General features: G+C 39.7%; 1 protein-coding gene across 1 annotated transcript; it reads left to right on the forward strand.

Annotated features, from left to right (window-relative positions):
• Nucleotides 1-10,181: 10,181 nt before the first annotated feature.
• Nucleotides 10,182-41,517, forward strand: LOC141787160 (vasorin-like). The gene is made up of 2 exons (XM_074665441.1): nt 10,182-10,447; nt 36,760-41,517. Exon 2 carries the CDS (start codon nt 36,781-36,783, stop codon nt 38,905-38,907), a length of 2,127 nt encoding a protein of 708 aa, XP_074521542.1. The 5' UTR covers nt 10,182-10,447; nt 36,760-36,780; the 3' UTR covers nt 38,908-41,517.
• Nucleotides 41,518-72,089: the final 30,572 nt, after the last annotated feature.

Consider the following 72,089-nt stretch of genomic DNA (forward strand, 5'->3'; position numbering starts at 1 on the left):
TGAATGTAAAATCCTGACCTAAAACGAGCTGTTGGGATTTTGGTGACTTGCTGACGTCAGTGATTACCCAATCAGGAGCAAGTCTGACCTGATTGGTCCACCGGAGCAGATACCCCTGAACCCCCTCCCCGCTCACTCCTCTCCCCGCTGCGGAGAGGAGTGTGGCTGTTTTTGGCTGTAAACAGCCACATAGTTCCGTACTCAAGCTTCCCATCTCTGAAGAAGACAAGACTGAGTGGCTAGAGTTCATTTATCAAGGAAATGTGCCAGCTACACTCAGTAAAACATGCATGTGAGTGCTAGTCACTTCACGGCCGACTGCTTTTCCAACTGTGGACAGTACAACAGAGGGCTAGCAAATAGACTGGTCCTGAATCCAGGTGCATTACCAACCATCCACCAACAAACTTCGGACCCTGGAAATGTGAGTATTTTAAATGCTGTGTGCTGTGGAGCAGATGTAAGAGCTTTTCCTTAGTGTCCCCCGTGTCTCTGTTTTAGCTTCAGGATGCTAACTTTGGCTGCTGTTAGCCTGTTGTTTTAGCCTGCAATGTTACGGTAAATGAGCTTCGCTATTTTCCAAACATTGTGCACTCGGAGCTTGTGGCGCCGCTCTCAGTGACGCAAAAGAGCGAGATGGTATCAGCAGTGGCTCATTTACATATGAAGATCACGCCCACTAAATCAGAGCGTTCTGAACAGAGGGGCTATGAGAGCCTGGAAACAATGCTGCTGTGCTTGATTTATTGGCTTTTTGGACCAAAACATGTTACTACCATTTCATGAAGACATCAATGATCCATAGTAAACAGCAGAAAAGGAGCATAATATGGGACTTTTAAGGTTTGTTCCATAGCAACACGTTTCATGAATTAAAAATTCCAATTGGCCGGTTAAATCAAATCATAAAGAAACACTCAAATTATTCTCAATAATGACTGTTTGCAAACACAGCTTAACACAGAGTCTACAGGAAAATGATGCTGAACTGGTTTACAGTGTTTGGATAGCATTAGCAGTGCGAGCACTACCAGCCTTTGGTCCTCCTTGCAGCTTAACACCAACATGCCTGTGCTGGTTGTGTATTGCTCCAGTCAAGTGGTTACGTGCCAGTTTAACTAGACAGAGCTAACAGCTAGCTCAAAACACTGACCAACTACACAAGATGCCACATGTTTATTTTCATATGGGTGTTCAAGCATTATAGCATGATGGCAGTGCACAGTGACTGTAGCCATCTTTGTGGGTGGCAGTAGGAGGTGGCTGTGCTACACCTAAGAGTAAACACATGACCTGCATTTTAGATCACTACTACAGTAGTAAGAGATTTTATCTTTCGTTACTAAATGCCCACATCTAGAGCTGCACGATTTGGGGAAAAGGTGCGATTTGCGATTAGGTGGAAAAAATTGCGATTGCGATTGTGCTTGCGATTTAATAAAAAAGGTTGTGTCATGATGAGTCTACAGATTTGCTTGGTTATCATGGAGAAAAATCTGAATTGCATGTGCTGACATTGCGATTGCGATATCCTCTTTTGCGATTACGTAATTGCATGTGCTGACATTGCGATTGCGATTGCGATTGCGATTGCGATAATCGTGCAGCCCTACCCACATCTCTAGTTTTGTTAGTCGGTAGTTATATTGCACCTATTGAGCCTCCTCTGACTGAAAACTCTGATAATCTCACTTTCTAGTACCAAGCCTGTGCAGCAGCTAATGGTAGGCACATGAAGTTGGGCACAAGCTAAGAGACAAACATTTCTCATATAGGAATTCCTAGAAAAATCCTGGAAGACGATAATACTTAAAATACTTTGTAAGCAAATACTTTCTCTTCATACATCTGATGTTAGAAGTTAAAGAGAAATACAGCTTCAGCGGAATGCCCATAACGTCAATAAATACTGTATTATCTCTGTCACACAAACACTCACCCACATGAACGAAGCAATAACATGACAGTAAGCCAGACACTGTGATGATTTAGTGGTAGCAGACAGGGGAGGGGTAGAGGCCAGGCTCTGGGTCTCAGACTATCTCTCTCCATTCACCAGGTCATAAATAACCACACAGCAGTGAGGATGACAGGATGAGAGCTGCTGTCTGAGATGGATGACGGAGGCAGAAAGAGAGACAGAGAGAGGAGGGAGGGGGTAAGGAACAGAGTGAAAGAGTCAAAGGGATAAGAGACACGAGACAGGTGTGAGTGAAAGGAAGAAACAGACAATCTGGTTCAGGTTTAAATGCTGGCCCTGTTGGAGACTTAGTTTGAAAGAATCAGGTTAGAATAAAAGAGAGAATACTTTTTATTCTTGATATAAAAAAATATTGTTACTGTGAAGTTTAAGATATATTTTCTCCAACCTGTGTGTACAAGGATGCATCCATCTCCTCAGATACATCCTCAGAAATGAACATGAAGTGGAGGTAATTTGCAGTATACATATGAACAGTAGGGGTGGTGTAGAGACAGAAGAGCTGTGACAGTAAACACAGCAGAAGGTCAACAATGACAGAAAGTTTTTAAGACAAACTAAGGGACAAAGTCCATAACTGTCTTCCTTCCCTGGTAGCTCTGATTCTTAAAACAGTTTGATGCTCTGCACAGACTCCATGGAGGAAGGGATCATTACATGTGAAGGTTTTCTGCTGCCTGGACTTTTTTTTAACTATTTTGTTCCAAAAATAGTCCCACACAGCCTCGTCACTTCCTCCCTCTCACCATGTAAAACTGTTAGGCTGTCGACATCTGTGATCACTGCTGTTTTTCTTCCCTTTACATTTTGCGATATTCCTCCTAACCACAAAGACCCCCACCAATCAGGTTCTCACGATCCCTGTCAGAGTCACTTTGTGGGCTGTGAGAACCAGCAGCTCCCCCCGGCTGCTGGAGGCCTCATGCTGCGGTCTGCTCCCCTGATGCACGTGCTCAGACGCAAACAAAAACACACAAGAACATGTTACAGCTCAGCGTATGTTGTAAACAGAGAGGATTAAACAAGTGTAAATAATGGCACACAAGGCCTCTTTCTGTAGGTTACTTTTAAATGTTCACTCTTTACACAAACACAGATAGAGACACTGCTCTGCTGCACAGGTACCAGGCCTAGATCTGTGCTCTGTGTACACACGTGACTTGAATCAAAGTGTATATTGAGTTACATTTTTGATGGTATATATGTAGGAGTCAAAGAAGAGGTGACAATCACAGTTACAGTTAATGTTTCATTTCAGGCAAACAGCAGAAGCATGTACAGTAAACGTACGTTAAAAGAATTAGCTCTGTGAAGGAAGTTTTTGTTTTAGTTTTTGAATGGGATCCTATTCAGATTGAGCATACTGAGCCAGTGCTTACACCAGGTGTAGAGGCTCCATCTGTTGGCAGCTTAACAGCCAGTCTAGGCTTCACTTTTTGTAACATTATCATTCACATGCAACTGAATGGGCTAAGCAAGAAAAGACAAATGACAGTAGCTAAAAAACTGCATCGTAGCAGCACACCTAATGCTTTCTGCTTCATAAAGGATTTTGAAAAATTCACATTTTTTTATTTGGGTACAAAGCAAATCTTTGGAGTTATGATCAGTTTAAAAAAAGTGTATTTGTTTTAAAGTCTTGTTTCAGGGGTGTTTCATATCCAAGTGTTTGCCAACCGAAAAATCACAAATGACAAGTAAGTCAGATCCTCTAGAGAGAGACATAAACTGTAATCTGAGATGGTTTTGTTCTGTGTAAATTGATGAATCATTTAAAAATAGAGATTTTTGTTACAATGTAAAGTGCTTTGCTATTATATGTCTTTAAGGATAAAACTTGTCATTCACAGGTTTAATGTACCTTTCGGTAGCGTTGGATGTGCCTGTATCAAAAGTACCTGAACCTGTTTGAAAAAGTTTGAGCTGGTGTGCAACTGACAATTGGCTATAAGTCATTATTTAAAAAAAAAAGACAATACAATTACACATATCCTCTTCATTTACCAAAAAATTGCAGGAATAAAATCTGAGCTTCATTTCTTTTAACATCTGTGAAATATTTCAGCTTGTTTCTGATACTGAACTTACTAATTACTACTAACTACCTACTAACTTAGGATGTGTGAGTGTGAGTGTGAGTGTGAGTGTGTGTGTGTGTGTGTGTGTGTGTGTGTGTGTGTGTGTGTGTGTGTGTGTGTGTGTGTGTGTGTGTGTACCATTGCCCCCCTCTTAACGAGAATTCTGGCTGCAGCTCATTAGCAGTGCTGATGACTGTGTGCAGACTGTGCTGTGAGAACTGTCGTTAACATGTGTTTGTAGTCTTTACAGCGAGGTTGAAGGCCATGAGAAAACAAAACAACAACACTGACGGGACTAACAACTGGAGAGTCTGCAGCAATGGGTAAATACGCGTTCCCATGTCAGTGATGACGCCTCCCCCTTCCTCTGTTGTTTTTCTCCCTCCCTTCTCGCCACTCAGAGCTCATCATCAAATTTCTCATTCTTTAAAAATTTTCTTTCTTCTTGTCTTTTACTGTCCCTCAGTCACTGTCACCTTAGATTCCCTCCCTGCATATCTTCCTGACTCTCTCTGCCTCTTTTATATTCTGATCTTCTTCTTATCATCAGGAGATAACATGGAGAAACATTTAATATCGAGTCAATTTCAGAGACTGGATCTTTACATCATGGTTTTCCTTCTGCAGCCAAACATTTTCCCCTGTGCAGACTTTTATTTTCTCTGCACATCCTGAGACCAGAGAAGCCCATTTTCTATCTAGGTACTATCTTAGTTAATGTAAATTTTTGCATTTACACATGCAGCAAAATGCAGTTGGATTGCCTGCTTGAAGAGTGAATCTTAGAGTGCAACATGGCGTCTAAACCTTTGTTCCAAAGTACAGGGTGGGCCACGAGTTTCCATACATAGAAAAAATAAACATTTTCTGTTGGACAATGTTTTTTATTTATATCATGTGCTCTATATGATCACCATTGTTTCATGTGTCAATGTGGTTTCGAAATAATGGTAGTCATATAGAGTACATTAAATAAAGTAAAACATTTGTTTTTCCTTTGTATGGAAACTTATGGCCCACCCTTTAGTCATGAGTTAAAAAAAAAGCTTGATTTTTACAGAGCTCCAGGGTAGATGCTGCTTCTACTTTCCGATCCAGTGAAAAATTGATCAATGAAAGTCGTTTTCCTCTAAATTTAGCTGTGGCCCCCACTTTAAGTTTGTATGTGTCGGGAATTCAGTACATGTGTGAAAAGAGTTTATGTGACTGCCCCTCATCTTAACAAATCTCCATGCATGCTATTTCAACACTTTCATTAAAGAGATGCTTTAGTCCAAATCAACATAAATTAGAGAGAACATACAACACATACAACATACAACCTAAATAGGAGGTGTTGTGTGTAGATGAATCCCCCCTTTGAGAGATCAAGACAGTGTGTACCCCTAATCTTCTGTGGTCCCCAGGAAACTCCTTATTTTCACAAAAAAATTATGTTTCTTCCGTTTCCATCCTCTGTGAAACTTACTTTGTGATCTCTTATTTTACTCTTCATATGAATGCACATTAAGCTTTCTAGATGCCTGACTGTGCAACACTGAATAGCAAGGCAGCCTCTTTCTTTGAGGAGGTCCAACAAGGAACTATCTATGAAAGTGTCCTTGAGAAGACACTGAAACTTTATCACTCCCCATGGTCAAACCTCACATGAAAGCTTCACTGCCTGTGAGAATAAGAGTGTGCAGGAGGGAGTGCATAGTTTAAATTTAATGTGCTTTAATTGATACTTTCATCACAATCTCTGTAACTTTGACACACTGTGGGCTAACATGTTTGTGAAATTGTCAAACTGATAGCAGACTTTACTATATTACAGGACTATTTTTCCTGCATTTGTTACTCAAGCACCACTCCGGTCTGCACTGCAATGACCTGAAATACAACATACGCTATATGACTGGGTTGTACACATACACTGTGTCTTTGCCCTCTCAGGCTTAGAGTGTCTGCATAGTTATGAGTGTCTGCAGTGTGTTTCTGTAATGTGGTCCAGGTGGTAACTTCATCATCAGCAGAGAAAAGTTCTATTAATAAACACACATCTGAGAGCGGCACCAACACACACACACACACACACACACACACGCAGAGGAAAGATGACACAGATATAGAAGGACCAAAGGATAGAAAGTTGTATCTTTACAAAAGGCGATAATGAGAAATCTGAGTGAAGCCTGAGAGAGGCAGTCAAACAAAGAGAAATGGGAATAAAAAGCATCATTTCTGCTGTAGTCATCTTTCTGCTGAGCTGCTGGCTCAGGACCAAACAGCGAGTTTGCCTGCCTCCCCTGGGGAGAGTAACTCCAGGCTTAAATTCCTTTGTGTTATTTCATGTTTTCCTTTCTGGCACAACAGTTTCTCCCTAAAACTCACTCTGTGTAGCAGGCCTCATTAAAGGAAGTCTGCCAGCGTTTGCAGTGTTGTTCTACAGACCTCCATATGTGCTTTATGCACACATTAACATATGAAGACTTGCAGCCTGACATATGGAATCAGACACACACTGGTTAACTCATTGCTCTGTGTTTTCCTGTCATATTTTCATTCTAGTTTAGGAGTGACTGAAGGAGAAAAGCAGGGGTCTTACACTGACAGGAGTCATTTCCGCTTTGTTGTGGGGGTCTGTGAAGGGTCAAGCCTTCCCCAGCTTCAGCTGTGTGAATCACATAAACACTCAGGGTTAAAAAACTCCCACTATGCACGTACTGCAGACGTCCTATGCTGCTCATGCAGGAGACCCACTCTGTTGTTTACACACCTTTGAGTGTTCTTCTTGATGTTGTATGTGCAACAACATAGCCTGCTTGCCTGTCCTGCAAAATCTGAGCCTATACAGGTTTTGACTTTAAACTAAAATATTAAACTTTTTTTTCGGAATAATTATTGAACTTCTTCCTCCAAACTACCTACTAACCTTCTTGGTTTAGTATTTAAAATTTTGGTTAGATGATTAGACAGACACAATGAGTCTTTAATCCTGCTTCCACATTGATCTGTAACAAGCAGCCCCCCCTTCAGTGAGCCGTATTGATTTCTTCCCATGAGAAAATCCTGTGTTTGTGTTTCACTGTTTAAAGCCACTGATCAAACACAAGTGTGTAGAGGATCAGTGATGCCCTGTTTGTTTTCTCGCCCTCCTGTCAAAATCTGTTCCTCTTTCTCAACCTTGTACACACACACACACACACACACACACACACACACACACACACACACACACACACACACACACACACACACACACACACACACACACACACACACACACACACATACACACGGTTGGCCATGTATAGTGAGTCAAACACGCAGTGGACTGTGGACATACACAGTGGATTAGGAATCTATTTTTGTTGATAAACATTAGCTTATCTAAATAAAACTCCAGTCTTAATGGAGTTACAGTGTCTTTTGTATCAGCAGTTCACTGTAATAATTTCTTTAAAGAATATTCCTGATACTTACTAATGTACAGTAACCTGCACTACAGAATGTATTTGATTTTATGATATCATATTACCTCCACCAAGGAGGTTATGTTTTTGGGAGTTTGTCTGTTTGTTTGTCTGTGAACAACATTACTCAAAAAGTAAGAAATGGATCTTGATAAAATTTTCAGGAAAAGTTCAAAATTGGATAAGAAAGAAGTGATCAAGTTTTGGAGGTGATCTGGATCATCGTCTGGATTCAGGTTTTATTTTTAAAAGATTCATTATCATTATGAGATAGGGTCGTTTTTAACCATATGTGTATATAACTCCACGATAAATGGTTGGATTGCTTAGCAAAAACGATACAAGACAAGGTCACCAGATGTAAAAGTACGATCAAGATCCTGGCAGTATTCTGGATGCTAAGATCCGGAATATGAAATATGTACTGGGTCGTCATAATTTTGAACACTGTCAAGTAACAAATTATCGTACAAGCCTGAAACTAACACCAAATTGTAGCAGACAGTCTGCTGAAAGGGGGTATAACATTAAAGTGGGACCAAAGTGCTGCGTGACAATCATGATATCCTTTATTTTTAAATTCCTGAAGTTTTTCTTAACCCGTCAGACATTTTTCATTGCTGCTGTACTTAAAATATTCTGTAGAAATAATGCTGCTTTACCAAAACATTGAACATTCAAAGACACATTCAAGGTTTATTTGACTAAGATCTGACACCCAATCTTTGACTTACTGTAAACCCTGTCCTTTGCGTCTTAATGTACAAGAGTCATGTCGTTGAAGGTTTTTGTCTGGACAGAGCTCACACATGTTGCAACTCGCCTGACTGACTGTATCTTGGGTGTCTCTAGTACTGTCCATGTGGGGCTACAGAGTGATAAAGCTGCGAATAAACACACTTCTTCACTTCATGGTTAAATTTACGTATCTTATTCGTCCTCTATTTGTGGATTATGAATGTGTGTGAGCCTGTGTTTATGTGTCTGTGGAGGTGAATGACACATGGGGATATATTTGTGTGTCAGAGATGCTGCTAACTGTTTTTGCAGAGCCGAAGGGCCTGTATGGTGAAAGGGATGAGGATCTCATGTTTCATCATGTTTCTGAACGCAGCACGGTTGGGCAGTTTGAGTTTAGTGTCTCCGCTCACAGCTCATTTACAGCTTGAGGTGAGAGGAGGAAGTATTTGGTTAGTGGTGCACATGCACTTACTTTCCCAAGACTGTGTATAAATACACAGGCTTAAAATGGCTGAACTTCTCTGTCACAGCTGGGATGAATCTTTAATTAGAACAAAAGACAGATTTGATACCTGGTTTTTGTACTTAAGTTTCTAAACTGAACGCTGTCTTTCAGTGGACAAAAGGTTCAAAACGTCATTTTAAATTTTGCTTCCCACTGTACTGAGAGACGTACACAATGTGCAGCTGTGAAGCTCTTTCATGTACCATCTTTGGAGTTTGCAATCCCGCTGGCTACCAGTGCCATAGCCAAGCTCAGTCTATGATAGCATTGTAAAAGTTTAGCAGTAACTTGGCACCAACCTTCACTCATTCATTTGTCTTATTGAGGAGTCTTCCCAATAAATACTACACTGCATATGGTTTATTATGATAATTACAAAGTTTATTTACTTGATGCTATGATGAGGAGTTTTTACCTGGTTACAAAACAGACAGATGTTTCATGAAAGAGGGAGAATAGGTATGAGGGAGCAGAATTTTGTCCCTGTGTTTCCTAGTGTGAAAAAAAAACAAACTTGGCCGTAAGACCTAAACATCCGTCTTCTTATACCCATAAACCCTTGTGTTGTAAGGTCATTTCCTGCTGTTGATTAGGGACTTTACTCTCACTCATAACTAACTCCCTGCAGAGAGCTTGGAGGGAAACACATTGCATTTTTAGACATTATTTATCTAGCCTTGCTTCAGCTTAATCTCAATTTAGAGAGAAAGTACAGTAAGAGCTTCACTGAAACTATTTCACTCAAGTTGGGCAAAACATGAGCATGTGCTCCGAATTATATGTTTAAGAGAAATAAGTTAGAGAATACTCAACCATTAGTGTCTTTCATCTAATTGTTTTGTGTCACTCACAGCAGCAAACATTTAACCTTCAAGTGGTAGACATGCTGTCGCGATATGCTGTAGATAACAGAAAAACAAACAGAGCACATTGGAACATCAAGAGCTTTAGGGAGATTTTAAGGACAAACTTGTATCCAGATTAATGCATGTGTTTCTTTTCTGTCACGTATGTTTTACACATTCCAACCTGAGGATGACCTTTAGATCTGGTTTACAGGTCAGAAGTGATCCACATAATTTGTTCGGATGCACGTCTATTAATCACAACCAAACACAGTAAGAAGAGAAAAAAAAAAACAAGTCTGATAGTTACTAGGGGAGGGAAATTTATGCACTTAATAAGTTGTTTTAAGTCCCTAATTGCAGATTTGAATTGTTTGATTTAATTAAACTTTCAGAATTCATCTTCCAATGAAACATTAAGTGGACAATAAAGCATCTCTCCTGCTGTGCACATATTCTGCAGGTGCAGGTTACCTCGGGGACGCGCACGGCCACGAGCTCCGGCTCCACACGGTTCCTCCCCCTTCCCTCAGCGTGTTTGACTACTCGCCTCCTTCACTTCAATGAGCGCTATTGTTAAGAAGTTGAGGAGTCTGTGCGCTCCTGAACGCTGGCGGTGCCGGGTCTCTAACTCTGACAGACGGAGCCTAGCGAGTGTGCTGCACCGACCTCCAACCTATGGTACAGAAATCTGAGAAAGATTAGCTCAGTGCAGTGGAAGACGGAGGTTTTCAGCAGATTTTTCCGTCTTTGCATTGCGAGAAACTTCAACAAAGTGGATAAAAAGTTTTTGTAAAAGCTGCTCGAGCGCATTCCGGCGGACTTTGGATTACTGTACCAAGGTAAGCTTCCTCTGCGCTGTCTTACACTTTTACTGCGATTTACAAACTCAGACACGCGTGCTTTTCTGTACTTTGAGAATTATGAATGCAGGCTGGGTGCAGGTCAGAATATTTGCAGATTTAAGTGTTTTTGGTTGCTTTCACGCCTCAGAATCCCCCTCGTGTTGAAGTCTTTCAGATGCTGTGTCATCGATTAAGATCTCACACTAAATCGGTTATTCTGCGAACACGGACACTGTGAGAGGCTGTGATAATCGATACGAGCTTTCAGGTTTCCTGGTGTCAATAATTCACTCAGCGTGCTTCACTTGTGAAAGCCTCCCTTGTGGCTGGTCTCCACGCATTCCTGTCCCCGGCGCACGGTTTCTGTATCTCGGGTCAGGATCAGCCGTCAGACGCGCTCAGAGGGAGGCTCGGGCAGAGACACACCGAGAGAAGTGTTTCCTGTGGAGAAATGTGGAAACAAGATTAGCCGCTTTGGCCGTTACCTCGGACTCTGTCTGTGACGAATGTACTGGGTAGGAGGTCATCAGCCCCTCTATGGGCACTGTCACTCGTGGCTGTTTGTTTTCACTTCAGATTAGAGGCTTAATTCTGTGTGATTGACTGCCGAACCCAAGAGACACATCAACGTACTCCATCTGGGATGCATGAACTGCTCAAAACAGTCACTTTATGGTTTTTGCTCTGAATGATTCCTCTGCATGAAGCCCTCAATGCGCGCTTTGGTTGGCACACCTCTGCACTCAGGTGAATTCATTTATGTACGAGGTGACTTTGCACTGGGAGGAGGATTTTGTTCGACTATACTTAGATTCACAGCTCTGAGTAAAGTCACTGTTTTAACAGACAACAAACTGTGTTTTTCTTTTCTAATGGCTTGGAATTGTTTGTGAAGGAGAGTGTGAAAAAATCATTTCATTTTCTGTGTTTAATGTTGAGTTTAGGATGTACCATCTACAGTGTGAGGTGCTAAGACTCGTATTAAAATAGGAAAAAGGGTGAAAGATTCACTCTGGCTATAAAAGAGAGCATTTCTTTGTGTTGTCTGCACTTTAAGTGAGTGACACTTATTCAAATAATGGACAGTGAACATAACTGTTACTGCTCCCCTCTTCCTTTCTGCAAGAACACTACTGTAGATCTACATCAAGAGCCAGTGTGGCAAACACATACCACAATTTGATTATTAGTAGTGCCAGATTTACAGATTACATTTATTAATTCTGATAATTTGTCACTTATTTTCTCTATATTTACATAAATAGTTACAATAATGTATGATATACTCATGGACACTTGTCAAAGCAGTTCACAGTGAACAAATTTGCTGCAGCTCCCCTTTCCTGTCTGCTCTAACACCTCTGTTGTTGTACATAAGAAGCCTGCATTACAGCAAATGCACATTATTAGTGATGTAGTTGTTATCTTCAACAATTTTGCAAATCCATAGCCAGTTTTGTTTATTACGTTTTATTATGTTTAATTTGTTACCCAATGGCTCTCTTGCCTTGATTATATATCATGAGGTTTTTTTTGAAGATAAAGGAAAGAGGAAAAGCTGATGTTGTGAAATTTGTGATATGCAATACTTGATGCACATTTTGAGTTGTTTTTTCAGCAGCTGTGGTGAATACTGCAATAAATACTGTAGTGAAATACAGTTCAGTGATCTTTGTGAACTGTGTGTAAACCTCCACATAGTGTCATACAGATACATGAGTAGTGCATTAGGGAGAGTTTGTATTGCACAGCTTCAGAGAAATCCAATAACTGCTCAGTGATACGCCAGCCATGATCTGCTGTCTTCACCTCGCATTGCACCCTGCTGCTTTCACTGTCTGCACTCGTCAGTACAAAAAGAGCTTTCTAAATTAATATCGGTGAGCAGGGTGTGGAGTTTGGGAAAAGCAAAGAGAGCTGGAGACAGAGCGATGAGGCTGAGGTGCGTACAGCTGAGCGGGAGAGCAAAGCAAACATTCCTGACTCAGTGTCTCAGCAATTTAATTAAGGTTTTTTTGTGAGAAGCTGCTGCAAGCACCTCGAGGTGAAGGCTTAACCCTGCAACCCCCCTTCCCCGTTTTCAGCTTGGACTAATCCTGAGGGTCATCTAATAAGTGCCTGGGTCATGCCACCATGACAACTAAATAGGGGTGAACTCTGAAAGGAAAGCTCTCCAATCAGAGAGTTAATAACCCCATGAAGGAAGTTAAGAGGTACAAGGTGAGGAGGATGGAGCTATGGATTGGACAGAGAGAGAGCGTGTGTGTGTGTGTGTGTGTGTGTGTTGTGTGTGTGTGTGTGTGTGTGTGTGTGTGTGTGTGTGTGTGTGTGTGTGTGTGTGTGTGTGTGTGTGTGGATAAGGTTTCAGTTGTTACCAGCCACACCAACTTAAAGCCCCTCCTCTTACTGGGGTTTAAGTGTGCCCTGTGGTGCTCTGAAGTTACACACACTCACTCACACTCAGACACACACCCTCCCCTCGGGTCACATTTCGGTCACTGTACCACTGTTGAGGAACATTTTACAGGGGAATAAAATCAATGACACAACTGGCTGTTTTTCTTTTCCTACATCTGTAACAACTTCCTGAAACACATGGTTCCCTGAAGGCAACATTTTCTTTTGTGCTTCAGGAACAAGACAGGCTGACACCCTACCTTTTTTTTTTTATTAATCATGATTGTTTTTGCAGTTCTGACTTCTTTCTTTTCTCCTCATCTGGTGTTTTAAACAAGTTGCTGGGAAGTTTTTGCTACTGGTTTCCAGCCTCATCCCTGTATGCTCTATGGGATCTGTTTCCCATCTTGGTTTTCTGCTCATAGCCTCAGATTTTCACTTGACTTCTCTTTCATGTGATTCACATTTAGTCGTCCTCACATCCTTGTGATACCTTGTCCCATCCCTGGATGTAGAATTTGTACTGGCTGAACAGCGAACTATAACCAACAAGTTTATGCATTGCTCGAGAGCAAAGTTTACAAACCAAAGCCTCAGCAGTGTGAGCTGGCAGGCTGCAAGCAGTGCTCTGTGTTGGAAGTTATTTAACACAATAATATTAGAAGTATTAAACCAATGAAAAATCACAATTTATTCTCAGGCTTGGCTGCGATTTTTTCCACATTCAGGTTTACAGATTAACACAAACTTCTCTCAAATGCAGATACAAACAACCCACACAGTATGCTTTTTATTCAATTAAAAGCTGCTCCGCATGGAAAGCATGGTTTGTCTAACTCCCAAGGATAAAGTGGTACCTCTTGTGTCATTGCTGATCTTCTACTTCATATCTTTAACTTAAGTTAACTGCTAAAATTAAGCAGTTAAACTCTTTTTACAAATCTTTGCTGTGGAAATTGTAAAAAGAAAAAAGTTTAAAAAAAAAATCTTAAATGTACTATTTGTTGTCTTGTCTGACGCCTCAGACAGTGGGGTAAAAAGTACTTAACTAAGTATCCATTTTCTGGTACCATTATTCTTGTTAGGTCAGGTATGTTTTCAGTGTGTTCAATAACCTGATAAAAAAAACAGCTCCTCATAAGACTTTAAAACACAAGATGAAACTTGGCAATCAGCCTTATATAAGGCACCATGCAGCAGCATTCCTGAAATTGATTTCAATACGTTGGCTTCAGTGTGAGCTGCTTCTGATAATTATCTGATCTGATAATAGTATTAACTTAACTATCACTATACCCCATATAAAGATGAGACTGAAAATGAAGTCATGGGAGCTTCAGGCTTTTCTAACTTATGTTGAACAGATAAGCCCGGTGGTCCTTTGCTGCTGGTGTTCGATCTTTTTTTTTACTCCGTGCCAGGATTGGATCAGTGCATTTCTAACTTATGGTGCAGATTTTGTTGTCAATGTCTTGCAAAATGACTTTGAATTTTGCGCATATAGTAGAATCAGCCAACGGGAATACAATAAATTCCCAGAATAACTTTCCCTCAGACTGAAAAAAAATGGAGAAAGCTGATCAGGAACCTAGAGTTGAAGTTTTCTCAGTTTTTGGTTGGCTAAATAGACTGAAATAACTCTTAAAATCATACTTTGCCACTACCCACAGGGGGCGCCAAATATAACAAACACATTTCCTCACAAAAGCTTTAAAAAACACAAATCACCAGATAACTGATCTGCAGTATAATAATCCTCAATTTATTTTTACTACCTGCAGAAGCATGTTTAAAGAACTTTGGTCAGAAAAGTTGGAAAATGCCGTCCACTTTTTGAATCATCTAAAAGGACACCTTAGAAATAAGAAAAAACTATGTACAAGACTCCAGTGCTTAAGACAGAAGCAGTACTTGCCTTGTCTTGTTTTTTTTTTTTTACAATTAATTGAAAAGACTTTAGTTCAGTGAATGAAAATGTCCTACACAGCTCTGTTTTCTCATCATCACCAACACGTCATTCTTTTGTCTTTTCTTTTCCTTTGAGCACCAAATGAAGCTGCACATAAGCACAAGTGGAGGAGCTCTGGATCTGTACAACTCTTGCCATTGTGCAGATGTGTCGGTGGGGTGGGCTGAGCTGCTTGTCGGCTCATTTGGGAACGCTTAAGGAAGCGGGGACCGCGCAGATGAGGCGGACGTCCAGCGTCAGGTCTCAGACTAGTGATAAATCATTCTGTTCAGTGCATTTATCCTTCTGGAGCTCTGAAAACACACTGAAACCATTTACTGTAACATACTGGGTCAATAATATACATTGGATGTGGTGTTCCCTCGCTCTGTTTATGTTTTATTTAAATCAGTGTCTTTGGATGGGTAAAACTCCCAATCTTATAACCTATAACTACAGGTTGGTATATCCTGTTCAGAATAGCCCAAAACTCAAGCGTGGAAACCCTCAGTCCGAAAATGGAATTAGGGATTAGTGTTGCTTGAGAAATAGCTAATTTATAGATCAAACTGATAAAATCTGATTAAGCAGGAGATTAAATGTAATGACCTGGCATTCAGTGTCTCAACCTGTTACATGTCACTTACCATTACAGCTTCACATGGTTATCTTATCTGGAGCACCTCTAATATGAACTCGTTAAACATACTGTTATCAAACTGATGGTACGTAGCATATTGCTGAATGCGGTTTCAGTTTTCAGCGCACCAAGAAACTCCTGTAATATCTTCACAAGCTGCCCTGACACCCAAGGATCAGGCTAAGACTGAATATGCTCACCAGAGGGGAACCTCGACTTTCCTCGAACCCCCCTGGGGGAGGGTTTAGGGGTTGCTACTCCTTTACTAACCCATGAAGCGTGTCTCTAAATACCTTCCCCCTTCTTCCTTGCTGTGTGTTGTATAAACATAGCGGTTCAGTAGGAAGGTAAAGAGCGTGACACATATAGACTCCTCGTAACATTCCTCTGTGGTACCAGGAGGCACCAGGACAGAAAGATACCCCCAACACTCAGATTACCTAACACAGAAATACTAGGCTGAGATTATAATCCTCACATCTGCAGGTTTTCTGTATTCATTCAAGTGAAATAAGAGTACAGTACGGTATTTTTAGACTAGTGTGGATTCTGGACACTACACAGTTTCTGGGTGACTGGCAGTCAAGGACAAAAACATCATGAAGTCCAATAAAAAGGCCAACTTTAAAAAAGGCCTGGAACACGTGGAAAACAAAAATCTTTGATGGATATTTTGATTTGTCTGCAAGATGCAAGGAAACCAAAATGTAGCTTAAATGTTGCATTTGGGGATGTGTAAAAGTGATTGCAATAGAGCTTTACTCAGATTCAAGCAACAGTCCAACCCAGTTTCCTGTTCAGGTGGTATCAGTAAGACTATCCAAACTTTGGATCTTTTTTAGCCACAACAACACATTTACATGATGTTAGACATGTTTCTTTCTCATACTTCACACCTTCCTCATCTTAAGTCTTGAAGATACACACCTGAGACATACAGCTACAGCACCACCTGAGGGCGAGGGTGTCTGTGAAGGATCTGCTCTGAGGGTTTTGGTGTGGTAGATTAGTGCAGGCTCCTCTTTTTCTGAGCCCCCATCTTTCTTTTTGTCTTGGGGGCACACAGTCTACTCACTCTTTCAACAGCCCTCATTCTCCTGCAAACACATGGTTACACACTCAAACACACACACTGAGAGGAAGTCAGTGGCCTGGCGGCTGCAGGGCCTTATACAGCACTTCAAAGGTTTTGAGTCCTGGGGTTTGGGTGATCTGAACAGGTAGAAGTCACAACAGGTGAGGACACACACACACACACAAAGTAACTGTTGGTTACAGCAAACGCGTGCGCTGATGTCCACACTTGTGTCGTATGTGCTGGGACGTGTGCGAGGTTGCTGAGCCACAGTTGCCTCAGGTGTAACTTAATGCTGCTGTGTGTCTGCTCTACATGTGGTGTCATGTTTGTTTTCACTCTTCTTTTTGTAAAGCAGTCGGCGTGCAAACACTGCCATTGTAACTACAAGTCTGTCCGTGTGTTTCAACTCTGCACTATTTTTCTGGAGTGCTAGCACAGAAAATATGAAAGATAGAAAAGCAGCACCAAAAAAACACATTTTTAGTTGGGTATGAAATTTTCATCGATCTGAGACTCCAGGATAAATGCTTTCATGATGCTATAATTGACAAGCAGCAGCGTCTGTGCACCTATGTTAGACACAAATTCAAATTAAATTCACTCTTGCAAGTTAAGTCTATAGTAATTACCACATATGCTGTCATTTTTATTGCAGAGGTTTACAACCTCACTGTCTCTTTAGGAGTAATTGCTTTGTAAGGGAGTGATGCATAGCCCAATTACAGTCTGTATGTTCAACTGCACTGACTTACTTCAAAGTGCATTTCTTTGTTGGCTACAATACATGAGAGCTTTGATAGATTACATTACAGCATACTGTTAGGTCATGCTTCACACAAAGATGCCGTTTAGACTTTGAAATAGTGTAGGATTTTTTTTTTTTCAAAATAAGACACTTATAATCTTTGTTTAGTCCAGTATTTTACAGTGTGTCCAAAGGCTAACACGACAACAAGCAGACTGTCAGTTGGTACACTAGTTTGGTAGCCATCCATGTATAGCGCCACTGACAGGCCAATGCTGCGAGACGTCTCTGTAATGTGTAATGTTAGTGAATCCTGGTGATGTCCTGTCAGCGCTCATCTACTAAGCAGAGGTAATGTAACCTCACTCTTCATTTTATTGATAGACTCTCAAGTTTAAGCAGTCAACTGCAGAATAACTGCTGCAGCTTAGCCCTTTTAGCCTTTAGCTTGGGCTGTATCATTCTCCCGTTTAGCTTTCTTCTTCTCCTCTGTCCTTTTTTCTGTCTGATACTTTGGCTCCTGTGTCCATGTGTCGTTTTCAAGCAGAGAAAAAACATAGCTCTATTTTTCACTTCTAAACTTTGTCAGCTGGCGTTGTGTCGTCATAGAGACTTAGATGTGCTATAAACCAACCTGGTCCTGCTCGACCCGATTGCGAAGCATTGTACCACTGCATACAAAGTATGAGCTATGAAGCATTTTCAAATAACCTTTATTGGCACTGATAATGTTTAAAGTGTGGGTCATAGATTCTAATCCACTATAGATCATATCTAGAGGGAAGACTTTTTCAAGATCACTTTGAAACTCCTTACAGTCCCTTTGATTAAAGCTGTGTAAAACTGTAGTGATTACTTCTTGTATTGTAGCTGGACATGGTGTGTGCATTTTCTTCATATTTCAAGTCAAATGTTTCTTTATCAAGCCAAAGTCAGTGAGGCAGAGTATAACTATAGAAACAGATTGTGAAATTAGCTCATGTTATGATATTCTGAGTGAGGGATGACAGGCAAAAGTGGGTCAACAGTTTTATATGTTTTCATACAGAGCTGCAGAGACTGATTTGCTAATCTTTTTACATCTGACACATTTTTGAAACCTGGATGTCTTCACCTCATCCCACAGGATGTCTTTTGTTTTGTTTAAGCACCTTCTGTTTCACAACCCGTTGAATACTGTGATGTAAGAACATCTACTTTTTTTTATTGATGTCTTTTGATTCTTTGATGAGTTATAATGCCCAGAGCAACACATTAGGGTGAGTCAAGTTGAAATTAAAGGCTGAGGTTACTTTTTTTTAGAGTTTAATGAGCATGAATGGGTGTTCCACTTTAAATTTGAAGGTTCCTCTCTGTAAAATGGTATAAAGAATCTGAATTACACACTTGATAGCATTTTATCCATTACTTGGAGAGACCTGATGTGTCATTGAGTCTTGATAGACCTAGATTAGTCAGCCAAAGTGACTGTTACACTGGTTAAATCACAGCTTTGTCTGCAGGCGTGGCAACAAACTTGTCCCTCAACAAATTAAAGCGGGAAAAAAAAGGTTGATTTGACTTGTTTGGCCAACAGTCAGGTTCATTGTGTTTGTGCACAGTGATGATGGGTTAATCTCTTAGTGTATTAAATGACTGTTGCTGTCTGCCAGACTTGCTGCAATCGGGTATGTTGAAATACACTGCAAGCTACTGTTGTTGAAGGGACTGGGGCAAAAAACCTTTTGCACTTCCGTATGCACGATAGTCAACATTTTGTATAGTCATACACTAAATATTTGATAAAAATATGCTCTGTTGCAAACACAGAGACACACACACGTTCACATATCTATGCACTCACACTCAGTCTTCCTTGGAGGCCTAGCTGCAGCTGGCAGGGGATTAAAAGGTCAGGAGTCAGAGGCGGGGTCCAGTCAACCCAGAGACCGCGACAAGAAACTGACGGAGCAGAAGAAACACAGGCAGAGAGGGAGAAAGTGCTGAATCAGAGCCAGACTTACAACTAAGCTGACCAAAATGAGGAGAAATCTCATCTTCAGAGCTCGTTCTTGGGTTCACTGTGTTTGCTGTTGGATAAAAGCCGACTATCTGATTATGCACGGACCACCTCGGAGTGACAAACACATCACAGCAGCACGTTCAGGCATGTGCAAGAAAGTCAACTGTTCCTCACTCTGTTTATCATAATGAGTGCAGATTAAGGTCACCATTTCAACACTCTGAAGTACTCTCTCTGTTAGAGGTCTCGACGGGCCTTTGAACTCACAGGTGTCCTAAGATCAGCTTAATGTGACATAATAAAACAGTGTCAAACCTAATATCACATGAAACCTGTGCTCTCATTAAAAAAAGCATACTTCACTTCAAGTTTAATTGTTACGAAACTAGACTTTTCTTTTCCACTACAACACCCTGAGAAATTAACAGTTGGGATTTCAATTATTCAAGATGGAACATTAAAGAAGATGAAAGGAGACAGACTAATCAAAGTATCCAGATGAAACTACTGTAAAAACGAGAGTGTTTTAATAAATTAGGCAGCTCTGTCTGCCACTTCTGTGAAAAACACTAAAGCAGTAAAATGTGTTTTATTGATGTGGCTTGAACTGCACTGTTTAGTTGGCTGTAAAATTTAGATTCAGCTCCAACAGAAAAACAAGAATAATCACATCGAGCAAACATAGAAAACTTGAAGTAAACATGCAGTATCAACATTTAAGACTCAAATTTCATCCCCATCATTCAGCACACATCAGAGCTTTGAGTGTAAACAACAAGCAGTTTTTCAGTGTCAGTATGTTGTTATAGTTTGTTACAGTTAGGATTTAAAGCTTTTAAAGACAGAGAAAAGACAAAGCAGGTTTATTCAAGGGAGTAGTTCCCTTTAGTTTCTATTTTGTTCAAACCAACCCTCTGATTGAGTTACTCTTCTCTCATTTGAAGCATATCTATCCAAATTACTTCACAGCTGACTCGACAGTGCTCACTGAATCCAGTGGAGCTAGCTTTCACTGTGGGCGAGCCTGTGTTGTTATTTAATTTGGACATGCAGCTCTCAGATGAGAATCCACTTCAAAGAGGTGGTAAGTGGATCAAAAGTTTGGCTGCAGCAGCTTTTTTAATCCACACTGGCAGGAGGAGAGTATCTTAGCATTTTGTATGTGTGTGTGTAAAATTGAAGGACTTATTGTGGCTGTAAATTACCCAGGGAGAGGATAACATAAAGGAGTATTGAAAGTATAAATGATGCTTGCTTGAAATGAGGTAGGCCCAGTTTTTGCTCATCTGGTCAGTTTACATCGAGTTAGCAGCTGTATGTCATGGTTAAAGTTCTCTTATTTTAGAATAGAATAGAATAGAAGAGAATAGGATAGGATAGAATAGAATAGAACTTTATTTTCATTGTAACAAGTACAACTAAATTGAAGTCACAGCAGCAATCAAGAAAACAAAAGTAAGAAAGTGTATAGAAAGTGCAAAAAGGTCCATAAGAAAATAGATGCTGACAGCTTGTCCATCATTCTCCAGTTCAGCCAGCCTCCACCTCCACAGGGTCCAGGACTGAGCTTCTTCAGTCATGCTCCATCTCTATCTCCTAGATCCTGTCTGCTCACAGCAGATGAAGTTCTTCCAACATGGCATTGGTGTCTGATGTTAGCTTCGTTAGCCATGTCTGTGAATAGCATGATGCTACTCTGCCCTCTGGTATTCCCTCTGATGCTGGGTTAGCACAGCTAGCTCGTCCATCTTATTGGAGATAGATCTTACGTTCCCAATAACCATGGATGGAAGGACAGGTCAATGTTGTCTCTTCTTGGCTCACACCTGAGAACCAGCACATCGTCCTCACCTCCTTCTCCTCACCTTGTGGGAAGACATCAGGCCTTACACCAATTAGCATTGACATGCTACAGGCTGCTAAAAGCTGAGTTCTCATGTAAACAATGCAGCCATGGTTCCAAACATGTTGGAAGTAAGAGTATGTGCGCCATTTTTTTTTAGACTGTTTGTAATAAGAGGATTTCAATATTTCTTCTGTAGTCTGATAGCTGCTGAACTCTTATTAAATTGTACCAAGGAGGCTGTGTTTATTTCTTTCTGTCTCCTTTGAGTAATCAATGAAGTGAATTAGCGAAGCCCGCTAGCTAAACCAAGACTCTCTACAAACACAGACAGACCAGCTCATGTCCAAGACAAGCAGCCAGGAGGTCAGTCTGCTGCAGAAATGCCGCTTTGTACCTGCAACGAGGCCAAAACACACCAGACTGTTACTCTCATTGGAACAGATGGGTTGAATTAAACAGACTCAGTTTGCAAAGATTGATGAAGCTATTTCACAGCCTCATAGGAGGGAATTAACTTGATATATCTGTGTGGGTTTGGATTAATTCAGTGTTTATCTCAATCCTCTGGCCTTCCCCAAACTCCCCACTCATTAAAACTTGACTGCTGCAATTATTTTCATGGACCAGAAAGGTTTTTGTGAATACATGTTGGGACCACCATATGATGTGTTGCAAGTCCTCCAGCTTCATAGAAGTGACAGATTACTTAATGCACCATTAACTAAACGTGTTGCTCAGCCTGGAATTTGGTTGTATAAATGTCTGCCTCATTAGAGTAAGTCACATCCTGGCTTGGATGGAGGAAAGTTATTAAACACAGTCTGTCAGCCAAAGGGCAACAACACTTCAGGGATGGTGTGCAGGCAGCTGGGTAAGCAAACAACAGAGGACATTGAGACAACTGTGAGCCCACTCAGTAATGTCCACACAGTTGATCAAACAGGCCTTATTTTCATAATTAGCAGCTTGAAGAACAGCTGAGCCTATAGACATTTTCTTCATTTTAACTGTTGCTATGGCTCAATATACTTGTGTGCAATAATTTTTCAGTTAATTTTTGCAAAGCATTAACATCTTAGGACCCAAGCTATTGTCTGGTGTGCATTTTTAATTCACCTTGCTGTTTGGGATAAGAAAGACCTGGTAAATATAATAACTAAACTTGGCCATTGTACGGGAAGTTTGATTATTTATATTATGAGTTTGTTGTTTGTTAGTCGTGTTATTGAACTTAAAGACGTTTTTTTTTTTTTTACCAAAATAGGCGTAAAGTTGTGACATCACCAAGAGATGATGTGGGCAGTGTCCCCAAATGTAGCTAAAAGGTTTAAGTTTTAAAAAAAGAAGTCTCATGGTTCTGAGAGGCAGAAATGTAATGTCCACATATGTGGATGGTAGGTCTTAAAAGGTTAAAGAGGCAAAATATTCATATTAAGAGCTTTAACGAAAGAGAAAACCACATGAACTAAGCCGCAAAATCCCAAGCAGACACACTGTGAAATTCCCTGTTATTCGCTTAAACAGTAGTTTTTGCATTCACTGCAGTTCTAAACCACTGATGTGGAACTAATCCGACTACATGTTCCCTCAATTTCAGCATGGTGTCACAGAAAATTAGAGATTGTGTAAAACCACTTGAACACTTGTGTCTAAAAATAAAGTGAAGTTTTCAACCAAGCTTTCAAATGTTTCAATTGCAAATCAATGCCAAATTTTAACCACCTGTTTAAGTACATGTATGAAATTTTCTTATTTTTTAAAATTTCAAAACTATTTTCAAGTCCACATTGACAGTGTAACTCATACTAACCAGTGTTGTGCATCTGGAATAAAATGAACTCTTCAAATGTTCTTCATGATCCTGAATAATAAACAAAAACTACACTCAAAAAACAGTTTGATTTGAAACCATGGGACTTTTGTGTATTTCATCCACAGGTCTGAGTGAATTCACTCACTCTTAGATACAGCTCTGCCTAATTTTGTGGCGTAATTCCCCTTTGACATCAGTCTGATTTGCCTCTGTATGCTTTGATCATCGGTGGTAGCTCAGACTTAAAGTGCTTTTAAGATTTCACTTCTGTAAAGTTTCTGGTGCATTTCTTGAGCTTGTCGCTCAACCAGAGGTCAAGGGTTTGATCCCAGTTCCTGCAGTCACAAGCCGATGTCTCCTTGAGCCAAACACAGAGCCTCAAAGTTGCTCCCACTGTTGGTCAGTGTTGTGTGAATGTAAAGACATTTGAGTGGACAGAAAGACTAAAAAATACACTGCCAGTGCAAGTCCATGTAACACAGAGTGCATGTTACTTTTGATCCGAGATATCTGGAGCCTCTAAAGTGGAACCTTTCAAAAGTGCAGCTGAAAGGTCTAACCTCAGTCTCAATGAGATGAACTTGCCAATGCTAACAGCTTTAGTCTTTTACTGAGTAGTTTGTTGTTTAAAAAAGGAATAACACAATATTCTGTATTAATTTGTACAACTGTACATATATTCCTAATGGTACTGGAGGAAGATTTGAGTGTGGTCTGGCAGTCATTAAGCCATCAGTGCAGAAAGCATGACTAAAGGAATGTTTCTTAAGTGTATATCTGTGTCACTGGATTCATGATGTTGAAGTTAATGTGATTGAGATCTTTCTAACTTCTTTTTTTTCTGAGCACATTAACAACATTAAATAGCGCTGCCTTTTTCCCACATGCCACATGCTCAAAGACTCACACCATGTTTGGTTATGTTGCTCAGCCTGGTCCAAGTATTTTCCCTGACTTTTTAAAACTTACAGATTTTCACATGTTTTTGAAACCACAAGATTCTATCTCAAAGGAAACTTACATTTCTTTCACTAGATTTTTAAAAATACTTGAACACATTGAAAATAAAAAACCCCTCAAACACTAAGATAGTAGGCCAAAATGAAAATCTTATTTGCTCTGCTGTCTATTTTTTAATCGTATTTTCAATAAGTTCGGTAAAACAGTTTGGTCAGAAATTACTCAAAATTAGTCAAACATCGATGATGCTATCAGCAGAAAATCAGATGAGGTCATTCATAGCTTTGGGAGAGCTAGTCTGCATGTATGTGTATACTTCATCCTTCCACACAAACACAACATCACTTTTCTCCCCATTTCCTGTCTCAATGTCCCAGTAAGCCTGGGGCCTTTTTTCAGTCGTGTGTCAGCGCCTGCTCTGCAGTGAAGCATGCAGTCGCCATTCCTCCACATTTCTCTTCTCCAGTTACTCCACATGGAGGGCAGTGGGGATTGCAGGATACTCTGACACACAGAAAAGTTTCGCAATTTTGCATTCATAAAGCAGCAGGGAAGCTGTGCTTGGTTTTGAAACAAGCTGCAGCAGTTCTTGAGAAGTTAAGTTGGCACAACTTATTAAAAATGCTTGAGGTCGTAGGTATTTCCATTCATAGCTCCTTCTTTTGTGAATGTTAAACTGATACATTTTTGTGTTTAGTTCTTCTGGTTGAATGTCTTTTTCTAGAAACAGCTGCTCATTATTCTCTAGCTTCAGTTTGTCCATACTTTTAGACATCTTTCATGACAGAACTAATACAAAAGAGTGGAGAAAATTAAACAAACCCAACCGAAAACTGTTAAAGGTTGACCACTGTTGGGGATAAAGTTAAACAGTTTTATTTGTGTTTATTTGAAAATCTTCTTCTTAGTTATATTTTTTCACTTTGAACAGTTAACCCAAGCCTAAAATAAACTGCAAAGAAAGTTAAATTCAGTTTTTTTTTTCTAAAGAAAGTGGCAGTATGTGTCATTCTGTTGGGATTTTGCAAAGGAAAGTGAGCGTCCAGGTGTCTGCACTGATCAGACCATGGAAGTTGGGACTGATACCTGGAGAGGTTCTAGTTGAACTTCCTGAGTATTGTCTATAAAATATCTTTATTCCATTCTTTTCTGTCTTAGCAAGCTAGCATAAGCACATTCATTGACAATGAAACTACATTTACCAAACAATTTGAGAATCTTTGCTATACCGCTCTACTTCTCCAGCAACTCTCACACAAAACAAAACAAAACAAGTATCAAAATACAAGAGAAAATAAATCATCTAAATTTAGGGACAGAAAAAAAACATCCCACCCAAAAGAAAACAAACAGAGGGAGCAAGATGGAGTGTTAACATGACCTTTGACCTTACGCAACTGAACCGCTGGTGAGGTAATTTGAGCTGCTATTTAAGAATTACTTACAGTTGCAAACAAACACAGCACAGTAGACACACAGTGAGGTCACTCAGGGCTTTGAATAAGCAGCTTCCTATTTAAGGGGAAAGTTCATGTGTTGGATGTTTTGTATTGCTGATAGTGAGGCGTGTGAGAGCAGAGGCCGAGAGAGAAAGAGTCTGGTTTCTGTCTTGATTAATGGTCTGTTGATGATATAAGCACTCTGATGTGTGTTTGTGTTTATGCATGATGTCATCAGTTGTAAACCAGTGAATTCTGAGAGTTTGGGTCAACAGTCAGCAATATTCTGTGCATAAAATGTCCCCATCTTTGAGTAATTAGTGGATTATTGAAAAAAGATTTCCTACAGAAGGTAGAACATGCTGCACAAACCGAACATGGTTGCTCTGTGAAAATTGATTATCTGGCAGTAAAACTGCTGCTCAAACAGCACAGCATGAACTTTTTCCAAACTACAATTAGTTCCATATTTTTTGCCTCAGCAGGCTTGCTCTCCCAGGACACTTTCACATGTCTTGTAGACACTCTCACCCTGTGAAAATTACACCAGGGATCAGGTATGGTCCTATAAACTTGACACAGACCTCCAGCCCAGGCTCTGACTGGCACTAGAAAGAGTTCAAATCAGATTTGTGTGTTCCTGGGTAAAATGCGGCCTTTGTTTCTGGGTTGTGAACCGGCCAAGGTCACTGGCTTTAACTGAGCCAAACAAACACACGCAGTTAAGTTTGCACTAATTGATTCTCCCTAGCAGGGACAAGACAGAGCCAGAGTGTTTGTGTGTGCATGCATGTGTGTGTGTGTGTGTGTTAGTGTGTGTTTACTTTAAAGGATCTGTCAGGCGTTAAAGTAAATAGATAAGTGACTAAGTAAACACTTCTCCCCCACACACAGGCCAACACAACTTCTCGGCTAGATCATGGCTAGATATCTCCACACAAGTTAACTGTGCCTCAGATGGTAAGGTTTTTTGTGTCCATAGTCTCAGGATGAACCCTTTACCATTCATAATCCAATTATAAATGTGTGTGTGTACCTACATGTGTGTGTCCTGGCTGGCAGCATTTCCACAAGTCCAAGTTCCACAAATCTGTCCACACTCTCTGACCCAACACTGGATTAATGAGGTGATCCAGCAGCAGGGGGCTGTTGGCAAAAGCTTTTTGGCTTTCAGTGTGTGTGTGTGTGTGTGTGTGTGTGTGTGTGTGTGTGTGTGTGTGTGTGTGTGTGTGTGTGTGTGTGTGTGTGTGTGTGTGTGTGTGTGGTTAGAGGTAAGGCTGTGCAGTACAGGCAGTATACAATGTGTGAAGGTGTGTTTGCACAGGACAAATATCTGATGATCTGCAGTCTTGGGATTGTAAATAACAGCGCTGATTGTGGGTGATTTTCCAGAGAGAATCTGCTCTGCTTGTAAATTTCCAGCACTAATTACTCAGTGGGTTTTGGTGATGACACGAGTCCCATGATGATAATATCAAGGCATGCATTAAAGTGCTCTAGTGTGCAGTTTGTAATGTGCTGAAGAGGCTGGGGAGAGGGTTTCCTGGATGGTTTTCTTTTTACATGTTTCAAAAACATAAAGTTGTGTTTCAAATATATATAAATTCCTATTGTTTAAAATCAAACATTTCTTTTAAGTTCTTTTTACCTAACTACCTTTAGTGGTAGATGTTCAGATTCAGGGCTCAGGCCTTTTTTAAGACCAGGTTCCCAGTTCACAGTTTGATAAAGTTTGTGTTAGACAAATTTGAATTTTGCCTGATTTAATGCATTCCTGTTTATGCTACCACAACATTTCATCCTGTACATTGTTTCATATCATATCAGGCTTCAGGTAGTAAAACTTTTTCAGATGCAAGAGGTTGTATGCCTGTGAGGGAAGGAGTCATCTGCTGCCAGGGCAGGCTGTTTCCTGTGACCTCTAGTCATGATACGCAGTATTATGACGAAAAGCATTATAGTACAGGTTGTTATGGTTATCCTTATAAATGTGTCCATCTATCCATCCCTTATTGGGTTTCCTTTTTGGGGTCACAGGGGGCTGGAGTCTAGCTGTCATTGGACAGCAAAGCCGGGTAAACCCTGGACAGACTGCCAGATCAATCACAGGCCTAACATGTAGAGACAGAAACCATTCATGCGACACTCCTACCTTAAGGTGACCAATCGCCCTGACAAGCATGTTTTTGGACTGCTGGAGGAACCAGAGTACTCAGAGAGGACTCATCCATGCATTGGGAAACAAGCAAACTCAACACAATAACACACCTGCCCAAGAGGGGATTTGAACCAGAAGCCTTATTACTGTAAAGCAACAGCACTGACCACTGCACTACCCTCAGTGCTTTTTTTGTTTTCCATTACTCAGAGTGATCTCACAAACTAACCTTGTGCATGGTGATCCCAGTTGATCAGCTCTGTAACATATGCATCAGTGCACATGTTTTTAAGGAGCCAAATTAATGTTTTTAGCACATCCTTCCCCTTCCCTAGGCCAACTTCATAGCTGATGAAAAAGATATGCGCAGTGGGCGAGGTGGGCTGTGTGTCTCAGAGTGGTTTTGCCGCCTGCAGTGGCTCGAACTGTAAAACAGTGGCGCAAGCAGAGTGAAACGGGTGTGTGTGTGTGTGTGTGTGTGTGTGTGTGTGTGTGAGAATGTTTGTAAATCAGGGATGAGAATCAATATCAAAGTACCAAGGCATAAAAAGCTCCTGAGCTCCTGTTGCAGAATGTCAGGCGTGTGATGTGGGCAAAATGATTTTTAACAGCGTATGAAGCAGTGAAACTTCAATTTCAGATTTTTTCAATAAATTCACTCCACGATTTATCCCACTCCACTCGCTATCTTATTCTGCTTGTACAGAATGAATTGCTATCTCGAGTGCTTCAGTTCATACCCTTTTGCCCCAAACACTTTTTCTTATGCTTTTCTGAAAACAAGAAGTACAATGTCACATGGTTAGTGCTAGTGTTTTTATTAAAGTACAGGTAAGCAGTGATGTTACGGTGTCTGTCTAGACTTGCAGAAGTGGGGGGGAATCCACCATCCACAGCCTACCCTCGAGAGTCCAGCCCAACCAGCACCCTGCCAGAGGCCACACCGTGGTAACTGACAGCTGGGTTTAACAAGCGTGAAGGGGCCCCCTTTATGGGTAAGAGTCCCACAGGTGATCATCAGGCAGTAATCAGGCCCCGAAGGGGAGATGGAGGAGGGAGGCAGGAGATAGAGGAGTGATGAGCGATGATAAGTGAAGTATTTTTGACTGTAAAGTTGCATTATGTAAACATGAAGTCACTTCAGATGGGTCCAGAGAGAAAATACTAAAAAGCTTAAGGCATGGAAAACAGAGCTAATAAAAAACCACTGTGAACTTTGGCAGAAAAACATTTACAGCTTCTGTGGCTTCAGCCCGCATCTCAGCTTGAGGCTAGATGCCATTTCCAGGTGTAAACAGCTCATTAAGATGAGCGATAAGTGATGGCAGGAACTGACAGATCAGAGGTGGAGGAGGGAAAACTAATAAATCACTTCAGTGCTTTTGAGTATTAGGTTTGCTTTTTTTTTTTTTTAAGCTTGGAGACTTTACTTCAGAAATCAGCCTACAGTCACCTTAAAATAGTTTCTACCATGATGCACAATACCAAACTGTCAAAGTCAGGGTAATAATGTTTTCTCTGATCTTGTGTTCTTAACTCTCCAATGTTTCAGTCAGAGACTGCTGAAGAGATTTTAAAACAAACTCAATAATGAAGCTTAAAAAGCTTGAGGATTTGTTACTTCCGCTGGAGGATTAAACAAATTTGTACAAGCAGCGAGAAGAGAAGAAAAAGAGTGTAGACATGTTTGGGAGTGTTTCTCCTGTTGCCTGCTGGCACACCTGTGTGAAGGCGAGTACAGTTGACATGCTAATTTTCACCTGTTGATGGACGGTATGGGCTTGGAGCCAGTGGAGTGTGCAGACACACAAAAACACGCTCAGTCATTTTGAACGTATTTGGAGCGCCTGCCACAGAGAGACTCAGCGTGCTTGTGGCGCTTTGTTACTGGCAGTCAGACTTTCATCACCTCAGTGGAAAAACCGGTGTCACAAAAAGTCATCCTGAAGCAGGGTGTGTGCCCTGCTGTGCCAACCTGCTCACTATTTTCTTCTCTCCATAGAGTGTGCTGCCTTTACCTAAGCTGTGTTTGGGTTAAGAGCTGTGCAATATAAGGAAGATAGCTAAAAAATCATCACAAGTACCTCAGTATGCATTGGTTTCATATGGACAGTCACCAAACAAATATTTCCCCCTGAAAATGGTCAGATGCTAGAACTATGGTCATTTTTGATCTTTTAAAGAATTTCTACACCCAGTTTTAATTTTTTGTGGAGTTTGGCTTGTACAAATTTGTGCTGAAGGCTCACATTTTGATGATCAGGACCTTGTGTGATTCTTAACTTCTGTTTTACATCTGCAAACACAACAGTGTCCATGCAGGCCATGCAAATAAGTCTTAAGTTTTGCTGCAAAGGGCTGCTAACAGTTTCTAGCTGTAATTAGCATTAAGAGGAAGCAATAAAAGACGTAAGAGGTTTTAAAGCATGAGCAAAATGTTTCCTGATCTTAACATGAAACACATTTGTGAGGCCTACAGGATACCCACACTGTGTCTCCTGGTGGAAAAATGTAGAGCTTTAACAAAACTGTGTTTTAGTTGAAGGTATTTTTTTAGACACATTCACCTTGGTGAAGACTCCTTTATTTCAGCTGTTTCAATGGGGACATCACAAAAGTCATCAATGCATATGGATCTATGACATGAAAAACTCAACAAATTAACATGAAAAAGTGTGAGAGAACTGAACATCATCTATTAATGGGATTTCATGTTACCACTCATCCTAAAAGCCATGTATAGTATCGCTTTTGCTATCAAACTGACAAAACCGTGTTCTTTCAATCATGATGGCACCTCTGTAACATTGTGGTTTTGTAGATAAAGGGAGTCAGCTGGCACAAATACCAGCCTTGGCAAGTAAAGCACAGCCGTGAATACTTCTTTGAGTTTCACTGGTTTTGTTTCAGAGGAAGAACAACAGCAACCACAAAGACACGCTACTCTAATGTCAGAGACCTGCCACTGCAGCTCCGTCTGGATCCACTTCAATGTGGAGTCTTCCCCATGTCCTCTGCCCACAAACTCTCCTCGAGTTGAACGCAGATTCAAACAGGCAAAAGATTGATCTCTTTTATCCCTTTGAAACAAAGCTGCCAAAAGAAACTGAAGAGGTCTGACAAGCAGCAACAGCACACCTTAATGTCACTTTACATTTTTATCATAGCAGCAGCATAGCTGGCATGTCTTCCATACTTTAGTCAGACAACAGAACACCTCGGCGTCACTGATTTTTCCTCTTATTTTGTGTTTAATAACATCAGCAGTGTAACTGCTGCTGGTGGATGTATGGGAACAAATGAGGTTGTTGAATATTCTGTTGATGTTTCAGTAGTTGATTTTCACTGATCCAGTTTTGTAAAATTATTATGTACAAATTTCACTTTTGTCAAATTTTCTTACTGGCTTTAGCTGAAACCAGAAGCTAAACAAACTGTACGGTGTAAGAATCACTCTCTTTGCAGACTCAGCAAGTTATAGAAAACGTTTTTTGATCTCCTGGACACCTGCAAATTTCTGAAGAACATTCAGCTAAAATAAAATTTCATATCTATTTGTTCAACTCATTGTGCTGTTCAATTATTTTCCCACAGGTTTCATGTCCAGGAAGCAGAAAATAAAGCAGGTCCAGCATTTTTGTCAACAAATTATTGGTTAATACCTCTTTGGCTTCTAAAGCCCCGACTGCTCCCAGCAAATTCAGAGCGTTTCCATTCGTACTCAGATATCTGCTGACACACTGTTGAAACATTTCTTAAAGCAGAACCCTGCCTTGACCCTGACCACGACCATAACCTCTGACCTCTACAAACTGAGAACAAAAAACAACTATGTTTCTGTCAAACTGTTTCTGTCTGCCAAGCCAAAGAGTTATTTATGCTAGAGAGCAAAAAATAGAGAGCCAGCAGAGACAGAGTGACAAGAGTCCTGGAAGATGGGCAGAAAACAGCTGATTCAGACTGAAACCAGTCAAATCAGCAGAACATCAAGCAGTGGATTCAGAGATTGAACTTTTATCAACTTTTAAGAGACATAATAAAGACAGTGATGAAATAAAGGTAGCTTTTTTCTCATCAAAATAAGTCTTAGAAGAGCAACATTAGAAAATTAGGTGTGTATTCACTGTTATTGTTTGTGTGCTTTACACATTCTTGTTAAGTCATTTGCAGAAAAATCCCCAAGAAACATTCATTTATCTTAATGTATTCATACTAAACTAACAATGGGCTTTAAGGCTAAAAGGTTTAAGGCTGTGTGATGTACCAGGATCTTTCACTTTGAGGAGTTTCTAGGTTGTAGGAGTGGGGTGTGTACCTGTAACTCATTCCTCTCAAAGTATGAAGTCATCTCCCTGTAGACCAGCTCTCTGACACAGTTTACGATCCCTTTGTCTGATTCTTTGTACCTTCAGTCCAGATTTTACCACCTGTCTCAGTGAGTTCACCTCTGCGACAGAACCTCTAAATCTCTCTCCAGCCCTTTCCCTTTAAGAGGTATTCCTGGGAATATTCAATACTGTATTGAATAAAAGTATTTATTCCCCTTTGGGGTATAGCTGAAAATGTGGGACTCTCTTATTTCTGGGGTTTCGAAAGCCAATATATGTTCACAACAGTGAACAACACCACTTCACCGCAAAGGGAATGGTCCTCTCCTGACTGAGGACAGTCATCAGGCACAACTACAGTGCCAGGGTAACGAAAAGTGAAGAGACACGCCAATTCCTGGAATAAAGTGGCTTAATATTATTTGACTTCAACTGTATGTATGTATATATATATATATATATATATATATATATATATATATATATATATATATATATATATATATATATATATATATATATATATGTATGTATATATATATATATATATATATATATATATATATATATATATATATATATATATATATATATATATATATATATATATATATATATATATTTTAAGTTTCAAAGGTTAGGTCAGGCCGCTGATGAAGTTGCAGTTTTAGGTGAGTGGTGAGCATAAGTTGTGTTTTTTGGTAGACCACCTTCAACCATGATCTGAAAGAACATAAATGAGACTGCTTTATCTGGTTTTTGTCCTGCACTTTGAGACCTGAAAGGATTCAGTCTTTGTTTACTGCAGATTGTGGTTGAATGGAGGCTCTATCCATGAAGCTACCAGCTCTTAAAACACCAGATTTCTCCCCTGACCCTCTCAGTTTACCTCTCACCCTCTTTTTTCTCTCACTCTACCTTTTTCTTATCATGGGGGAGGACAACAGTTTATGTGGGCCTTTCATTCTGTCTCACAGTGAGGGATGGCTGCAGTGGATTGTGGGTAACAGAATCCAGCTGTGTTGAAGGCTCTGTGTGTGTGTGTGTGTGTGTGTGTGTGTGTGTGTGTGTGTGTGTGTGTGTGTGTGTGTGTGTGTGTGTGTGTGTCGGCTGGTGTGAACATGTGCAGGAATGTGTGTATGCATGTGTGTGTGTGTATGATGTGTTTTCATGGCTACGTGCTGTGCGGCTCTGCAGGTCTGCAGGTCTTGGGTGCGTGTTGACCTGCTTCGTGTCATTCTGACAGCACTGTTTCTCTTTCATCAGGCGCCCTTATCTGCATCCGTACAAATAGCAGAGGATCGAGTGTGTGCCATGAAGTCTTAGCAGAAGTAGACTCTGTCACTTTTAATTATGGGTCTATGAAAGAGCAAAGAGTACTGGTTCTCCAACTCTAAGCTTTGTAATTGTTGTGTAATGCTGCAAGAAACTGTACATGGCAGATTCTTGGATCTATGGCATGGGCACCTGGTCAGTATCAAACAACAGCAAAGAGCCGAGATGTTTAAAAAGGGAGGGAAAAGTAGGCATGCAGAGATTAAGCTGTATGCTTCTCTTTCTTCATGTCATCTCTTCCTGTCCTTCCTACTCCACCACTTAACCTGTCACTCCTTTTAAAAGCTGAGCCAATTTCAGAATAAAAGAGGTGTGCCTGAAGCAGCTTTGATCAACGCCCCAGATACAGAAGATTTCCCGCAAGTTCTTTTTTATAAATTGAGATTTTGCCCCCAAGCTAAGTTTCCCTCTAGTGCAATTCAATGCTTGTCTTAAGCTTTTACACTTGAACTTTTTAGTTTGTGGTTGAACCAAATTGCTGAAGACTTAAGACACTAAGTGAAACACTTCAAAAGACTCCTAGAAAATGTATCATAAATAATGCAAAATGTATTCAGTTAACTCTGGTTTAGACTTCTGCAATGGCCCTGTGCTGAAGTGGCCAATGCAGCCGTGAGCAGTATTTACTTCCACTGATGTAACCACGACTCTTGTGGGCATTGTGGTCTCGTTGATAGTCAGATCCTCTGAAGAGTTTTCTGCATTTTTCCACAGCTACTCCAAGCATATTATGTTAAATAAGAACTATACATGTTGTTGTTGATCATGCAGAAATAGACACAAAGAAAACATATAGGAGACTTTAAGTGATTCAGGAAATGCTGTAGGTACATGAAACACATGGGCTTGAAGTCCAAGTCCTTTCATTTCCTTTCATTGCCAATTGGGGGCAAAACATAAGCGTCTACATTGCAAAAGGGCCACACAGACCAACAGCACAGGTTTCAGCATTTGTTGATTTAATGCCAAAGTGTAAACCAGGCATTGTCAAGATTTGGAAAAAACAGCTTTTTGATACTGTGGCATATTCTTGATTCTTGATCCAGCTATACATAAGTATGTCTGGCCACAGTTTCAGTGCAAGTATGCATGCTTTTCTGTCCTCCTCTGCAACATTTTGGTTCACCTGGCTGTTATGTTCATGACTTCAATTAATAGGCTGTCAGTCACACAGTTGATATAAACTTGGATTATTTTTTAGCTGTCTTTACTCATTAATCAATGCAATGGTTAATGTGTCAAAATATGATACTTATCATAAAAATGCTTATATAAGGGTAAAAGTAATGTTTTTCAGAAAAGCCCAAAAAGCACACTTGCACAGCAAAAAATAATGAGCTTGCAAACTTAAGTTACAATCCTTATCAAATATAACAAACAGAGTTACTGTCAAGTCCTGACAGTAGGCTTGTTGGAGCACCAAAGCCACAAGACCACATACACAGTGTTTACACAGGATTAGGAAGTCCATACAAGTGTTTTGTACATGAAACCACACTGTAAGAACTATCAAAAGCGAAGCCTTCATAGTTGCAGGATTAGTTTGTCTTTCCTCTCCTCTTTGCTGACTCTTGAAGACAATGATTCATTGTTTCTTCATATTCCATTCATTCCTTTTTGTCTCGCATCTAATTATTCACTGAGCAAGCAGCAGCACCCTTGAAGGAATGTCAGGAAGCTCTCATTATGAACTTGTTTCAGTTCTATAAACAGTATGAGTGCACACAAAGAAAGATCCTGTATGTCATGGTGTCACAGCAGTGAAGGTTTGTCATCAGTCAAGCATGCTGCCAGAGTAATAGCTTCCTTGTGTGCATCACAGTGTGCACAAAAATATATATGTCTGCTTTATGTCTTTGAGAATGGATGCATTTAACTCTTTCAGTAAACATCATAGAGTTGTTCACTGACTGAGGGGATGTGATCTGGCCGCTCTCCATGGTCACTCCAGATCCAATGGTTGATAACTGGAAATAGAGAAAATAAATTCCTCTAAAATCATCAGATTTCATACACACCATTAAGAAATGCAGCCATATGTTCAAGCTTTACTTTGAAACCATCTTGAGGTATACCACAGTGTACCTCAAATTTATCCAACACTGAGGATGCTTATGTGAACCACAGCATATGGGGCAAGCTGCAGTTTTACTTGCGGCTTGCTTCATTTTTATGTTGTGCATTGAGTCGGTAACAAAAATCGCTCAAAGAACAATCTTGGGGAGATAATAAGAACCCCCTTTTTCTTGGCCATTCATTCGTTTTTTTCTGAGTTTAATGTGTCAAAACATCTTCGGACCAGTGCAAAATTAATTTTAAACAGAGGACATTTTGGTTTCTGTAACTCTGTACTGTGAAAACACGATACCATTTGGCATGGACTCCACAAAGTCAGAAATTATATTTCAGAGTTGTCTGTGATTGTCTCTGTGTCAGACAATCCTTTTTTTCCATCTGAATGGTTACCCCGCCATTATTAAGTCTTGGCACAGACAACGTAGCAACAAGTTACAACAGATAAACTTAGGTGTGATTGAAAAAAAAAACTTTGGCAATTCTCAAGATCAGTGACCTGTGGTGTACAACAAGAAAGAACTGCTTGAGAGAAATTCACTTTGTCCATTCACCTTTTCCTTTCCTATCATCACCTCCCCTGTTACCTATAAAATAAAGAAGACATTTAAAACATGCTTCACAAACAAATCAACCAAAGCGTGGATTTTGAGTAAAATTCAAAGCCTGTTGCATGGATTGTGTGGTAAGAGCCAATCAAAGCGGCTACTACTGTGGCTGTGACCTATGTTGACCTTCTGAGATACAGCAGGTGTCATGAGACTCTGGCATCAATATTTTTCATGATGTGGTCTACAATTGGGAGCTCCTTCATTAAGGTAAAGAAAGTATCCCAGTTATCACATTGTTTTTTTAAATATGATGGCTTGTTTTTACAAGTCACCCCACTTCATTGTACTTCTCACATAAATTAGCTGGTACACACATTCAAATCCCTATGCAGTTGCTCTTGCCCCGACTTTCTTGTATGCAGTGCTCATATATTAAAATATGCTTTAGAGCTTGTTTTGAGTACACTCTCGGCATGTCCAGTGTATTTGTATGTGTGAGCTGTTTGATGCAGCAGGGCTGGTTTCATGGGCAAGGAACTGTGACATAAACACAGGGAAGAGGCTGAATGGGTCTGTCACTCACACATCAGGAAGGGGTCACCCTTAGCGAGATGTGACAAGTGTTTTTCTTCTTGAACCCTTGTGCACGGACTTGTTGGAAAAATGATTGACTTTTACTGTAATGGGGTATTCAGTGTTACTGTTTGGATGTATTTGACTGTGGAAGTATGATTTGATGATTGGGATGAAGTGTACTCCTTCTGTTGTACTGCTCTGTAGTACAATGTAAGTCTGTTACTTTGTGTTTGAAGGGTGAAAGAAGAATTCTCCTGCCATCGACTTATGCAGCTTTCAGTTTTCAGCTTGAAGATTTAGACTGAGGAAAACACTTCTTGCATAACTCCAACACATTTTTTAATAACGCTACCACGAACTCAACACTGCAGAACCCAACATTGATCAACTACTATTCTCTCTCTTTCTCTTGTCTTTCAGAGCCAAAGGCCTAAGGTCATCATGCTGCCCTACTTCCTGCTCCTGTTATTCTCATCTGGTCTGGTGTTATCCTCTGACTGCCCAGCAGACTGTTCCTGCACAGTCCAGGATTCAATATTCTGCATTCATCGTCGATCCAGCACCGTACCCCGAGTTCCTACCACCACCCAAAATCTCTACATCTTCCAGAATGGCATCAATACTTTGTCCCAAGATGATTTCAGAGACCTTGGAGAACTGGAGTTGCTAGATCTGAGCCAGAATGAGCTGGCAGAGATTCCAGATGATGTGTTTGAGATGCTGGCAAAGCTGAAGAACTTGGACCTGTCATCAAACCAAATCACCCACATCTCCAAAGGCACTTTTTCTGGGTTGGTTCAGCTGGAGCGGCTGTACCTCCATGCAAACCGCATTCAGAGCATCCACCCAGAAGCTTTTGAAGGTCTAGAGATGCTACTCGAACTTAAGCTTCAATCAAACCAGCTCAACTCTCTACCATCCCTCCGTTTTCCAAGGCTTTTGCTTCTAGACCTGGGCCACAACAATATCCCAACTTTAGGACCCTCAGATCTCCAGACTCCCCACTTGGAGGCCCTCAAGATTTCATCTCTTGGGCTTACTTCTGTTGATAAGGATCTTATAGCCTCCCTGGGAAACCTCCATGAACTCGACATATCTACAAACCAGTTGACCGAGGTACCCCAAGCCTTGAAGCAGGATTCCCTTAAAGGGCTGATCAAGCTCAACCTAGCTGCTAACCCATTGGGTGAGCTAAAAGTTGAGGACTTCCAGAAACTTACAGGACTGCAAGAACTGGATCTCAGTGGACTTAATCTCCAGGGATTTCCTCAGAGTTTCTTCGAAACCTTTTCCAGGTTGACTCAGCTTACAGCTGCTGAGAATCCGTTTAATTGCTTGTGTCCTTTAGCCTGGTTCCCTGTCTGGCTCAAAGAGAAGGATGTAAATCTTGGGAGGCCTGAAGAAACCCGGTGCCATTTCCCTCTGGTAAATGCTGGGAAGAAGCTGTCATCACTCGAGCACAAAGATTTTGGCTGTCCACCTTCTACAACGGTACCGTTTGGCTCCCCCGTTGGAAGCACCCCTGTTCCCTCGATACCCACCACATCTCCAGAAACCACCCACACTAACGCTATTCCACCTCCTCCCCCACCCAGCAAAGACACTGCCTCTTCCAAAACAAACAGCTCCCCCCTCCCACCTCACCCTCCTGTGTCTCCAAGTTCCACTAGTGGGGAATATGAGCCACACATCTGCCCACCAAACATCTGCCTCAATGGGGGTACCTGTAATTTTGACCCACTGGGTCAACTCAGCTGCCTGTGTCCTTCAGGAACCTCTGGCCTTTACTGTGAAAATGTGGATGAGGTTCCAGAGCCCCCAAAACGTTCAGTAACAGAGGGTCCTGTAATTAGCCCTGTGGTTCCCACTGAGCTTGATGCCATCAGCTCACGGCAGGTGACCTCAACATCAATCCTTCTTGACCTTCACCGCTTCATCGAAACACGACCACACATCCGTGGCATTAGATTGACTTATCGGAATCTCTCAGGTCCTGACCGTCGTCCAATTATCCTGAGTGTACCAGCTACATACCCTGAGTACACCTTGCGGGGATTAAGACCCAACTGCACCTACTCAGTCTGTGCCAGTCCCCTGGGTGAGAAAACCAACTCTAGGTCCAACAGCTCTGCAGAAACAGGGTGGTGCACTGAGGCTCACACTGATGGAGTTCCACTAACATCAGTTGAGCCAAGGGTGGAGTCACAGAACCAGCTAACATATACTCTTGTCCCTGCCATAGCTGCTTTGGCCCTTGTGCTTGGGTTAGCTGTGTTGGTTGGGACGATCATCTGTTTGCGTAAAAGGAGAAAGGCAAAGTCAGGAATCGAGCTGGAGCTGGGGCCAGCTGACTCTGAGCCCATGGAACTGGAGGGGATAAAAGCAGGACTTGAGAATGGAGGAAATGGTACACTTCCCCAAAAACAGCCTGAGATAGAGCGCTGTCACAATCCTCAGGCCCCTTCCTCATTGTTACAAAATGGGGCCTTGGACTATGAGGTACCACTTATGCAAGGACACTGCCCATCAAATAACAATCTAGCGTCACTAAAGCCATCATATTTCTGAGATGCTATGTTAACTCTCTTGGAAAAGACTTTTTAGAGACCGGGCTTGCCCATCTGGACTTGTGAGGTCCTGCTATTGCTCACATAGTGTTTGAAAATCTAATTTCATTCCAATTTCAGTGACGTAAAGCGGCACTTATATCCCTTGTTGTCCAAATGGTAACACTACAGACTGGTGTATGATTTTAGAGATATAAAAGAAGAGTTTGAGATTACATCATATTGAAAATGTGCTACCCATTGTGGGATACAGTTAATGGTGTAGTTTTAAGTCATCTAGCAAAGTTTGATCATCATGAACCCTGAAAAAGTGCAATCAGCTAGATGGGTTAAGTAGCAAACTGCCTAGCAAGTGCCTTTTTGCATTGATGCAACTGTAACTGATGGCTAATTTTTATTTAACTCTATTGAAAAAAGAACAACAAACTTTGCAAATGAGCTGTAATCCTGTTGCTGGATTTGTGGGATACAATATTGGGAAAAGAGCAGAGTGCTCTGGACATGGAATTGAAGGAAGTGATGATGGTTTAAGAAAACAGTGACGCAGGTGTGCGGTGCCTGGACATCCTGGTACATAATGTGTTTCTGACCAACTCCAACTGCTCCATGGGAATTGTAGAAGAACTTGCACTGAAAAGAAGTATTTCTTTTCCCTTCCAGTGTCCTAGTCTTTGCATGCCACAAGACTGATGGTTGTGTAAGGAAATGCAATAACACAGAAATAAACCGAATAAACACTATTCAAAGCCAGTGATAGGTTGATGACCATTAAAGCTGTCTAAACTTCATACTTTGCTGTTGACTTTAGCTAATCTGAAACAAAACTCCAGGTTTCCTCACATGTGGATTTGAATGCTTCAATGTCAACAGTCCACCATGTCTCTCCACACATCCAAAAGCTTTTGGCTCAGTGGAAGATAAATTTGCTGTGAAAGAAAAATGGACTGAATGAAGAGCCATTGAGAATGGACTTTGCCTGCATTGTTCTGTGCCGTGATGGGAAGGCTGTTTTGTCTTGCTTCCTTTATGATATTCTTTTTGTCTTGTGTTTTTTGTACCTTTGTTGTATTGTTTAAATGCTGTTGATGTCCACTCAGTATTGATATATGTTTTGCTTGTACTATTAATTTTTTGAAAAAGCCTGACTAAGTCACCATTGATTCTTTAATTTTCTTTCAGCATAGAGAAGAAAGCTTTACCTCTCAAGAGCTACTTGCATTTAGTACCGGAGATAAGACTAACTCAGGTTCTTGGAACCAGCGCTAATATTCTAGATTAGGAACACTAAATGAAAATCAGTTTCTTTTATCTCATACAGGTTACAAAAAGGTTTATCATAATGTATCTTATGAACTCACCAAGTGAATGTAAACACGAAGTGTCAGACACTTTTCTCTCTGTGCCATGTCTGCCAGTGCCACATAAGAAAAGCCACAGACCTTTTTTTGACCTCATAAGCTCCCAAATTTGTGTTCAAAGGCATTCAGCCTTAGAATCCACCCCTATAAAGCAGCACACGCGTGCCGAGAACTGAAAGCAACTTCAAAGACTTTGAAGGCAATTTGCAGTGAGTGTCTGTGAGAGTTTTAGGCAGTAGTTTCTTCTCGTTGCCGCTGACCGTGTCAACTCTGAGATATGGTCTAGACAGTGTTCCCCTGTTGCTTTTAATGCTTCCTTTCCTTGGCTCTGCGTGCCTCCATTCTAACCATCCAGTGTGTTTTGGTCAACAAGGATTATTGGCTTAAGTGTGTGGTGACTGTTCTGCTTGTTTACAGCCAACCAGACTGTGAATTGTACACGCTACAAGTACCGTTCTTGTATTTGTTGTCTTTTTTTTTTTTCTAGGTCTGAGAATGCTACAGGTTTTTCTGTTTCTTTTTCAAATTACTACTTTTATGAGGAAGAATCCTGACTAGGAGTTAAATAGGTTTACAGAGACATGCCTTGCTGGCATCCAGTAGTGTCAGTTTAAATCCTACAGAGCCGTTTCGCATCAGTGTGAATTTTAAGAACAAAAGGACCTTTGTTTTGCCTCTCAAAACATTGCATTTTATTACACTTCATCACAAGCCGCGAATGAAGAAATATAAAATTTGACCTTACCACTGTAGTAACAAAAAAGACTTGTTGGTCATTTATGTAACAGCTAATCTTGGATAACTGGGACTTATCAGTTAGTTTTTCCAGGTGTGTGATAGAGAGAGCATGCGTGAGTGAGTGTGTGCATGTGTCTGCCCGCTTGTTTTTTTTTTTTTTTTTTTTACTTTTGGCTTCTACTCCTACAGTACATTGTCTGCCTTATAACTGAGTCCCTGCTTTGCACTGCAACCCTGTCCAAAATCAACTCTCCATTCTTTAGCTTCACTACAATCTTCATTTTGTCCATTTTCCAATATAAACACAGACACAGATGCTCGTATATCTGCTTTCGCTCAGTATATCAACTGGAAGACTCTGAGTTGCCTGAGACAGTGAGAGCAGCAGGAAATGTTTGAAATATTTTCAACATGCTTGTTACAGAACCTTCCCTGTTGATTTGGGAGAAATGTCTCATTTTCTTTTTGTTCAATGTTTGTCTACTGTTTTGTGTACATGTTTCCAGAAAAGTAATGCTGAGAAAAAACAAACAGTATTAAAAAGAATTAATTTTGAACTGTTCATGTGTTTGTGTCTCATTTGAACTGTTTTATTCTCAAGATTAAAGCTGGGAAGAGTTTTTACACCTTAACCTCCCCTCCCAAAAATCCAACATTGCCTGTAAAATGCATACTTTAAGGGCATATTGCAGGTTAATTTTTTTGTAGATTAAAACTGAGCATCACTTGATAATGGCAGTAGAATAAGTCAGTAATTGATTTTATATGTTATTCAACAAAAAAGGCACACAGAGGAATAAGTGGCTGTTTTTCAATATGGCTGCTCAAAAAGCTCTTTTTTCAACATCACGTCATTTGAGATAGCAATAGGGACTTGCACTCCTTTACTCCGCTTTGAGCCAATGTGAATAACAGGTTGTAATGAGTGAGATTGGGCATTTGGGGTCGTGTTTATTGTGTTTATTGTGTTTCTTCCAAAGTATTATTTAATTTGACCATCCATTAAGATGATTAAAATGTGTTTGAATAGATGGATGCAGAAATTGAGCTTGACAGAACACGGAGTCCACTTTTTTCGGACTTGTGAGTTAGCTTTCGTGCTTAGATTCGTTTTGTGCATCTGACAGGACGGGACTTTATTTCTGCATTGGTCACAAAAACGCAGTAGTGTGTGATGCCCATTTTTCAACAGGAAAATTGATATGGTGGAGTATTATTAAAAAACTAAAACTAGTGTGTAGTTATTGACGAAAGAACACAGAAGTTGTCCTGGCCTGGTTTTTGTTTGTTTGTTTGTTTTTACTGCACATGGAATAATGGAGGTGGAAATGAGGCAGTAGAATGAAGTCTTACCTAATGTCAGGTCAAACTGGATAACAAAGGTACAAAAAAATGACCATATTCTAGAAATGTTTTTCAGTGGGTATGTGCATGGATTATCCAAAACATCTGTTCGAAGTCTCCAAATTGATTTTGTAGGGGCATTGTAGATAATGCATTCCCATTACAAAATCAAAAGGCTGTAACTCATGAATGCATCAACAAACATTCATGAGTACGCGTTCTAATGAAAGGTGAAACTAAGAGAAACCCTGTTGTATATCCAGATTTACTATCTGCATGATTGAAATACAGTGGGTGACACATAAACATAATGAAATGCTTAATTTCCCATTGTGCAACGTAAGTTAACACAAGTTTCATGGGAAAAATGTTTATATAACAGAAATATGAACCTATACAAATTACAGCTCACAGCAAACTTCACAAATCATAACACAGCAAACGGTTTACATACTTACAATTTTTCTATATAAGGCTTGTGTAAACAGAGAAAGAAACTTTGGACAGAGCAGTGTGAAATAGTGGCATAACTTTGTTACAAAGCTATTGTGGAATTTCAATATAAGAAGCTATAAATTCAATCAGATCATATTCTAAAAAAATACCGGAAGATTTACGCAACTAATATTTAGTAAAAAGAAAACACACACAAATCATTACATTCTGCTCCTTTTCTATCCCCATCAGGCTATATGAACCACGTATAGTAGCTTTAGTTACAATTGTTTGCAAAAGTGTGACACAGTGCACCATGGGTAATGCATTTTAGGTGCTAGTATGAATCCTAGCACCTAGAAAGGGCAGGAAGGGGAATGGCAGCTGGTGATAGGCCCCAGTACTCTGAAAATATCTAAATATTGATTTTATCTAAAAGGAGAGTTAAAGGTGAAACATACAGAATGAAGAAATGGAAGTTTATTGCCAGAAAAAAAACACCAGCACACAAACAAAACCAGCAAAACATTTTGTTGCCCAGGGGGTCCTCAAAATCAAGTTATGCCAAAAGTTCCTCTAATGAGCTTTAAGTCAACTCCACAGTGAGAGCTTTGGAGAGCTTTTCTTTTCCTTGTGGATTTGAGGAATTTAGAGCTCTTTGAGGCAATAAGTCAGTTTTAAATGTAAAGAGATGTTGTCAAAGGGTAGAGTTTGGCAGAAAACTTTACTAAGGGATTTCCAGAAACAACAGAAGCTGATTACACACAGCGTGTATCTCTCAGTGCTTCATTACAACTGTAAACACACATACACCAAACCTCAACCACGACATGATTACTCTGTGACGTTCTTTTTTTCTTTTCTTTTTTTTTTTGTGGATGGAGGTAATTTTTTGTGTTTTCCTCTAATAGCCGGCAACAGATGTCAGTGGAAAATGTTACCAATTAACACAGTTTTCCAAATAATTCACGTCATACGGCTCTGCTGCCGTCTGCTATTGGATGCTTTCTTGCATGATGATCTCATTTTAAAAAAGTGCATTAGTTTAAAAGCTGAAAGTGAAGAATAACAAATGATAAATCTTTCCTAACCAGTAGAAAACGTTAAGGATATCAGTTCAGCTTTTTGCACAGTCCTGGCTGGTGTTGTGTCCCGGATCTGTTCAGTATCCATGGCAGTCAAATAGAAACACAAGTGATTTCACTGATCAGGTATGTGTGCTCTGACATTAAATAACACAAGTGCAGTCCAAACCAAGCATGCCTTTGAGCTTTTGCAGCTCAGAGAGATGGAAGTCTTGTGTGTGAATGATAAATCATTCAAATGACCATTTGAATAGTAGAAGGAAGGAAAATCGCTGATTACATTATTAACAGTGAAATGTCACAAATTATCTGACTGAGTTATGACAGGAGCTCCAAATGAAAATCAAAGACACACCTGGATAGAATGAAGCCATTTAATTGCACATGTGCTTTTCCTGCCATTTCAGGGGGTAGGGCCTTTCTGACCTTGTGTAATCATAGTTCAAACAGTCCCTCTACTTGACTGGTCTTATTTCCAAAATGAGGATTCTTTCTTCTACTAAGGCTAGTCCATGAGCTCCAAGTCAAGATGAGGTAACAGCAAGGATGCAGATGTAGGAAGTGTTTTTCATTAACATAAGACAACTTCTCAGTAACTAATTACAAATGCATTAAAGGGTAACTAATAATATCTGTCAAGATATTTTTCCCCTTTTTGACAAAAATTGACGGGAACAACTTTTAGTGGTTTCAACCTGAGGGTCTGTTATCTTTGTGTTCTAGTTAAAAACAATCCTCCAAAATTAAAATGATCCTGTGGCCCATTATTGGTCTGGCTTAGAAAGGTAGATTATGAAAACAGCATTGTGATGGATTGAGAAAGAAAAAAAAGTTACTGCAAAACATCTCCAGACCAGTAGAGAGCAGTAAGACAAAGATTAAGGCTTGTAAGCGATAATGACACCATAGAAGGAGAAGACACTGCAGCGTGTTGCACTGCAGTTAGCCTATTAGCATTGAGGATATATAGCCTTTGCTGGCCTCGATGGTGCTTCATTGCACTGCAGACATATTTGTTGACAATTGAGAGGAGACAAGCTCTGGTAACAAAGCTGTCGCTGGTCGAAGCAGTGACAAAAAACCTGAAGCTAGCCTCAACCTCCTCAAAAGGTATCCTTTTAGTTCCAAAGTGAATGAAACTTCATCGTCGCTGTCATAGCCACTCATTTCGAATTTCCTACGCTGCCTTACAATTCTTAGAGTACAAACAAAAGAATTACGATACTTGATCAAACTTACGCGAGGCTACAACCGGCGCCGGAAGCATAGCTTGTTTACATTCCTTACAGCTGAAAGGAGGAGGGGGGACGGAGCGCACTAGCGCTGGGCGGAAGGACACATGACCAGTTAGTTAGGTCCAGATAAATGTTTATATTTCCGAAGACTTAATGCACTTAAAAAACATTTTATGTAGTGTACTCTTGAACTGTGGTATTACTTTTTGATTTTAGTTCTTGTAGGCAGAGAAAATAGCCTTTGAATTTGGTACCGTCTCTCCCTGTTAGCGCCTATTTCCTCGTCACCATTGATTACAGTTTGTGTCTTACTGAGAGAGAGGAGACAACTTTCTACTGTATCTAATGTCCTTAGTGGTCACATAGAGCTCATACAACCCCACTTAAAAAAAAACTGAACTATCCCTTTAAGGTCTTCAGATTACAGGGTCATTCTTTGAACTGTAACATATTCACACAACTAGGCTCATACAAGATGATTATTTAGGAGTTAGTGGGCTGTGTGTAGCTGTGTGTGATGTTACTATAGACAGAAAGTGAAATAAAAAACATTGCATGTGTAGTCTATAGTTCCAGAGAAAGGGCCCTAGTTAGGGGGAATATTTCCAGTGGTCTTAATGCAGCTAAGGTGGTGAGATGATCAATTTACAAAGAAGTCAGGAGTTTGTTTTTTTGGGGGGTAAGGAGAGGAAAAGGTCTAAACTTTCTTCTAGTATGACTTTGTGTGTAATCAGTAATGTGCAGTAAACATGCATATGTGTAGCGCTTTCTATTTCTGTCTCCCATAACTATCTTGCCAGATAACTGTCCCCATAGATGAGCTCAGTTAACAGTAGCATTGATGGTTGTGGGGTACACACAGACCCACTACTTACAAACATTTTCTAGAGATTTTTTATCATATGGCCAACTCTGGCTGTTTGTTTTTTCAAGCAAGGCAAAAAAAGCTAATTTACTTATCTACAGTTTATTTATTTATTTGTTTATAATCTATGAGTAATCTATGACCTGCTAAGGTAGGATGATGTTACAGGTCAGCCCATGTGACATCTTGCTTTTCTTGGTAAAACACACCAGCATATTTAATAACCTGTCTTTGAATTTCAAACCTATATGTTGGTTGCATTGATATCTTTGAAATTTAATGTTATCTTCTCAAGAGTTCATTTTGTTTACCAATGGCAAAAAAAAGTGGCTGTAATCAATCAATTAACAGTGTGCCAGTCACACACAGTCAAAAAGCTGTCTGAATCAGTCACAGTTTGACAGCCTAACTTTCCAAGAAAAAACAGCAGAAAGTTCAGGCTTAATTATATATCCAAAGAGCAAATTATACCCAGTCTGTTCTTAATGAAAAGCAGATTAAAATTAAAGGGGCTCATTTAAAGAGCAGCGGCAACATTGTGGCTAAGAGGTCAAGTTTTCAAAGATAATCATTGTGAATTCCACAGAAAATTACTGAGGGCTAAACATTTTTGTGTAGCTGTTTTGTTTGTTTGCTAAAAGAGGAAACAATTTTGGAGGGTGTTGTCCTGGACTGCAGTCTATAACTGTAGCAGTGAGCAAAAGATAGACTTCTTTTTAAGTATTCAACGAAGCAGTCTGAAGAAAAGTTAAAATAGACCTAATAAAAAGCTTGAATAGTGCTGAGGAATCTAAAAGGAGACTGAAATTCTGCACTTTTAGTGTGTTTTCACTGACTGAGTGCATGACTTCTTGGACCTACTTTCTTTTTGGAGAAAGTGAGACGTCCTTCCAACAATTCACTTCTTTTCTATCAATGAACCCAAGGCTCCCGTCTACCTCCCAGGTTTTGATCTTAAATAAGTGTACTCAGCCGTGAACTGTGGTCTACATTTGACAAAATTTATTGTCAAAGGAAAGGAAAGAAAGAGTTCAAATTAACAGCCATGTGCTCTAATTTTTAATCTTAAAAACAGATAGTATGCAGTCCAAATTCCTAAGAAACTGTCCAGACCAAACATATTTTACTAATGAGAAGCTTTGCAGACAGAGCTCAGCTGCCAAAAAATGAGAGTGGTAAAACCATAGACTGTGTAATATATGGATGTAGTCTACAGCATCACTAATTTGTTTCTGCTGGTGGGTTTGAGAAATGCTGAAGTCAATGTGGCTTCGATCAAGTATGTATGAGGCAAAGAGGCAGCTCTTTAGCCTCTCAGCAAACAGCTACTGTGTGCCAGCATGTCAGTTAAGTCAGTCTTATATAGGTAAAAGTTGGAATTTTAATAGCTTAGAAAATAACACGTTTTTTTGTTTTGTTTTTGTTTTTATTTTTTCATTTTTAATTTACAGTGTGGGGATTGAGAAATGAGCTGTCTAGACCCAAGCTGTTTTTAGACTAGGCTTGAAATAAGTTTTTTCTTCTGTTTTTTACACTCTGAATCATGCTATATATACACACATGCACAAACAGTACTTCTGCACATAAACATACACTGATTAGAGAGGTCAGCGTGATGGTGCTGCACTCTCAGCGCACACTTGAGCAGTTGGGTACTTTATTGCCTTACTCAAGGGCACCTTACAGTGCTCAGGAATATAAGCCAACATCTCCCTAGCTATCAGCCCAATTCTCAATCTTAGTCCACGCCTGGGCTTGTACTCGTGACCCTCCAACCACCAAATAAGGTCCTGCAGACTGAGCTACTACTGCACCAATTCTCCCGTTTCGTTGCAGACAAGTGTTTTTCTGGCTCACTTTAACACCACTTTAACGTCTGCCGAACAAAACAGTGTCATTTTCTTTCTACCTTGGTTGCTATGGTGTTGTCGATCTCCAGCACAGAGAAGTCTCTGTGCGACTCTCCATTTCATCAATTCTGTGAATTTGGCCAGCTGAACATTAAATATTTAGAGGTGTGCTACTAAAATGACTACTGGTTTCAGCTGCCATATTTCTCAATACCTGATCAGGCATATGCTGTGATTGGCCCTGGTTCACACGTTTCATGAATCACACGAGAATGTTACTGTAAGCTCATTTGAACACCCAGATCTGTGCCATGCAAGATCTTTAACACTCAAAATACCATGCAGTCATTTTGACTGCTTTCAAAATTTGCAATGTCTTAACTTTGTAGTAATAAAGCCTTTGCACTAACAGGACCCTGACTTTCCCTAATCATGTGTATATTTAACTCTAACATTTTTTTGTCATTTAAATTTCAAAACACAAACGAGATCTGGGTATTACTACTACAAGTGACCATAGCAGTCAAATTGACATCCTGGTTTTTACAGGGTGTGTCATATTTCACTATTTGCCACATTATCCCGCTCTTACTTCTGCTCTTGTGTTTGTTTGTTTTTTTATGTAATGTTAAGATAAAATCTAGCCATAGCTTCACTCAAAACCAATTAGAGGAATAAATGAAACTGGAGGGAGAATGACATTCATGAAGGCTTTATCCTTGCTTCAGAGGCTTGAGGAAGATTCTGATGGGGGAGCAGGTTCAAAGAGTGAGGTCTCATGGTGTTTGGAAGAAGTTTCATCCATCTCTCATTTATTATAATATCTATTTTGTGTTGTGATGTGTTTCTAAACCTTTTTCATCAGGTTATTCTTTGATCTTTTTATTGATTATCCAAATTATATGTAAACAACATCTAAGCAGTCAAAATGACAGCTATGGTCATTCTAGTTGCAAAATTCTGGTAGATTGGTGAGGTCTGAGATGGTGGGATGAGGGTGAGGGCCACTGTGTCTGCTCTGCTGTGGTCTGGGAGGAAATCCTGCACAGAAACAACCTAATGAGAGCCAGTGACTTTCAAAATAAAACATCAAAACAAAACAAACTGTGTCGAAAACAGATTGTATTTAACTTGACTACAACAACAAACTGACATAATGAGCAGAGCCAGGCCAGGGGTCTACAGGTCTGAGGTTTGACAGCCCAACAGGAATAAAGATTGCATCATCAATATGGTGGCAACCGTTGGAACTCCTTGGTCTAAGCTGTCCAGTGCCCTGGGAGGTGCCAGACATAACACGCAATCAGTGTGAGTTGATGGATACGCAGTCAATACTCAATGGAGTGTCGCTGGACATCTGGTGTATCCCTGAGTTGGAGTCAAAACCACAGACTCACTAACTGCAAACCAAGACATTATACCCCATTCCAGTTAAACTAGCTGTGCCCCTTAAGGCCTTAGTTTTTTGCTGTGCTCAGGTAGGTTTACTTCTCTGCCTAGTCATGCTTCAGAACGGAGTGTTTCTGTGCGGTACACTTCATGCACAAGCACAAGCACAGGCAGGCATGCGCAACAAGGGCATGACATATAATCCATGACAGATGATGCTGGGACCACTCCTCTCCAATCATTTTGAACTATGGTGGGGGTGTTAGAAGGCTGTGTTGTACTCATAGACTGTATAAAACATGGACGTAGTTTCCCTGACGTCATCCGTCTGTTTCTGAAAGCACATTGGCTATCGTGGCCATATTGGAAATGTCAAGGGCTTTGCATACAGCCATACGGCGCCTGTCGGTCACGTGACCTGAGCTGTGCCTCTGATCTTAAAATCCTCTGAAATGCCAAGTTTTAAAAAAATTCACTCCTCGTACAGTGTGCGCTGATAGTGAAATCAACAATCCAGACAGGAGACGTTTTTCGAACCAGGCTGTAAATAGGTTAATTTCTGCTTTCAAAACAGCTTTTTTTGGCTTGGTGTGTATGTGACTTCCAGTACTTCTAGAGCCAGCCTCAAGTGGACACTTGAGAAACAGCAGATTTTAGCACTTGCCTGTCTTATATTCTTAGACTGTAGGTTGCCACTTGGTTGTACCAACACAACTTTACACAAGCCAAAAAGTAACTAATGTTGTAGCAGTGTTCTCTGTGTTCCCAAATGTGTGGACTCTGATGGCGTCACCGTGCTAGCGTATTTCTCCATTAAACTGAACAGTTCCACTCATGGTGAAGTTCAAATGATCAGGTCAGCATGAACCAAAGGGTCACCTGTTGAGTTTCAGCCTCACCACCTCTGTGTCTTAACGTAGCGCTGGCTGTGGTACACAGAATTATGTTTACCAGGTGAAGTCTCTGAAACACAGCCAATGAAAAACACTGATGTCTCAGTGCAGAATTACACCTGAGCTGAAGCTAAAAATACTCCAATCATCACTGTCATTAAGAGGCAGCACCCTTTTCTTTCAGCCTCCTCTAAAATGAAACAAATCATTGAGGGACTCTGCGCCTTTGCTGAATGTTCCCACTTCTCAAGAGTTCTTCACCACAAAACATGTCAACGCCTTTGGAGGATCACCCTCAGTACTTCACCATCATCTGGCGTAATCACAATTACATTGGCAGCCCATGAGCTGATGCAAAATTAACACTTGTTGTAGTCAGTATGCAATCACAATAATTTGCCGTACAGGATTGGTTTAAGTTATTTATACACTCCACATGTTCTGTTCACATACAGCTGTTGACTCATAAGGCTTCACTCAGATTGTTTGGAAATGCTCGTACCCTGTCTGATTTTTCAAGTTGTTGTGATTGGATTGAACAAGCATTCCTACAGAGTGTCAGTTTATACTGCAACAAAAATTCCCTAAATAAATACCAACCCCTAACTTCACAGCCAATCACTCTCATTATCCCTAAAATGTGCTTCTCATTAAAAAACCTGCCTCCATGAACTGCTGCAGGGCTCTGAGAGAAAAAAGAGAGAGGAGGAGAGGCTTGATTTATTTGAACAATCTGGTAGTAATGAAAGCAGCCCCGGCCTAGCTGGGGGCAGGGAGGTGGAGTGAGCGGAGGAAAGAGCGAAGAGGAAGGAGGGAATGGAGTGAAATTCAACATGCAGACAGATTGTTGGACCTGATAATGGTTTAAACGGGCTCTACATGCCTCCTAACCCCCTGCCCAGGGTGTGTGTCTGTGTGTGTGTGTGTGTGTGTGTGTGTGTGTGTGTGTGTGTGTGTGTGTGTGTGTGTGTGTGTGTGTGTGTGTGTGTGTGAGTGCGCAGGCATACTCCTGCGTGTGTACAGTACTCAACATACTACAAGCATGAGTTTCATATGAAACCCATTTGTGCTGCAGTATATCTCCCTATCATTGCTGACATACCTGTGTGATACAAAAGGACCAATGAGAGAAAGTGAAGGAGTGTTTACTGCATGCTTTATGTCTTTTGGAAACTGAAGAGTTCGCAATCCTCTCTTCACATACTTAACAGAGTTAAAATCATTTACAGACCCAGTGCAGAGTTTGGCGCTTACTTTTGACACAGATCTTTGATGCTTTGCAGGAATGCATCACAAAATGATCGGGTTTCCCATCTTGGAATCAGCTTCAGAAAACCTCAAACAAGTCCTCTCAGTTAAACAACTGAATATATTGTTTGTCAAGATAGATACGAAAGTATGTTCTAACAAGATGCCACCATCAACAGGAAAGTTTTAGTATTCCCTCCAAAACTATGATGAACTTTCAAAACATTTAATGGTATCTGGCAGAGCAAATCATCCTTGGCTGAGTGCAAAAATACTCATACTGGTGTTTCAAAGCAATTCATGGAGGCATGATTTCCTTTAGGCAAGAAAATTTATACTCAGCCTATGATTGGATGATTGAATGATGACTATTGATAGCAACACAGTTTAATTTTAATCCTAAAGTTTACCTTCTAAAGCTTCCACCATATCTTCTTACTTCAACAAATAGACTTTTAATTTTTATAGATACAAACTTCAACCATCCAAACTGCTGTAATGAAGTGTTTAATCCAAGCAAAGGTTTCAACTATTGAAAACAAATTAGGCAAATGTGGAAGTGTAAAAGCTGCAGTACCTCAAATGTCCACATGAGGCCTGGCCCCAAAAGCCTAGGGAACCCTGTTAACCCCCATTCTATGTTCATTTTTCTTACCACAGATACACACATGTACATGTATGAAGACAGTTTAGGCCTGAATCTCCCATCTCTATTTCTCCTCAGTATGTAAGAGGAAACCTTTTATTTATTTATTTTTATCCATTGTTGAGCTTCAAAACTCTTCGTCTGCTTTAGAGACCAGAGGGGGACATCGCTGAATGTACACACCCATTTAATATGGACCACACTCACAAAGAAATAAGTGAACAAGCCAACCTTGGGAGACATACAATTTTGTGTTTTAGAATTCACAACTCCATAAATACTTTCTGAAAACTGATTTAAATACTCAGCAAGAGAATAGCCCCACTTACACTGAATAACTCAGTGAGGCTGACCAGAAACACACTGAACTGTAAAGCTAAAGTTTGTACATCAGTGCTTTCCAACAGAATTAATCACTTAAAGAGCTGAGCTGAATCAAGACACACTGCAGGCTCACTTTGAACTTGTCTCCAAGATGGCTCCCCACACCGTTTCAAAGCTCAAGTTCCTGATTCTCATGAGAAAAAACAGGGTGGATAAAAACAGAGAATGGCTCTCTGCTCTTCTGAAACGCAATACTAAGTTTAATTGGATTAGCTTTAATTGTCCTTCATTTGGTTGACTTACCCAAAGGTCTGCTTTTACCCATGGCCTTTAATCACTTCCATGTCCTCCGAGACAGAATCTAAAGTGAAATGCAAATTTCTTTCAAAAATGAGAAACTAACACAAAAAAATATTTTGAAAGTTCAAAAAACACATTCAACATCAGTAAATGGACCACATACAGCTTAAGTATGGCAGCATACCAAGCAGCAAGATATATCCAGTTATACATTTACATGCAACTGTTTCTGTTTTTGTAGCAAGCCAAAAACAGGGATGTCTTGAGCTTCAGCAGAAATTTGAAAGTGATGTCTGGCAAGATTTATTGTCTTCCTTCCCTCTTCTCCATTTGCTGTTGTTATTGTTTTTTATTGTTACAATGCTGTCATAAAGTTCTAGGACAGTCAATAAAAATGACATTATTACAAAATCTACAAAAAGTATAAAAAAAGGGTCCCTTCCATTTGATGTCAGATACAAAAAAATGTTCATTGAAAGAACACAAGAATTTTTTAAACCATCTTTCCTAGAATTCAAGAACAAGTTGGAGACACAGCAGCACAACACAGAGGAAAAATAAACTAGATATTACATCTTAATTTCAAAAACAGCAACAACAAGAATGTAAAACTAAATCTACAAGAAAGAATGAGAAGTAAGATGTTCTCGTATCAGTGAGAGGAGTCCTGAGTTATGGAGTTTTGGAGGGAACATGGCCTTGTAGCAGCAGCTGAGGGTTTATTGAGCTCCAGTAACTTTGCAGCACAACAATAGACCCTCAGGGCCATGCAGGGTCATGTTGTGACAGGAGATGACATGACTGCACAGAGCAGGGATTACAGGGGCTCACACCTTCACAGTGAAGCATAACAGAGGAGACTTTTACAGTGCTTCAGAGAGAAATACAGGCCTTAAAACCACATGCTGCAGAATGCATACAATGTGTAATGGGGGTAAATCATGCATGAACATGGGAAGAAGCATTCATGCTTATGGACATGACTGAAACACACATGCAGAGAGCAATTACAGAGCAGGCAGGGACTGTAAACAGAGTCTGTTAAATGTATGATTTCTTGCCAGTCAACATACCACTCTGCAGCATGACAAATGACAGAAACAAACATTCACACAAATATGGCTGCCTCTGTATCTGTAGAGAAAGTTTGCTCTTTTTTAAACTGTTATAAGCAACACCTCTAAGGTGAAATACATGCAATAAATGTGGATACAGGGCTTATGTCTCTCAGATGATGTGTATGTCTTGTTGATGCCTTGCAAGTCATGCAAATGGGGTACAATAAATGTGATTTGCGAGCCAACTAAGGAGTCTGTTCTTCATTCATGCAAAGTTTTAGCAATATTCTATTTACCCATTGAGGCTTTTCCGCAGTTCACAATCTCATCCTTTATTTTATCTAGGTTAGCACATAACGTGATTTTAGTGGCTAGTGCATGAGAGTCAGGATTCTGTTCTTTCTCTACAGGGAAGTTTTAAAGAGGGGTTTTCTCAACATTGGTCTGAGGCAAATAGAGTTTTTTATTTTTATCTTTAAATCATGTAAAGTTATTACAGGAGTACCAGAGGGACAGTGTGAAGACTAAAATAGCCCCTCATTAATTAGTTACAATACAAACAAGTCTCACAACTCACAAATTGTGTCCTGCTCCTGAAATCAAAACATTGTGTCAATGCCGGAAAGCTGTTACTTCTACAGTCTCCATCACATACTCATTTTAAATTACGCCTATCGGCATTAGTATTTAATTTTACCTGACCTGATCAAAATATCATCAAAGCACTACCACTTACAATGAAAGGAAAAACCAAACACTGGCAGGTAACCCGGCAGATACTCTCAGAGCTACTCCTCATCTTTATCAGCAATGAAACACTCCAACAATGCCATCAATGCTGACCTTTACAGAATTAGAAAAAGTAAAGAGGCTTGAAGCACTCCAAGAGCCCTGCAGGTACACTACTTGCTTTATCATCTTCTGAATCTGATCCAACAACAGGAGGCTTTTCTTCAAACTAGCTAGTGAGAACTGCATTACACTGTTAATCAACAGTGTTTAAACTTGTTTTGAAATGCAGCGTAACAGAAATTTAAACATGCAATGTTTAATTAAAAATTAAAAGGAGGGTTCTTTTATTTTGAAAGTGGGTGTTTTATTTTGTAATTAGAATTTCCTGTTGCCATCTCGCACCATCTATCTTTGTGTGTTCATAGGGGCATCATCAGTGAGTATATTTGACTTGGGCAGGTAAGGACAGTATCATTATTTGTGTATTTTCTATGGGTGTGTTTATTTTATATTCACTGACCTGTAATTGTTGTTTATTTCAGTTTTACCCTCCCTTCCTTAAAATTACCTGCAAAGCACATCACATATTCTGTTCATTGAAGGAAAACTTTGATGGACCCAGTTTAGCTTTCTGTTTCATGCTAAATGAGAACAGTGATCCTGAACCCAGACTGAATGTCTGTTAAGGTCATTCTAAATTAAGTTTGGGAACCAGACTAACAATAATCATTTAAAGCTGCATCTCTTTTTGTATTCATATATTTATATCTTTTAATTTTAAAGTCAACAACTGGCACACTCTGAAAATAACCTAATACTCAGTTTTACCTCACAAAGCTACTCTCCTCTTAGTTTACAGCTGGCAGGACTTTTCCCCTTGACCTTTCACCCCTGAACAAGTCACCTTTGACTGCCTGCAGGAATAAGTTGTGGCCAAACTCTTTACGCCTACTTATAGCAACAAGACAGAGAGTGTTTGGAGTATCCAGCTATTTTCAGTAACTATTACCATCCTCTTGTCAGCTCAGATCATTTGCTTTTTTTCTCCTCCTAGAGTCTGCCTCCCTTCTGTTTTTAATTATCCTTCTCCCACTCAGCAGAGTCAGCATGGTTTCTTTCAATTGGATGAAGCATTCTTTAAATTTTGTACATTGTCATGCTTGGTGAGTCATTTTAAAACAGTGTGACATACAAGTAAAATCCGATCTACTTTCGATTCACCTCCAGGGTTTCTCTTACCTATTCATCCATCCCTTCCTCTGTTTGACCCTCCCTCAGGAAATGCCTGCAGCGCCTCAGAGCTTTTCTTCACCCCCTTATCTATTTGATACCAATTGAGTTATTGAACTGCTGGTCTCTGTAATGACAAAGGGCCTTTTTTCCACTGGTGTTTGTCTGACCAGATGTGAAGCAGGTTTGGACACGACCCGGCAGGAAGGAAGAGGAAGAAGGGGGAGAAATAAAGGAGGAGATGAGGAGGAGCAAACTTGTGGAAAACATCATGATTTTGCCTTTTTTTTTTTCACAATCCAGGCCTATGTGTTGATGTGAATGAGTATACCTCAGTTAGCATTAACAGATTTACTGTTGCAGAATCACTTGAAAAGAGCTCCAAAAAGGTTCCCAGTCATTCTTCTTTGAGACCAAATCAGCTCATATTCATGTGTTTAAATCTTTATTAAATGTTAAATATCAAACATATGACTGTTGAAATCTGGAGATCCTTGGACTTAATTCCATTTAAACCCAGTTTTGGCAATCCTTGGGGTATTTTTAATGAAACAGAGGGAAACAAAGATTATAAACAGACACAGCCCTTCAGGTTTTTTTCAGAAAATGTTTTAAATTTCATATTTCCCTCTAGGTTTGGCCTCTCTTTTGTCCTTCATTCTTGCAAATCCACAAAAATCTACTGACTCTTGAAGTTATATACAACCCTTTAATCTTTTCTTTGCATTTGTTTTGGTGTCAGTCAAAGTTAACCTGAAGTGACCTTTAGCTGGCAGGAGAAGTCAGAGCTATTCTGTAGTTTCTACAGTGAGTATGTGAATTCTGTGTTGCATTACTGAACAATCGCTCAGCCTGACGACAACTGGGACATTGGACTGATGTGATCACTTCAGCAACTTCACTTTCATTTGTGGTTTAATGGCTGTGAAACTAATAAATCTACTAAATCACTTCCTTACTCTTACTTTATTCATTAAATCCAAATTGCAAAAGAATTCCAGTGACACTTTAACCCTTTACAATCTGAGAAAGTTTGTGAGGCTTGTATTTTATCATCTGCAAGTCATCATACCCTTAACAGATTTTATTTGTTTGAACAACAGCAAAACAGAATGTTTCTTGTTCAAAACTCCATTTATGCCTAATGCTTTTACAACAAATTATGGCACTTTGGCTCTTTTCTTCAGATCACAAGTGAAAAAACGGGGTTACCTTTGATAAAGGTTTGAAATTTGATAAACAAATAAATTCTGTTGTTAGAACAAGCTATTTTCAGCTCTGTCTTTTGGCATAATAAGTGAAGCCCTTTCTTAACTGGCAGGACCTTCAGTAGGTAATTCACACATTTATTACTAGTTCAAGGCTTGATTATGGCAATGCCTTTTACATCGGCGTTAGCCAGTCTACCATTTCTTGTCTTCAACTTGTCAAGAATGCAGCTGCCAAATTTTTAACAAACACTTCCAGACATGAACACATCACCCCTGTGCTGTCATCACTTCACTGGCTCCCAGTTTCTTTTAGAATTTATTCTAAATTTTTGTTGTTTGTTTTTAATGCTATCCACAGCCAAGCTCCTCTCCACCTGTCAGAGGATTTAACTGTCCCTGATCATGGGAGGGCCCTGAGTCCTTTGGGGCAGCTTCTGCTAGCAGTCCCAAGGTCCCAGTACAAACAGTGGGGTGACTGTTCCTTTGCTGTTGCTGCTCCCAGATTATGGAACTAGTACAACTACTGATCTTGACCTTTTTAATTCGAAGCTGAAGAGTTACTTTTTTTAAATGGATTTCAATTCTGACAAAAGCTACTTGTTTTATGTAAACAGTTAATTTTCTGTTTTATCACATGAAGGCTTTATCACATGTAGCTGATGCACCTCAGTCTGTATTTTTATGTATTGTTTTATGGTTTGCTTGATTTTATACTGTCACTCCTGACACTGCTATAAAGTACTATGGGAACATAATGGTTGTTGTAAATGCCTATAAAAAAAGACTGATTGATTGATTGATTGATTGATTGATTGATTGATTGATTGATTGATTGATTGATTGATTGATTGATTGATTGAACTCTCTAAATGACGCTGTAATAAATAATAAAATCAGATATCTTGCCAGGCACCCGATGTGGGTGCCTACAACAGGGGAGTTTTGGCATCACTTTGGCACAACAGGTGAAGGTGGAGACATGTTGTCCATCTTTATGTACAGCTAGTGGAGTAACTTGTATTCAACAGACCTGTTAAATAAATGACACTGTGTGAGAGACAAACAGTGACGTTTTCTCCTGGAGGCCAAGGGAAGCCATGCTTCCTCTCTTTTTTCAGACTGTAGCTGTGATTTAATAAAAATACTCATTTTTAACAGTTTCAATAATTCTTCTGTGTTTCGTCACTGTCATCCCATCCTTATTTCTCTCCTTTAGTTATTGAGCATTTTACAATACGTAAAACAGCACCCTCCTAAATGTTATACTGTGAATGCGTGGTGAAAATACAATACTGCACACTGTTGTCCGCAAGGAAGCCAAGCAGGTTGGCGTCCCTTGGTGAAAAAAACAAGAATGATAAACCAATCAGATGGGACTGCGGTCATGACACTGCTCACCTGTGATTGACCAAGACTGTGTCAAGGGAAGCCATCCCGTCTTTGGCCTCAAACCAATCAAATCACAGTATCATCATCATCAAGCCACTGAATGAAATCAGGGAGGTTAGCACATTAGCAGTGTGCATGAAGCGGCCGGTTGTGTGTTTAAGTGGGTGGTTGAGTAAACTGATAAGATATTTAAGCTAAGTCAAGAGGACAATGTACGTGTGTGAATGAGTGACTGAGGGTGGGAGAGTGAAAGGGCGTGTCGATGTTCAAAGTAGGTAAATTGAGCGCTCTCTGGGCACTCCAACAGGTCATTCCACTACATTAAATAGCGATTTACAAACTGCAACATTGTCTTTTATGTACCCCACCCCCTAAAAATCATACAGATTAGAGGCTTTGTCTCACTTGCCTTCCTCAAAAAAAAATCCCCACGCCACACACCACTGGAGACAAAACAGTCTTTTGTAGCACTTGTATTGTCCTATACAAAAGAAAAGCTACTGGACCAGCTTTAAGTTCGGTGGAGTGGGAGTAATGATATAAAAAATGGACTGTAGACCGGATGCTTCAAATGTGAAAGTTGAAACTTTACTGATCTCAAACAGATCAACACAGTGTAATAAACATCAACACAGACAAAATCCTGCAGGTGCTATTGAGTAACCAAAGGTACAAAAAATATTTATATTAAGGTTCAACTTCCTGTTTTAGACTTCAAATTATGTTAGGAGTAGTTTAGCAGGTACAACTGTTGTTTTGTTTAGACAGCTAATGTTATGTTAGTTAGACCGATATTTAATTGACTATAGGTTATAGGTTATTCCAATTTTTGGTTTTATTTTCCTTGAGTTAACTCTTTTCCCTATTTTCACAGGGTAAAATATCAATATTACATTTTAAAATATGACCTAAGTAGAGTGAAACACAGTTTACCATACACAGTATAAATCACAAACTTGACAGTTATGACAGTATAACACAGTATAAAATGTAACTCTTCAAACTCAGTTGATTTTGTCTAAAACTCAGTTCCAGTTCAGTTGTTTCAAACATTAAGTTCAGTTAAAAGAAAATCCAATCTTGTTTCCAATTCAGCTCAAAAACACCTAGATGTATTTCTGAGAGCTCAGTGCAAAAGAAATGAGAAAACAAGGCGGGAAAATGTTTGACTCTTCTACCACTCTTCACCAAGTCTATGTGCGTGCAGTGGGTCTCCTCCCTGGTGCAACGGATCAGGGGTTCTGAAAATGCAGTCCGGGTTGACTCCCCATCCTGCTTCTTGCTATGTGGATGTGGTCCCACACAACCAGCAAATCTGTTTGTTACTCCTATTATTCACTTTCAGGTTGTTTTTCAAACTTCGGACTTTCCTGTGGCTTTTGAGACGGGCAACCCTCATAATCCACACTTGTTTTCAACTCAGGGAGGATTATGTGATTTTAGTGTGGTTTCTATGACCAGGAGCTGGGCCAGTCTCCTGCAGATTCACTGTTTCCTACCATGGAGAAGGTCTGGGCTGTTGAAGTAAGTGGTTGTTAGTGGAGGTGAGGAGGAAAACGGAAATAGAATGAGTGACAATTTGCAAAAGTCAGTGGAATATAAATGTATGAATCATAGCTTGAAATGGCAAACCGTCTGCAGACTTATTTTAAAGCGTTCTTATGGGGTGGAGTGTGTCTCCAATATTTCATAAAACACATATTGTTCTCAGCACTTTATGAGCAAACTGTGCTCTTTTACTCTTCCTCATTAAACTTAAAATAGTTTTCTGTTGCTCTGCAGTGGAGTATCAAGTCATTTGCTGACTTAAATCATCCTTTTTAATATATCATGGTGTCTGAACTATCCTGAGAGAGGGGCTGAAAAAAAACCACGTCATACCCCCCATATGCCTTTTTTAAATTCAACATCCTCACTTGAGCCGTTTGAGGCCGCTTCTAGCATGCTGACTGACAAACAGCAGCTCATTTCCTTCCAGGTCGATAATTCCCAGTGAGCCTCTAAACAAATGATGACCTCCACTCTCAGTTATGAGTTTTCCCTCCTCAAACAAAAGATATTGTGACCATCTCTATTCAGGCGTCTGAGTGTGATGAAATATTTAATCTCCCAAGACACTGTGTGGGACTAACTTTGCAGGTGTGGACGAGGCAAGGGCACAAAGATTTCACCTCGGAGACCAGACACACAAGGTCAGCTATGCGCCCATTGTGAGAGACGCACACAGAACATACAGACATTATTGAGGATCTGTCCTGCTCTGCCTTGAAGGAGCCACGCAGAAAGAGTGATTCAGAGAGTCTGAGTGAATTAAAGCAGGGATTTTTCTTTTGCTGTTTCATTGTCACATATACAAATTTTTATTTAACTGCCAGCTTTCTTACTTTTGCCTCCAGCTGTTGAATAGTTCAATAGACTTGGATCACCCTAAGACCTTTGATTAGAGTCAATTTAAACATTTAACAAACTTTTTTTCATCAAATAAAAAAACAAACAAACTGATATATCAGTTTGAATGTGCAAAAACATGCACAGTCTTACCCATGCACACAAACACACCAGTCAATCTAATCACATTGCTCCACTCTGCAAACACAGGGAGATTAGGATTGTGTTGGACCAGCAGTGAACAGAAAAGCTCACAGGTGGGATATTGAATATTGGATCTCAGCAGCAGGCGGTGTGAGTCCACTGAGAGGAGATATGAGCGAGTGTCAGGCCGACAAACAGGCAGGCCTTATGATGTGTGCTCTGATGGGTTGTCTGGGAGAAAGAAGTGAGGAAATGCATGAATAGGGTGCAAAGCAGCAGAACAGATGTGTGTTTTGGGGGAAAATGTGTTTGATGGTATGTTTTCAAATATTCTAAAAATACATCTGTGTATGCTTTGAAACATTTCCTCCCATGCAATTTTGGTCAAAACATTGTCTCAAACTCTAAAACTGTCTCTGCATTTAAAATAATGCCTGTTCCAACTTTTGACCTCATCTACAGTCTCATGTGGGTTTCTGTTTCTTTGACATTGTATGCATTTCCTCACCCCGCCCAAGCTTTAGCATCCTGTCATACTCACGTAAACACAGTCAAATGTCTATTTATGAAAACCACAGCTATCTTTTTTAATTACCAAGCTGTGCTACATCAGCTATGACAGACACCAGAGGAAACTGAAGAAGTAGGAGGAAAAAAAAAAATACTCCATGACCAGCTAACCTTGAGGTCTGCTGTGAAACTCATACAAAACCTTTTACTTGGTCTGCTTTAGGGTCTAAAAACTTTTGGCAGCAGTTATAAACCTGAGGAATTTAGTGAGCATGAAGATATAAAGCAACAAAACATCTCTTTCTGTTGAGAAGGTGTCACAGAGTCTGCTGGTTTTGTAGAAGAGCATTAAAATCACAGCCAGCTTCATCGCTCAGGGAAGTGTATGTGTGCAAGGAGTTTGGCTCCAATATGGATTGCTCTCCATGTTCAAACATTCCCCAAAGTCAATGGAGCCTACACTTCCCATCATGCAAGATATTGTATTTTGTCAGTAGATCCTTTATTCTATGTCAGTTCCAGTGTCTGAAGTCTTTAGTGCAAAAAAACTCGACAAATATTAAAGGCCCCATATTATGCAAAAATCACTTTATTAAGTCTTTTAGTGAAATTTGTGGGTCTTTGGCTTTCTTCCCAGCCCACAAAACATGATATTTAATGACAAAACCTGTACTTAGCAGTGCTTGTGAATGTGAAATCCTGACCTAAAATGAGCTGTTTGGATTTTGGTGATTTGCCGATATAAGCAATTCCCTTTTTTGACCAATCAGAAGCAAGTCTGACCTGATTGATAACCCTGAACCCCCTACCCGCCCACTCCTCACTGCTCTGTTTTTGGCTGTAAACAGCCTCATAGGTCCATGCACAAGCTTCCCATCTCAGAAGAAGACAAGACTTAGTGGCTAGAGTTCATTTATCAGGAAATGTGCCAGCTACACTCAGTAAAACTGTGCATGTGTATGCTAGTCACTTCACAGCCGACTGCTTTTCCAACTTTGGACAGTACAACAGAGGGCTAGCAAATAGACTGGTCCTGAATCCAGGCGCATAACCAACCATCCGCCAACAAACCTCGGACCCTGGAAATGTGAGTATTTTAAATGCTGTGTGCTGTGGAGCAGATGTAAGAGCTTTTCCTCAGTGTCCCCCCTGTCTCTGTGTTAGCTTCAGGATGCTAACTTTAGCTGTAGTTAGCCAATTGTTTTAGCCTGTAATACTACGTAAACAAGCTTCGTTGTTTTCTATACATTGTGCACTCTGAGCTTGTGGCGCCGCTCTCAGTGACACGGAAGAGCGTGGCGGTATCAACGGTGCCTCATTTACATATGAAGGTCACACCCACTAAATCAGAGCGTTCTGAACAGAGGGGCTATGAGAGCCTGGAAACAATGCTGCTGTGCTTGATTTATTGGCTTTTTGGACCAAAACATGTTACTACCATTTCATGAAGACATCAATGATCCATATTAAACTGCAGAAAAGGAGCATGATATGGAACCTTTAATTTTAGCGCCTGATTTAAATAGACTACATCATGTTTTCTGTTTGTTTATTTGTTTGTTTTTTAAATACCCCTCAGAAAACTTTTAGAGTGATGAAACATGCCAAGAAAATCTAGTTTCTAACAATATGGAATATTCCTATTGAGTAATTTTTAGGGTTAAATCACTAAAAAGCGAACAGAATGAATGACTCCTGCTGGCATAAAATGCTGCATTCACCTCATTGTTCTCTGAAGGCAAACCTTCTTTAATCTTCTATGAAGGAAAAAGTTAAAAGGTTAATGATGTAACATCTAAATCGCAGATATAAACAGTAAATATATAAATTACAGCATGAAATAGGAGACATGAGTCAGTGTTGTTCAAGAAAGACTAATTGAAACCACTGCTACAACTGAAACTCCACTGATGCAATCCTTTGAGCAGAAGAAGACTGTTACATGCTGGAGACAATAAAACATAAGACGTCTCTGACTCACTTGCTTTGCTGTTATTCTGCTGCTGCCTCTTTCTCCGTTCTTATTCCTGTGATTTATTTCATAGATTTACTGACATTGACTTCATTCGGGAAGAAGCTCTGAAGCAATGACGTCACACTGTTGGTGAGTTGGAGAAGCTTTGAAGTTTTGTCCTGAGATTTTGGTCTTGCAATGCCTCCGCAAGTCACAGTTCAAGATTTTGGGATTTGTTTTCACAGAAAAAGAAAACAATCCAATACACACAGCAACCTTTGATGCAATGCTATCTGATCCAGAAGAATGAAAACCTCTGGCCCCCAGAGTCTGAGAGAATTTGTCACAATACTTAACTGTATTCAGAACAGTGGGATCAGTAAATCGGTTGATGTCATTAGATTTCAGAGATACATTCAGTAGGATTTGATATAAAGGTGGCATGAAAGTCTCTTTAATATATGACAACATGGCCAAGTAGACGCATGAGAAGAGAAAATTAAAAAGGACCAAAGACGGATCCCTGGGGTACACCATGGGACAGATTAGCTGTCTCAGACTTGTGTTGAGCAAGTGCCACAGATAAACTTGTTAGCTTGTTTGGATGGCTAGCAAGCTTGGTTTTGGAACTTTTTCTGTTGTAGAGTACTGTTAGAAAATTCTTTAATTATATTTTGAATGATATTAACCTACATAGAAATTGTGGTTGGCATCTATTTGCTTCTGCAACAGCTCTATGTTCATCCCAATATGGTTTAAATCCACCAATGAGGTTAATACAGGGTCTGAGTAATGTTCCTGTAGCTATGACTGTTATCTGCTTTTCTCATTTAGTGCCTCAGTCTTTCCTTCTCTGAGGTACTGGAGCAGGCTGAGTGCTGACTGATGGACCAAGTTAAGATTGAGCAAACGTTCTGGCAGCTCTCCCCGCAGAACCTCATAATGTTTAATCAAAACCATGCCCGGTACTTGCCCTCAGTTTTCCACCACATCTCCTCCAGGATTTTTAGCAGCAATCGAAGGACTCCCTTCTTTTCCTTGTTGATATTTTTTCACACAGCGGAAAGTTTACACAAAGGAGGACCTTATCCCCGAACCTGCCTCTCTCTCGCCTATCCAAATACCTGCAGGATGAAATCAAACTCCCCTTTGAAAATTACATTATAAATCTGTGTGTGCGTGTGTGTGTGTGTCCTTCTCCCTTTAGTCTTGTCAGATCAGCGCAGCTTTCCAACTCTCCAGGAGAGGATCAACCATCATTCCGTTGGCGTCAGACCTCGATGCAGGTCTTAATTACAACAAGGAGGGTTTCATGAGAGACGACTGCAGCACTGACAGTTTCTGCCAGCAGAAGAAATATAAGAAGCTGGAAGAGGTAAAACACTGTGTCGATGGATGTATGGTGCATACTTTAAACCTCACATACAAAAGTTTATGAAATGACTTATGCAGCTGTTTTCATACCTCGCTGGTCTGGTCTTAAAAATTCGTCCTAATGTTATTAATTAAGTGCTGGTCTTCTGGGTTTCTCTTCTTGGACAGTGGTTACCGAAGTTGGAGTTGGGACTCTGTGGGATCACAAAGCATTAATAAGACATTTTACAAAATCAAAAACTTTTCACAACTACATATTATTGTGAAAATACGATCATACTCAGGTTTCAGATTAATTTAAACCATGCACACAAAAAAGGTTTGATCTGTTTTGAAGTTGTTGTTTTTTTTGCCACGTGACCCCTGTGGTCATGGTCCCTTCAGTGGTGGCAAGTTTATTAAGAAACACAGCACTATACAGCATAGGAAGTCTCACTTTCTACTTTATAAATATCCTTAGCTAAACTGAGTATCTTAGGTTTTTATTTATTTATTTATTTGTTTTTGTTTGTTTTCTTTGTGGATTGGCCTCTCACTGTATTCCCACGACAGGGGGTCACTGGTCTCTGGCATCACTGGTCTGTGGGTCATCGGAGGAAAAACATATCTATCTGAGAGGCACAAGAAAGCCTCAATGTTTTCATTTAAGTGTTAGACAAAAAGTAAACAAGCCTAGAATCCCGAACTACTCTTTTGGCTGCAGATGTTAAAATGTTTGAGTTTCAATCAGAAAAAAAGGAAAAGAAAAATCTCAAAAGTATTGCAAGTTGTAACCTAAGAAGAGGCCTCAAACATGTGGATGGAGCTTTCAAAATCCATGCTGGCTACATACTACAATATTCAAGGAAATAAGGAAACCACAAATCAAAATGTACCTCATAGTCAGCTTTTTTATGAATTATCACCTCAAAAAGACTTGTGGAAATCTACATTTGGCTTTAAACAAACATGTGGAACTTCATGTGAGCCAGTTTTCCTACAGTTCAGTGTATTGGTTTTCAGTTTTCAAAGAAGTCAGAGGTTTGATGGCCGTGGAAAATAAAAATGGGTCATGTACAAGAGGCAAGCAGCTGCAGCAGTGAAACTTTTCCAGGATCAATAAAAACCAAAAGAGAGTCAACAATAAGCAGTGCTATCGATGATATTCCTCTGAGTGTATGTGCTGTAAATCAAAGGTGTAAAGACTGACAGATTTACTGCAGCTCCACCCACTGATTCAAGGCTGCTGTAATAATTTGTTGACCTGAATAAGAGTTTAATTTTAGAGATGAGGAAACAACTGCGGGGTCTGCAGCTTATCCCTGTTCAGATTTATACCCTCTAATCTTAAAGTCATATTTCTGTTTCCTTCATGTTTATGCCCCTGAGTTTTTTATGATCTCTTTGGGCTGGGTGCTTTCCCCGGTTGGATTTCTTTTTCTCAGTTTTTCCCTCCTAAACCTCATGGCAACCATTCAACTTTGTCGGGCTTCCTGTAACTCATGTTGAGAGTATTTTAGAAACAGGCTTTTTGAACAAGAAGAAAAGGAGGACATTATTTAAAGCATAGGCTGATTATGAGTTCATGCACACGTCTGTAGTTTTACTGTATATCCAGACATAAACAGCTCTCACCACTGTGAGAGACTGAGGGCAAAGACTCATCTGACTGCTTGTAATTTAAAATGAGAAAAAACAGAGGGAAGGACAAAAATAATGAAGACAGCAGAGAAGAGGAGAGCCTACAATTACTAACATATAATCTTTGTTCCTCAGGGCTGTTAATATATAAACTGGGAGATTTCCAAAACCATAGCAAAGCCACTTTAAGAACAAATGAAACTGACTGTTCAATTTTTATTGATTAGATTAGATTAGATTAGATTAGATTAGATTAGATTAGATTAGATAGGAACTTTATTAATCCTTTGGGAGGGTTCCCTCAGGAAATTCAGATTCCAGCAGCAAGTAACACCGTAGTACAAAAAAGATGTGCAGAATAGATAAGAGTAGAAAGAAGATAAATAAAAACACAGGTTCTATACAGCAAAATACAAAATAAATATAAACAATAGCAATAGTAATAAAAATAAAAGTACTGGCAATAATAATAATAATAATAATAATAATAATAATATCAATAACAATATCAATAATAATAATAATAATAATATTAATAATAATAGCAATAATAGTAATGCTAGTTATAATAATAAAAATAGTTATAGCAGCATCAATGGGGGTTCTGACAGCAGCAGTTAAAGGGACATTCGGAAGTAAGTTAGAGCAATAAACTCAGGGTTGTTATTGCAGTCAGTTGAGATTATTGTGGTCCATACAGTTCTATTTTACTCCTCCCCTGTCCTCCCACCCCGCCTCCTACCCCCTCCAGGTGCAGAGTTGTACAGTTTGATGGCGCGAGGGACAAAGGAGTTTTTGAGTCTGTTTGTGCTGCATCTGGGGAGCAGCAGCCTGGCACTGAACAGCAGCCTGGATTAAAGGTGCTGTGAGGACTGTTTGGTGTTGTTTGCAGTTACACCTTTGGTGCGGACTGCTGGTGTGATTGTTGTGAAATAAAACTCAATTTCCCATGAGCACTATCACCCACTGTCTTAAGACACACCTTGTATGGGGTGCTGATTGTAAAGTTGCACACACTAAAAATAACATTTCTCCACATTTAGCCTTAAAACATTTTTTTATAAAATATGTAGATATCTCGGCAAACATTAAGAAATGATGGCTAAATATTTAGCAATCTTTGTAAAATATTAAGCTATCAAATCTTAATATTTAGAAATCTTAGCTAAATATTTAGAAATCTTAGCTAAATATTTAGAAATCTTAGAAAAATATTTAGTCAGCTAAAAATTTAGAAATTTTATCTAAATATTTAGAATGTAAACTAAATGTTTAAAAATGTAGCTAAACATTTAGAATCAGGACATTCAACATAACATTTATATATGATATTTAACATTTAGATATTACATTGAACTTTAAAAGGAAAAAAATAAAAAAATAATAATATTTGACAGAAATATTTTTCAAATATTTCTTTAAATCCTTAAAACAAGTGGTGTTTTAGGGCTAAATGTGGAGAGAATTTGTTGTTATTTGTAGTGTGTGCAACTTAACAGTAGGTGCCCCATAACCTTGAGTCTTGGCAAGGTGTGCATTTGTTTGGAAGCTAATGATTGAATTCTTTTTAACCTTATGTTTTACTTTTCTTTTTGCAGGGATGCTTAACAATGGTAAAATCTTTGCAAACTCAGTTTGTGGCGTATATATAGTGTACAGGAAGTGAGTCAGCTATCTGTTTGGTGCTATCCACAGCCTGGTACACTACAACCTGTACATAACATGTAAAGTTAATGTATCCTCATGATGTCTTTCAAGGGCAAGCAGTTCTCTTTGTCAAGCCAATGCTGTCACTTATGTTACCTACCCAATGTTGTGCAAGGGGCATGGTGTGCATGTTTTTAAATCTATGTCATTTCTAAAATCCCACCACATTTTTTTTCTTTTCCAAAAAAAGTCTTTAATATCAAAACCTTCACATGTGAAGCATTTTCCTCTCTTTAGGGCTCTAAACATGGCATTTTTTCTTTTGTGACAACTCATGAACACAGTACATGCAAATTATTTTGAAAAGAGAGGCACTTAATTGACAATTGATACAACTTCACAGGACGAGGTCAGGAAAATAACACCCTTATCTTGTTGAAGACAGCATAATGTAATCACAGGGGAAAAATTGACAGCCAAGCTGAGATGGTTTGTTTTTCATTTAGTTTGAAGCACTGAGATACTGCTGTGTCTGCTTAAATGATGGTTCCATCAAATAATGAAATAATATAAAACAGAAGTTTCACCATAACACACCCAAAAAATAAAATATAACACAGCTGTTTTCTGTAAAAATATTGTGACACACAGTGAATTGATACTGAATTGACTCTTTCTCTGTCAGTCACAGCTCTTTGAGGGACTTTTTGTGTATTATATAATCATTCATTTCTCAGCTTTTTGGTATTTCATACAGCTCTAAATGCTCATACAATGGATACAAGTACTAAAAGACTGTGGAAGTCTTCTAAATTAGGAATCATTGACTCTGCATTATGGTTGTATTTCTGTTATTTTTCTGGGTTCTCTTCAGATGAGTTTGCAGATCTCTGGCATGTTTATAGATGACTTTCCAATATGGTACTTGTTAACTTAAAAAAAGAGAACCAATAAATGCAAACTGTAGGATGTGTGTTGCAGATTTGTTGAGGTATTGGTATGATTTAATTAGGTAAAAGAGATTTGTGTCACTAAGGACTGACTTTGAATTATTAAACTGAATTTTAAAAGTATGATTTGAAGAGGACTTCTGTGAATCTCTGCTCAACATTCTTTCTCACACAGTTAAATGTCATAATAGTTATGCCACACTGAACTGAAACTATTCATTAACTATTCTAAAACTGAATTTGAATTGTTTGGAATTAAATTTGTTTTCTTTTTATAGAGAGATGAATTTTCAAGTAGGTAAAATGAAGTTTTTAAACAAATTAATTAAATTGAAAACATCGAGTTCATTCATATCAGGATTAAGTGATTCAAATTCAATATTATAATTCAAATTCAGTTACCAGTGGTACAAATCTCAACCTATAGAACCTGAAACAATGAATTTCAGAGGCTTAATGAACAAGAGAGACAAAGAGGCTACGTGTCTGCTTCATCAGTTCACTTTCTGCAAAAATGCGGTGGTGTAACAGTTTGAGTCCAAGTTTTAGTTCCTATCACTTTTTATGTGAATCAAACACCTGCTCTTTTCCAGTTTTCCCTGATTAGACAGGTTTGTCCCCTGAGACTATTGCATCAACACGATTTGAACCAATGGGGGAAAAAATGCATTGTGAAGAATGTTTACGAGCATGTGAAGGTGTGAAGGGAAGACTGCAGGAGTGAGGACAGAGAAAAACAAACTTGAAATTTTATTGGTTGCTGTTAATAACGAAGACTCCCACTGCTGTCAGTCCTGTCACGCTTCATCTGCAGCTCAGAATTTCACTTTACTGCAGAGACACAGAGAGAGGCCCCCCTTCCCACACACCGCAGGTCACAGGTCTCAGTTTTTCTTTTACTCACACCAAAAAAAAAAACACCTCTACTATGATAATATGAGCTTCAACAACAGCCAGCCAGGTTAACTTTGCAGTACACACAAAACAACGGATATGTACCCTTTTTTTTTTTTTTTTTCAGTGTGGATGCAAATAACTCTGGGGTTTTGTTACCCTACATAAGTTTTGACCTTGGTCTGGTCTGGTCTTAGATTGAAAGTCCAGGATGACCAGTATGTTTGTTCTTGATTAGGTTTATTCAGACAAACTTCAATATAATGGCAGAGGACCGAAAAATCTCCTGAGTCATTTCTTCCATCACATCTAGCACGCTGTCCTACCTCAGCTTTGGATCTGTCTTTCATTATATTTCCCTCTTTTTTTGTTGCTCTTCATCCCAGTTTAAGAAAGATAAATACCAAGAACCACTGCTTCCTAAGTGAAGCAAACAAGAAATATTTTCTCTCTTCTCTTTTTAAAATGTACGTTTTGCCTGCGGGAGGCGTATTTCAACACATCATTTATCACAATTGAACCGAGAGCCTCCCCCCTTATCAAAAAAATGTATCCAATGGGGGGTGGGGGGGGGTATCATCCCTCGAAACAAACAGTTGGTTGTCCGTGTCACATCACCAAGGAAAAACTCTGTGATGGAAACTCAGCCTCACATGAATCACAGTGAATAATGCTGAGCATGTATACTTGAAAATAGCAGTGTTGAATCTTTTGAAGCCACACTTTTAGACATGAAACAGATGTACCGACTGTGGTTTTTCTTCATTTGTAGTTTTGACATCTGAGTGCTGCAGTGATGTGCGCCCCTTGCTGCATGCTATTAAGAATACAAATGTTGACTTTGTTAACATGATTTTCAGTATCACGGTTTTAACTAGAGGTCGACCGATATGGGTTTTTTGGGGGCCGATGCCAATGCCGATGCTTTCCAAATTTGGGCAGCCGATGCCGATATGCATAGCCGATTTTTCCAATTTGATATTCAGGCCGATTGTTAAATAAATATATATTTATCACATTTTTGTGAAACACAGCAATTTCTGAGCAACTAAAAGAAATCTATTACAACAAGTCATGTCCAGTCCTCTGAACATTTATTCAGCTTTCAAAACAATGAAATATTTTGTCTGAGTAAACACACAATGTAACAAGCAGTAGTAAACATTCACACTTCTTAAAATGTCAAAAAAGAAATTTAAACTTATTAATATAATTTGAACAAAAGTATGTAATGTATCCAAGTGGTTCCACAAGTTTGAGGTGCTCATCTCTTTTGTGCCTGATCAAAAATTGCGTCATTTTATACAACGGATCAAAAATCGGCTTTTTAAAAGAAAATACGGCCGATGGCCGATAGAGACAAATGTCCAAATATCGGCCCGATATATCGGCCGGCCGATATATCGGTCTATCTCTAGTTTTAACCTGTTTTCAAGTGTCCAGTTTTTGTCTTTCTTCTCGGTAACATCTAGTCTTAATTTTATAAACGAGATAAAGCCCATATCCCAAATTTAAGAAAATACATTTAAATTAAATATTAGATGCATTTTTGAAATATAGGCGTAAATACTTGTTGTAGCTAGCCTCTAAAAATTATACAGATTTTGAAGAGCATTTGTCAGTTCCACCCAAATGTATCTAAATAAGTTAAACCAAACAAGTATTTCTACCTCAGTGCTATCATGAAGACTTACTTTGACACGACTTCTAGACTCCAAATCCAGAAAAGACGTCCTTAAAGAAATACAGAAGGCTACTGAAGTAGTGACTGATTATCAAATGTGCCTGGAATTGTTTGCACATGTGAGTCATGGCCCACAGTTGTATTCACTTGTTTCAGCCAAAAAACTTTTTTGAAAACCTAGTTCAAATTCACAACAAGAAAAAAAGAGACTATGCACCCCTGCAATTATCATTCTACATGTAGCTCAGTAACTGATAAACATTTGTATTAAATTAAAATGTTTGTAAAAAGTGCGTGCAGTCATTTTAATTAGTTTTTGTTGCAATCAAAATTGTGTTTCTCACTTCACTTTATGAGTTTCCGTCAACTTTAATACAGAACACAAGCTGAGGAACAAACACTCAGTTTCATAAAACTATAAACATGTCTTTCTTCTTTGAACTCTAAAGTAAAGAGTGCTTAATCATGAAACAAAATATTTTCGGGACATAAACCATAAACTGGTTTCTGTTCCACAGTCTTTCCCTCCTCTGCTAACAGCTGAGCGGTCAGGGCCGTGCCACCTGCAGGGTCAGCCTTTGGAGTATTTGTGGGTTATTCTTAAAAAGGATCAAAGGTGAGGAGGGAGGAGGAGTCTTTCTGTTGACATGTGAGGAACGAGGAAAAAACAACAACACTATTTTTATCT

Source organism: Halichoeres trimaculatus, unplaced genomic scaffold (assembly GCF_033239565.1).
Source record: "Halichoeres trimaculatus isolate MK-OKI-2021-1 unplaced genomic scaffold, fHalTri1.1 fHalTri1_scaffold_2, whole genome shotgun sequence".
Lineage (NCBI taxonomy): Eukaryota > Metazoa > Chordata > Actinopteri > Labriformes > Labridae > Halichoeres > Halichoeres trimaculatus.

Excerpts from the sequence above, each read along its gene's own strand:
- LOC141787160 (XM_074665441.1), top strand. The coding sequence starts at position 36,781 with ATGCTGCCCTACTTCCTGCTCCTGTTATTCTCATCTGGTCTGGTGTTA.